The following is a 72,089-nucleotide window of genomic DNA, read 5'->3' as shown; positions in this document are numbered from 1 at the left end:
TTGAGCAATTCCCCAAAAACCAATTAGGTAGGGCTAATTGGGGCTCTAGGGCTACTAGGCCTATAAAATAGGAGAAAAAGGGAGGGATGAAGAAATGAAAGAAAGACAATTGTAAAACTAGTTGATTGGCATGGAAATACCTTAAGAACACCTACTTCAACCCTTGCAAGTATATGTTAGAAGATTGCTTGGTTTGAGGTTGGATTTACCCTTGTGAATCTCAACTATGCCTGAGCAGCTATTGAGCATAATTTGATAGGGAGAATTCCTAGAGATTTTGAGTGTTTTGGTTTGTTGAATGACCAGTGTAGAGTAAAAGGATCCCACTAACATATCACTCAACTTCCTATTAAGCAAGGTGAGACTCTCTATGAGAGCTCCTCCCCATCAAATTGGTATTAGAGCAACTAAGATTTGGGAAGAAGCCAGTTAATGTCATAGACTGAGTCGGTCAGAGAAAATAGTCTAAGGATGGTGACCAATGAAAAGTTATCCAAGAAGGTGGAAGATCAAGAGGAATAGAATAGACTCCTCAGGGTAATACTACAACAGTTGGAGAGAAAACTAGACGCAGTTGAAGACAAGACTGAGAAAGTGACAATAAAGGTTAATGAAGGGAAGGGTAAGGAAGTAGTAGAAGAGGATAGCACACCTGAACTAGATCCTATTCTACTTGAAGAACCTTTCCTTAGAGCCATCAAAGCCTTAGGAGGAAAATCCTTAGAAGGAGTGCCACTTTTTTGTGGAAAAATGGAACTAGAAGTAGTCATGGAATGGATTGAAGGATTGGAGAATCACTTTGAATATGATGGGATCAGTGAGGCATAGAAGGTGAAGGTGGCCAAATCTAGATTGAGAGGAACAACCTTGACTTGATGGAAATGCATCCAAGAGGAGACGCAAAAGGAGGGTAAGAACCCAATAGCCACTTGGAAAGGAATGCTAGCCAAGATTAAAGAAGCATATATCCCTGAAGATTATGAAATCCAATTGCACAAGAGGAGGCAAAACTTGAGACAAAGAGACTTAGATGTGAGTAGCTACACTGAGGAATTTTAGAAGTTGTGTCTAAGATCCAAGGTGGTGGAAGATGAAAGCATTAAAGTAGCTAGATACTTGAATGGCTTGAGATGGAACATTCAAGAAGAGTTGAGTTTTTAATGTCCTAGTACCGTTCATAAGTGCTATCAATTGGCACTCAAGGAGGAAGAGAAGAGCATAAAGAAACAAGAGCAAAGCAATAGAGGCAGAGGTAGGGGGAGAGATGGCAGAGGTCAGAGAGGTATCTTTGGTGGAAGAAGTGTAGAACAAAGATCCCAAGGGGAATCCAAGTTGTTAGAGCAAAGTGGGGATTTCAATAGCAAGAGTAGCTATAGAAGAAGGGGGTCTAGCAACTCTAGTAGAGGAAGGTCTAGTGGATCAGGAAGAGGGTCCTATTTTGCCATAATGAAGTGCTACAATTGCCATCAACTTGGACACCTAGCCTATATATATCTTGAGAAGTCTTATTCATCCCAAGGAGGTGAGAGGAGAGTAAATTATGCTCAAGAAGATGCAACAAACATGAAGGCATCATAAGTGAGTTTAGATTCAGAGGTTGGAGAGAATCTTATGATAAGAAGAGTCTTGATTAAAGAACCGAGTAAGGAGGAACCTAGCCAAAGGAGATCCTTTTTTAGGATAAAAATCAAGATTATGGGAAAGGTATGTAGAGTGGTGGTGGATTCAGGGTCCACGGATAACATAGTGTCAGAGGAAGCAATGAGTAAGCTCCACCTACAAAGAATACCACATAGTGATCCTTATAGGGTTACTTGGCTCAACAAGGGGTAGTATGTTCTTGTGAATGAACAAACTTGGGTGAAGTTCACTATAGGAGGCTACAAGAATAGAATCTTGTGTGACATCTTGCCAATGGATGCTTGCCACCTACTCCTAGGTAGGCCATGGCAGTTTGACAGAAAAGAAATACACCATGGGGAGAAGAATGCCTATACTTTTCAAAAGGATGGAATCACCTATAAAATTCAGTCCATAGGAGACCAAGAAGAGGGTAGATCAAAGGGTCCTAATGTGCTGCTAGTTGGTGAGAAGGATTTCATTAACACACTCAAGGAAGGAGAAGGGGTGGGGTTTGCAATTGTTGTAAAACCAAAAGAACAAAGCAAGGAGAAGAAAGTATGCATTCCCAATGAAGTATAGTCGATCCTAAATTAGTTTAAGGATATTATCAGTAATGGAACACCAGCAACCTTGCCTCCTCAACATGCCATAAGTCACCAAATTGACTTCATACCCGGAGCATCATTGCCTAACAAGGCAGCCTATAAAATGACTTTGGATTAGAAAAAGGAGGTATCTAAGAAAATACAAGAACTCTTAGACAATGGTTTGATAAGGAAGAGCATCAGCCCATGTGCAGTACCCACCATTTTGGCCCCAAAGAAGGGAGGTACATGGAGACTTTGCACTGATTCCAGAGCCATAAACCGGATTACAAACAAGTATAGATTTCCCATTCCAAGGATTGAAGATTTAATGGATTGTTTAGGAGGTGTTGAATACTTTACCAAGATAGACCTCAAGAGTGGTTACCACCAAATCAAAATCAAGGAGGGTGATGAATGGAAGATAGCCTTCAAGACCACAAAAGGACTTTATGAATGGCTTGTTATGCCATTTAGACTCACAAACGCTCCTAGCACATTCATGAGACTCATGAATCAAGTACTCAAAGACTATATTGGTAAATTTGTTGCTGTTTATTTAGATGACATCTTGATTTTTAGCAAGTTTAAAGATGAAAATCCTAAGCATATAGAGATTGTATTGAGGAAACTATGTGATGAGCAACTAACCATCAATTTGGAGAAATGTGAGTTTATGAAACAGGAATTGATATATCTTAGGTTTGTAATCTCAAGAGGTGATTTGAAGATGGATACCTCTAAAGTGGAAGCCATAATCATTAGGCCTACACCTAAGACCGCAAGTGAAGTAAGAATTTTTCATGGCTTGGCACAATTCTATAGGAAGTTCATCAGAAGATCCAGTGAGATATGTGCACCCATGCTTGATACAATCAAAGGAGGTATGAAAACCCAGTTTCAATGGAAAAAAGAAGCACAAAGAGGATTTGATCTATTAAAGGAAAAGGTGGCTACTCAACCGGTACTAATTCTTCCAAGATTTGACAAGTTGTTCACCATTGAATGTGATTCAAGCAGCATAGTGGTTGGAGTAGTTTTAAGCCAAGACAATAGACCGGTTGCATTTTTCAGTGAGAAGCTCAATGATGCCAAGAAAAGGTATCCCTCTTATGATTTGGAGTTGTATGCACTTGTTCATTCTCTTAGGAAATGGAGGCATTATTTGTTGCCTAAATAATTTGTGGTTTATACTGATAATAAAGCTCTTAGATTTCTCAATTCACAAGAAAAGTTGAATCATAGGCATATTAAATGGGTAGAGTATTTGCAGTCATATACCTTTACCATCAAACAAAAAAAAGGACAATGTAATAAAGTAGCTGATGAATTGATTAGAAGATTGCTAGCAATGCAAGAAGTGCAGCTCAAAAGCATTGGAGTGGATAGTTTCAAGGGTTTATATCAAGATGATGAAGACTTTGTTGTTGCCTACAAGGTTTGTCAAGAGTTTAGAAACCATTTTCATAGTGAATAAGCAGATTAAACCTTACAAGATGGTCTTTTGTTTAAGGGATGAAAACTATGTGTACCTAAAGGATCTATGAGAGAAAATTTGATGCAAGAGAAGCACAATGGATGCTTAAGTGGACATTTTGGCTTGAACAAGACTTTGGAAATTGTCCAAAGATTCTACTATTCACCTAAGATGCAAAGAGATATCAGGAAATATGTGGAACAATGTGTGTTTTACCAAAGAGCTAAGGGTACCTCTTCTAATGCTAGTCTTTATCAACCTTTACCTATTCCAAACCGGCCATGGGAGTGTGTAAGTATAGATTTTGTTGTTGGTTTGCCTAAAACCAAATCAGGTTTTGATAGCATCTATGTGGTGGTAGATAGGTTTAGCAAGATGGCCCATTTTATTCCATGTAAGGTCACTCATGATTCTAGTCATATTGCTCATTTTTTTTTCAAAGAAGTTATTATAATTCATGGTTTACCTATCAGCATTGTATCAGATAGAGATGCAAAGTTTATTGGTCATTTTTGGAAGAATTTATGGCAGAGATTGGGTACTAACTTGTCTTTTAGTTCAACCTATCATCCCCAAACAAATGGCCAAATAGAGGTGGTCAATAGAACACTTGGAAACTTTCTTATATGTTTGATAAAGGAGTATGGACAAGCTTGGGATCAGATCATCAATCAAGCTGAGTTTGCCTATAATGACAGTGTGAATAGATCAACCGGTAAAAGCCCTTTTGAGATTGTGTATGGCCTTCATCCTAGAGGTTTTTTAGAGCTCAAAGATGTTGGAAAGATGGGACAGAAAAGTGGACATGCTATGGACATGGCTCAATCCATGCAATAGATTCATGAGCAGGTTAGGACAGCCCTACTAGACACCTCTCAGAGGATCAAAGAAAAAGCAAATGAGAAATGAAAGGATATACAATTTGTTGTTGGGTGCTTGGTCATGGTTCACTTGAATAAAGAAAGACTTCAGAAAGGTGTCCCTAGTAAACTTCGGATGAGGAGGATTGGACCTTGTAAAATCTTGGTAAAGTATGGCAACAATGCTTCAAACTAGACCTACCCAGAGATATGGCTTTATCTCCCATCTTCAATGTTACAGATTTGGTGTAGAATAAGGGCACACTTCCAGTGGAAGGTAGTAGAGACTCAGAGGTCTCTCAAGCACATTCAAACCTTCCCTTACCACTTGCAACCATGCCACAAGCCGAGAAGGTGTTAGACTCTAGATTTCTCAAGAAGACAAGGCATACCGTCTATATGGAGCACTTGATCAAATGGAAGCATCTTCCAACATTTGAGGTTGCTTGGATACCTGAGATAGACTTTTGTAAGCTTGTATTTCCCCTTTCTTTGTTACCTAAAGGGGTCACTTGACCTCTTTTTCATCGGGGGAGTATGATGCAGGAGCACCTAGTTTTGAGTGCATTTTCTAGATTTTGGTGTGTTAGTCTTTGTTTTGGTTTAGGTTTGTGAATAATTGACTACTCATAGGTCCACTTGTGTGTTGGATATGCATTTAGAGGATGAGTGTCAACTAGATCATGTATTTACTCAAATTTGGCTTATGAGCCCTTGTAAGCCTAAAATGGCATAAACTTGCATTTTGGTGTAAAATGTCTTGTAACACCTCATTTGGAATTTAGACATGTCATTTTAGTGTTTGTAATTCATTCTAGGAGGTTTAGGATGAGTGTAAATGCATGAAGTATAAAAATGCACATTTTGGCAAAAGTTGTCATTGTTGCTCGATAACATTTTGCAACTTTTGAGCAACTTTTTACATCTTTGAGAAAATCTGTGGTTAGGCAACCGATGAAGAGTTGGTTAGGATCAGATGGAATATAAAATTCTCTGAGAAGGAATGTAAACAAGTTGGAAAAAGTCTTGAGCACGTTTGAATACATTGTGAAGAGATTTTTCAGATTTCACCTTGCATTTTCGTAATTTTTTAGCAGCAATCCGTACTCAATGGATTGATTTCACTATTGTTCTTTCATGATTTATTTTTAAATGTATTTATATTTATCAGAAGGTGTTTGTTATAGTTTCAGTGCAGGTTTGAAGTGTGTTAGTGATTTTGTATTGCTCTCGGCCTGAGCAAGGGTTTTAGAGCCCAATTATGGTTCTATCTTGAAATCCCTTGAGTTTTCTCAATAACCATTTGGAATTGACCCATGGAACCCTTGTACAGTGTAAATAAGTTTTTTTTTGCCTGGAAGTCATTGGAAGGCAATTTGGCATCATTTCCTAGGTGAGCTCGATCATAGCCTGGTTAGGAAAATGATTGAAAAATTGCATGTGCTTGCAGGGATGATAAGTTATGAAGATGCCAAGTATTTGGCATGAATAAGTAAGGTGTGGTAGAGCCTATATGGAATCTTGGAGGTGTGAGAGAGCAGGGAAGACAATAAACCCCTTGAAGAAGACAACAAAGTCCCAAAACCCTTCATAAATGCCATTTTTGGGTTTTGTACCTGTACGGACGGACTTGACTTTCTCACCTGATGGATTCAAAATTTCATCCAAAAGGGTATTCAAATCACAAAAGAGCTTTCTAGGGTCTTTGAGTTATTTTTGAGAAATTCCCCAAAAATCGGTTAGGTAGGGCTAATTGGGGTTCTAGGGCTACTAGGCCTAGAAAATAGGAGAAAGAGGGAGCGATGAAGAAATGAAGGAAATCCAATTGTAAAACTAATTGATTGGCATGTAAATACCTTAAGAAAAACTACTTCAACCCCTGCAAGTATATGTTAGAATATTTCTTGGTTTGAGGTTGGATTTACCCTTGTGAATCTCAACTATGCCTGAGCAGCTATTGAGCACAATTTTATAGGGAGCATTCCTAGAGAGTTTGGGTATTTTGGTTGGTTGAAAGACCAGTGTAGAGTGAAAGGATCCCACTAACATATCACTCAACTTCCTATTGAGCAAGGTGAGACTCTCTATGAGAACCCCTCCCCATCACCTTCTTCACTTCCTCCTTCCTAACCTATTCTTCCATAAGCACCTCATATCTCATAAACTCTTGGTAATCAATATGACCTTATTGAACAACTTAAAGCTACCCCTGCCAAGATATCCCTTTGGGATTTAATTCAAACTTCATCCATGCATTATTTAATGTTACAAGATGCTTCAAAGATGTTAGATGTCCCACCCATAGTGATACTAACCCACCTACAGTGACACCTAATTTCTTAGTCTCTTGTTATAACACCACTAGGCCTTGCTATTTGTAGAATATCCCAAGAAGATACCTTCATCACTTCTAGCATCAAAATTTTCAATATCCTCATCTCTCTTGATATAACATTTGCTACCAAAGACTAAAATACTTCATGATAGGAACATGACCAAACCAAAGCTCATATGGAGTCTTATTGGTATCACCTTTGATGTGAATATTGAATGTATAGACTGCAATGCTAATAGCTTCTCTCCAATAGACCTTTGAAACATTTCCTTCAATTAACATGGTTCTTGCAACATCTAAAATAGTACGGCTCTTCCTTTCAACAATCCCATTCTGTTGTGGGGTCTTATGAGCAGATAACTGTCTTCTGATTCCATGCATCTCACAAAAAGAATTGAACTCACCAAAACAGAATTCTCCACCTCTATTTGATCTCAGACACTTCAACTTCAATCCGGACTCAGTTTCAACTTTAGCTTTGAATATCTTGAATTTCTCAAACGCTTCTAATTTTTCCTTCAGAAAGACAACCCACATCATTCTAGAATAATCATCAATTAGTAACATAAAGTATCTATCACCCTACATACTTCTAACATTTGTAGGTCCACACAAGTCAATATGTTAGGTCCCGGAGACAACTGAGAGGGGGGGGTGAATCAGTTGTCTAATAAATTCAAACCAAAAACTAATTAACCAACTTAATGCTTAATACCGGTAAACCAGTTAAGTATGCTGGTAGACAGTGTTAACAGTAAATCGCTATACCGGTAAGGATTAATGCATGAAACATAAACATAAAGTCATCCACAACACATGACACCAATATTTATACGTGGAAACCCTGTAAGGGGAAAAACCACAGTGGGAAACCTTACCCACAATCAGATGATACTACTGCAGATAGTAAATGTACAAAAGGGGTCTGCACATGCAGAAAGGCCAACAACCTAGAGCTCACTGCTCAATCACAAATGGGAGTCACGCTGACTACAGTTGGATGGTTAAATCCAATAAGAATGTACTGCACAAAATAGCATCTTCATATGCTGGATTCAGTACCGGTGTAATGCTGATATGCTTCTACAAAAACCTAACTTCACCTTCAAATTATGTCTTCATGTATGCCTTTGCTTGATCTCGCATATACCTTCACTTAATTCTTTTTTGCATTCCACACTTGATCTTACAAATAAGATCTTACATTTATACCATACCCTAAGACCAATTTTAGTAGGTCGGCTCTACAAGATATTACAATAAAAATATTTTACAAATAATATAATATCCGATGCAATAACCGATTAAACATGTCGGCTTAATGCATTTACAACAATAATAAATCATCTCCATAGTGTGCCATGCTGATCTAGAAAAGATAAACCTGTTGGTGTAACCCTAGATAACCTGGACCTATTTGTCGGTAAAAGAAAATATGCAAATATGAATATACCAATGATTATTACTTCAAAATAAAGTGTCCACACGATGTCTTTGACATTACCAAGTGTCTTCCATGTCATTCCAGGTACCGGTGAACAATATATCCTGCCGGTGAATCATATACCAGTAACTGTTGCATAGATTACTGCTTGCTGGTGAATGTTGTTGGATCTCCAAAGTAAGTGTATTCAATAGGTGTTGACATCAATGGCAAAACCATACCAAAATACCAACAATCTCCCCCTTTGGCATTGATGGCAACACAAGATGGATAAACCATCACAGTGCCAAAATAGAAATGCCAAGTACAAAAACCAACAATCTCTATTTCTCCCCCTAGGAGTAACAATACCAATCTTTCATGTGTTTTTCAAAATCTCTCCCCTAAAATCTCTTTTTCTTACCAAAAAGATAATGTGTTAATGTGTTTTTCCATAGATATCTTGTTAGGGTTTCAAGTAGATCCGAAGCAAATATGAACAACAATTATATGCAGATTTAAATACAAAAGATAAAGAAATAAAAAAGGACACAGATAACACAGAGATTTAACGTGGTTCACCCAAAATGGGTTACGTCCACCATACACAGCCATCCAATCTTTCTTATTATCCAGCAAAAACAGTACATCAACCTTACAATGCCTTAAGCATCTCAACCGCTTATAACATGCGTTTTTAGGGCAACAAACAAAGTCGACCTTTTTAGGGTTTTACTACAATGTCAATTTTCATCAACGAAAAACGGCAAAAAAAAATTTCTTGGGCGCTGCCGCCCCCGAACCCCTGCCCGGGGCCTAGCTCGGTCCCGAACCCCGGTGAGGATATGTGCTGAGTGTACAGTACTTTGCTGATCAGTCACCACATTTCAACAATCTCCCACTTGGAGACTGATCAAGCTCCACACCGAACAATCTCCCACTTGGAGACTAATACTACACGACACCACTGTACATGCAACATCCGCTGGATAAAACACTAGGACTTGACTGGTATAAATTCTATAATTATCAATCAAGAAGACCAACAGAAATTGATGAAGAAATCAGCTTCTCCTATGGAACTGCCTTTGTGAACATATCGGCAGGATTCTCACTTGTGTGAATCTTCTCAAGCCGTAACTGACCCTCCTCCAAAACAGTCCGGATGAAGTGGTACCTGAGCTGAATGTGCTTTGTCCTTGAATGAAAAGCAGAGTTCTTTGCAAGATGAATGGCACTCTGGCTATCAGTATACAATGGGCTATCCTCTTGTGTTTGACCCAATTCCTTCAGAAAACATTGCAACCAAATCATCTCCTTGCTGGCTTCTGTAGCAGCAACATACTCAGCTTCAGTGGTTGAAAGTGCAACAACCTTTTGCAGCCTAGAAATCCAACTGACTGCAGTTCCCCCTATAGTAAAAACATACCCTGTAGTACTCCTTCGTGAATCAATATCACCTGCCAGATCAGAGTCAACAAATCCACTCAGAGCAGCATTAGATCCTTTGAAACATAATGCCTTCATAGTAGTTCCTTTCAAATACCGAAGAATCCATTTCACAGCATTCCAATGTTCCATACCCGGATTACTCATAAACCTGCTCACAACTCCCACTGCATGTGCAATATCTGGCCTTGTGCATACCATTGCATACATCAGACTGCCAACAGCTGATGAATACGGGATGTTAGACATTTTATTAACCTCTTCCTATGCCTTTGGGCACATCTCCTTAGTCAATTTGAAATGACTAGCCAAAGGTGTACTAACTGCTTTTGCATCTTGCATGTTAAATCTTTTCAACACCTTCTTTATATACTCACTTTGGGACAAATTCAAGGTTCTATTTTTCCTGTCCTATGTAATCCTCATACCGAGAATTTTCTTAGCTGCACCCAAATCCTTCATAGCAAATGACCTGGCTAATTTTTGTTTAAGATCATTTATATGTTGCATGTTAGACCCAGCAACAAGCATGTCATCAACATAAAGCAATAGGATAATATAACTGCCATTATCAAATCTCTTAAAATATACACAATGATCATAATGACATCTATGATAACCGTGTTCAGCCATGAAACTATCAAATTTTAAATACCATTGCCGAGGTGCTTGATTTAGGCCATACAGACTTTTCTTCAACCTGCACACCAAGTTCTCCTTACCTTTGAACTCATATCCCTATGGTTGCAACATGTAAATTTCCTCCTCCAAATCTCCATGGGGAAAAGTTGTTTTGACATCTAATTGTTCAAGATGTAAATCATCTGCAGCCACAAGACTAAGTACAGTTCTAATTGAAGTCATTTTTACAACTGGAGAAAATATTTCATCATAATCTATACCCTTTTTCTGTGCAAAACCTTTTACCACAAGTCTGGCCTTATATCTTTTCTGACCTCCTTCCTCCTCCTTCAGCCGATAAACCCATTTGTTAGGAAAGGCTCTTTTTTTCTGCAGGTAAAGGGACTAAGTCCCAAGTCTTATTTTTCATCAAGGAGTCCATCTCCTCTTTCATGCCTAGCTCCCACTATTGTTTGGCATCTGCCTGCATTGCTTCTTCATATTCTTCTGGTTCACCAGAATCAGTTAATAAAATAGAATACAAAGAAGGAGAAAATCTTTCAGGGGGTCTACTTGTCTTCGTAGAACGTCTAACACTTGTAGGAGTTTGTGGGACAATCTGTTGTTGCGGAGCATCAGGTACCTATGACATTTCATTTTTAGGAGACTCATCCAACACCACATATTCTTGTTTGTCCTGTTCATGCTTCTTTTCCTGCATCTGTTCTTTATACATAACCTTCTCATTGAATATAACATCTCTACTTTTAATTATTTTCTTATTTTCAAAATCCCATAACCGATAGCCATATTCATCTATCCCATATCCAATGAAGGTACATTTTTGAGATTTAGCATCAAGCTTGGTTCTGTTTTCTTTATCAACATGGACAAAAGCTTCGCAACCAAAATTTTTTAGAAAAGAATAATTTACCTTTTTACCAGTCCATGCCTCCTCTGGAATACCACGATCCAAAGGGGTTGAAGATCCTCTATTTATCAAATAGACAGCAGTATGTACAGCATCTGCCCAAAAATGTAAGGGCAATCCAGCATGCAATCTCATGCTCCTCGCGCGTTCCATGATAGTCCTATTCATTCTCTCTGACACACCATTTTCCTGTGGAGTTCCTGGAATTGTCTTCTGCTTTCGAATCCCATTTAAGGAGCAGTAATATTCAAATGCTTTGCTACAATACTCACCTCCATTATCTGATCTGAGACACTTCAACCTTTTTCCTGTCTCATTCTCAACCAAAGCTTTCCATTTCTTAAAAGTTTCAAAAACATCTGATTTTTGTTTTAGGAAATATACCCATGTTTTTCTGGTTGAGTCATCAATAAAAATAACATAATAACAAGAGCCACCAAGAGATGATACCTGAGCCGGTCCCCATACATCTGAATGTACAAGCTCTAACTTCTCACTCTTCTTCTCTTTCCCAACCTTGAGAAATCTGACTCTTTTTTGTTTACCATAAACACAGTTTTCACAGAACTCTAAATCAATCTTCTTTAGTCCTGGCAATAGATTTTTGGAGTGAAGGATTTTCATCCCTTTCTCACTCATGTGCCCAAGCCTATGGTGCCACATTATCGAATCTGTTCTTGCAACATTTATTGTTGTTGTCCCTGCAGTAACTTTATCTGTAGCAGCTAAGGTAGAGTAAGTGTTACCAGTACACAGATATAATGTGCCTACCTTCGCACCTTTAGCTACTACTAATGATCCTTTAGTGACCTTCCACATACTGTCTGAGAAGGTAACTATGCAACCTTCACTACCTAGTTGCCCTGCAGAAATTAAATTTCTTCTTAAACTAGGAACATGTCTTACCTCCTACAGAAACCAGTCATTACCATTCTGCAACTTGATCTTTATCTTTCCTTTTCCAACAATTTGACAGGGCTCATCATCACCCAAATATACCTGTCCAAAATCACCTTGAACATAATCTAGAAAATATTTACTATGGGGTGTAGCATGAAATGAAGCCCCAAAATCTATTACCCAAGAATCATTAACATTATCCAAACATAAGATTAAAGCATCTTGTAAAGTATTACTTGCAATATTAGCTTCCTTACTATCATTTTCATTTTTGTCTCCTTCTTTGTTTTTCCGAGACCAACAGTCTTTCTTTAGATGACCAGGCTTTCTACAGTACCAGCAATCTTTCTTTCCTCTAGATTGAGAGCATCCTTTCTTTGACTTCCCTCGTGACTTCTCATTCCTAGGGCCTTTTCCTCTTTCCTTTGATCTTCCTTTGTTCTCCACATTCAAAACACTACCTGATGATGTTGAAATCTCACCTATTCTTTTCCTTTGCATTTCCTCGCTTAGGATAACACCAACAATATCATCAAATACCAAAGTATTTTTACCAGAGACAGAGTTACTTACAGCCATAACCAAGCTCTTCCAGCTTTCTGGCAAAGAACATAAAATCAAGAGAGCCCTAACTTCTTCTGCAAAGGTAATTTTTACCGAAGACAATTGACTGGTAATTGTATTGAATTCATTTAAGTGCTCCGCTACAGATCCTCCCTCACTCATTTTCAAATTAAACAAACGCTTCATAAGAAATACCTTATTCGAAGTCGAGGGTTTCTCATACAACTTAGCCAATGTTGCCATCAAATCTACAATCATTTTTGCTTCTATTATATTGAATGCTACAGATGACGCAAGGCACAATTGAATGGATCCCAGTGCCTTTCTATCTAAAATGTCCCACTCTTCATCTGATATTGTGGTTGGTTTCTTTGTCTTTCCTTCCAATGGCCGCCACAAATCCTTTTGATACAGGTAATCCTCCATCTGCATTTTCCATAACTGATAATTCTGGCCGTTAAACTTTTCGACCTTGAATTTGAAATCCTCCATTGCTCCTACTAAAATCTGAAAGTCCTGCCAATTTACAGAAAACCTCGCTCTGATACCAATTGTTAGGGTTTCAAGCAGATCCGAAGCAAATATGAACTAACAATTATATGCAGATTTAAATACAAAAGATAAAGAAATAAAGCAGGACATAGATAACACAGAGATTTAACGTGGTTCACCCAGAATGGGTTACGTCCACCATACATAGTCGTCCAATCTTTCTTATTATCCAGCAAAAATAGTACATCAACCTTACAATGCCTTAAGCATCCCAGCCGCTTATAACATGCGTTTTTAGGGTAACAAACAAAGTCGGCCTTTTTAGGGTTTTATTACAATGTCAGTTTTCATCAACAAAAAACGGCAAAAAAAAGTTTCTCGGAGGCTACCGCCCCCAAACCTCGGCGAGGATACGTGCTGAGTGTACAGTACTTTGCTGATCAGTCACCACATTTCAACATATCTCTCCCCCTTTGACATCAAATGCCAAAGTCACAAAAGATCAAGTTCATACAAAATACCAACCAATTTAATATACCAACTACTCCCCATGAGAAATAGCTTCCTCATCAAATACCAGAATAAAAGATTTGTCCATTTAGTTATGCCGGTTGATGACAATCATCAACTATCTAAGTCTCTATCGGTGGTGGTATGACTCCAAGCTAATCTCTGAGATACTCAAAATTTTCCTTAGGCAAAGGTTTTGTGAAAATATCTGCAAGTTGTTCTTTAGTATTCACATAAACCAGTTTTATCTCTTTTTCTTCAACTTTTTCCCTTAGAAAATTCAGTTTGATAAAAACATGTTTTGTTTTAGAATGTAATACCGGATTTTTAGATATATCAATTGCTGCAGTGTTATCACAGTATATAGTAATAGGTTCCTTGCATTTTACCTTTATATCTTTCAACATTTGCTTGAGCCAAAGTACCTGTGTACAGTTTGTTGCTGCTGTGCAACATATTCTGATTCTGTTGTTGATAAAAATGTACAACTTTGTTTCTTACTCAACCAAGAAACTAATCTCTTTCCAAGAAAGAATGCTCCTCCAGTGGTGTTTTTTCTATCATCCATATCCCCTGCCCAATTTACATCTGTATATGCACATAGATCAAAATTTTCATCTTTAGGATACCATAATCCAATATTTGTTGTGCCTTGTAAGTATCGGAAAATCCTTTTTACTGTTGATTCATGATTTTCCCTAGGATTATTCTGAAATCTAGAAACAATACATACTGCATTCATAATATCAGGTCTGGTTTGTGTCAAATACAGTAAAACTCCTATCATAGATTTATATCTAGTTGGATTAACAGGTGTAGATTCATCCCTTTGAGATAATTTGTCATTCGTAGTCATAGGTGTGCTTACCGGTTTAGAATTTTCCATCCCAAATTTCTTAAGGAGTTCTTTCAAGTACTTAGATTGACTCAAAAATATACCTTTATCAGTCTATAAAATCTGCAATCCTAAAAAGAATTTTATTTCTCCAATCATAGACATTTCAAATTCTTGCTGCATTTCAAGAGAAAATTCTTTACATAATCCATCTTCTCCTCTAAAGATTATATCATCAACATATACTTCAATAATCAAGATGTCATCATTAGTTACTTTGTAATATAAATTGCTATCTGCATTTCCTTTAGTAAAACCAATCTTTAAAAGATACTTATCCAATCTTGCATACCAAGCTCTTGGGGCTTGTTTCAATCTCATACAGAGCTTTTATTAACCTACAAACCATATCATTGTCATTTGTCAAAGAAAATCCATCAGGTTGTTCAATATAAACTTCCTCTTCAAGATCTCCATTCAAAAATGCACATTTAATATCCATTTGATAAACTTTGTAATCCTTGTGAGTTGCAAAAGCCAAGAATAATCTAACTGCCTCAATTCTAGCTACCGGTGCAAAGGTTTCATTGTAATCAACTCATTCTTTATGAGAATATCCCTTACACACTAGTCTTGCTTTATTTCTGACAACCTTACCATCTTCATTAAGTTTGTTTCTAAATACCCATTTGGTTCCAATTACATTTTTATCTTTAGGTCGGGGAACTAATATCCAAGTATTATTTTTCTCAATTTGTCCTAATTCTTCTTCCATAGCTTTAATCCAAAATTTATCTTCACATGCCTCATTGATAGATGATGGTTCAATTTGAAAAATAAGACATACCTCTTCATTTGCCAATCTTCCTCTTGTCATAACTCCTTTAAATTTGTTTCCAATTATCTGATCTTCGGAATGATTCAGTCTTACATACCGGGGTGTCTTAGTCTGTTGTTGTTCTTCAATTACTGTGGAATCCTCTGATGATACCGGGGTAACTGGATCTTAATTTTGTACTAGTGGATCCAGTGTAGGTTCATTTGTCATAACTTCTGTTGCCGGTTCAGAGTCTATATACCTTGAAGTTCCTCTGAATTGTTCATCAATCTTTACATTTGTACTCTCAACAATTTTCTGCAATCTTTTATTAAAACATCTATATGTCTTGCTCTTAGATGAATGACCAAGAAATATTCCTTCATCACTTCTAGGATCAAATTTGCCAATATACTCATCTCTTCTAATATAACATTTACTTCCAAAAATTCTGAAATACTTAAGAGTAGGAATATTACCAAACCATAGTTCATGAGGGGTCTTACCGATTTCACCTTTAATGTGAACTTTGTTGAATGTATAGACAGCAGTGCTTACTGCCTCTCTCCACTACACATGTTGTAGATTTGCTTCTGATAACATATTTCTTGCTGCATCCAAGATAGTTCTGTTTTTCCTTTCAACAACTCCATTCTGTTGTGGTGTCCGAGGTGCTGATAACTATCTTTTGATTCCATTCACTTCACAAAATGTATTAAAGTCCTTAGATGTGAATTCTCCTCCTTGATATGATCTTAAACATTTGATTTTCTTACCGGTTTCATTTTCAACCATTGCCTTGAATAGTTTGAACTTCCCAAGTGCTTCTGATTTTTCTCTGAGAAAACTAATCCAACACATTCTAGAATAATCATCAATAATTAGCATGAAATATCTATCACCTTGTAAGCTTTTAGTTCTAGTTGGACCACATAAATCAGTGTGAATTAAATCAAGAGCATTATTGGATTTTTCTGGAATACTTTTGAAACTAGCTCTAACTTGTTTTCCAAATTGACATTCCTTGCAAATTGTATAATGAGGTTTCACAATTTTAGGTAAATCTCTAACCGCCTTAGAAGTATTGATTTTTACCATACAATCAAAATTTGCATGACATACTCTCTTATGCCATAACTAGCTTTCATCTATATGTGCAATTAAGCATGCCTTTTCACTATTATTCAAATGAAAGATATTACCTCTAGTCTGATTACCGGTTGCAATTTCCAAACCAGTTCTATTCATGATTTTGCATTTTCCATTTTTAAATTGTAACTGAAAACCTTTCTCAACTAATTGACCAACACTTAAAAGATTATGCTTTAATCCTTCAACATAGTAGACATTGTCAGTGTTATGTTTACCATCAAGAGATATTGAACCCTTACCTTTGATTGAACACGCTTTGTCATCTCCAAATCTTACTAAACCTCCATTGTATTCTTGAAATTTCAAGAATTTACCTTTGTCTCCAGTCATATGATGTGAGCATCCTGAGTCAATAATCCATTCATCCTTTGATTCAACTTTAGCTGCTAGGGCTTGTTCTACCGGTTGAGCAATAGGTGTTGGTTGATCTTCTATTATAGCAATAAAAACCCATCCATTGTCTGTTGGATCCTCATCAGAATCATCAGTCACATCTTCATCAGCAATGTAACAAGATATATCTTTGTTCTTCTTAAATCTGTATCTTTGATATTCAGGATTAGGCTTGTATGTTCTTCTAGCTTCTTCTCTTAGTCTAGCATGTCTATCAGGGCATCTTGAAGCCATATGACCAATCTTATTGCAGTTAAAACATTTAAAGGGCGCTTTACCTTCATACTTACTTCCAATTGGACCTTTTGGCATTTTCCTTGCAAAAAGTGCTTCAAGTTCTTCAAGTTCTTCATTCTCCTTTCTGGTTTCTTCAAGTTCTCTTGCATAAAAGGCTCTCCAATCTGATTTTTCAAATGATGGAGCAGATGATGTTGATGCTTTAAAGGCCAAATCAGTCTTTATAGTAGCAACAGGACCAAATTCCTCAATCTCAAAAGCTGAAAGTTTTCCAATCAATGTATCCCTAGTTACTGACGTATTAGGCATTGTTCTCAACTCATTTATAGCAGTAACCTTCATTTTATATGCCGATGGCAAACCTCTTAAGATTTTTGAAACAATCTCATCCTCACTCAAGGTTCCTCCACAACATTTGATACCCAAAACAATTTCATTTACTCTTTCCGTAAAAGCAGAAATCCTTTCATCTTCTTCCATTTTCAGATGTTCATACCTGACTTGGAAGCTTTCAAGTTTTGCAATTTTGACTATGGAATCTCCTTCATTCAGTGTTTCCAAATGATCCCAAATAGCTTTAGCAGTAGACCTATCTGATAATCCCATGATTTGTTGATCTGATAATGCGCTCAAGAGTGCTTCTCTTGCTTTGCAATCATTTTCTTCATCTTTGGCTAAGGTAGTTGGAGCAGTCTGACCAGCTACAGCAGCAATATAACCATTCTTAGTAACTTCCCAAATGTCTTTACCGATGCAATTCAAATGTGTCTCCATTCTGATCTTCCATATCCCATAGTTGGTTCCATCAAATTTAGGACTGTCCTTTCTGAAATAATTAGTAGACATTGGATCTCCTCAAGTTGTTAAACTTCTGCAAAAAGAGGACTAGGCTCTGATACCAATTGTTAGGTCCCGGAGACAACTGAGAGGGAGGGGGGGTGAATCAGTTGTCTAATAAATTCAAACAAAAAAATAATTAACCAACTTAATGCTTAATACCGGTAAACCAGTTAAGTATGTCAGTAGACAGTGTTAACAGTAAATCGCTATACCGGTAAGGATTAATGCATGAAACATAAACATAAAGTCATCCACAACACATGACACCAATATTTGTACGTGGAAACCTTGTAAGGGGAAAAACAATGGTGGGAAACCTTACCCACAATCAGATGATACTACTGCAGATAGTAAGTGTACAAAAGGGGTTTGCACATGCAGAAAGGCCAACAGCCTAGAGCTCACTGCTCAATCACAAATGGGAGTCACACTGACTACAGTTGGATGGTTAAATCCAATAAGAATGTACTGCACAAAATAGCATCTTCATATGCTGGATTCAATACCGGTGTAATGTTGATATGCTTCTACAAAAACCTAACTTCACCTTCAAATGATGTCTTTGTGTATGCCTTTGCTTGATCTCACATATACCTTCACTTAATTCTTTTTCGCATTCCACACTTGATCTTACAAATAAGATCTTACATTTATACCATACCCTAAGACCAATTTTAGTAGGTCGGCTCTACAAGATATTACAATAAAAACATTTTACAAATAATATAATATCCAATGCAATAACCGATTAAACATGTCGGCTTAATGCATTTACAACAATAATAAATCATCTCCATAGCATGCCATGCTGATCTGGAAAAGATAAACTTGTCGGTGTAACCCTAGATAACCTGGACCTATTTGCCGGTAAAAGCAAATATGCAATATGAATATGCCAATGATTATTACTTCAAAATAAAGTGTCCACATGATGTCTTCGGCATTACCAAGTGTCTTCCATGTCATTCCAGGTACTGGTGAACAATATATCCTGTCGGTGAATCATATACCAGTAATTGTTGCACAGATTACTGCTTGCCGGTGAATGTTGCTGGATCTCCAAAGTAGGTGTATTCAGTAGGTGTTGACATCAATGACAAAACCATACCAAAATACCAACACAGTATGCACAAGATCTAACAATCCATCTGATGTGTACCTTTTGCTCTTAAAATAAATTCTTGTTTTCTTACCTAACTGATATTCCTTACATACCAGATTAACAGGTTTAACAATCTTAGACAGATCCCTAACAGCAAGTGTAGAACTGATCTTGATCAATGAATCAAAATTTACATGACACATCCTTCTATGCCACAACCAACTCTCATCTTTATTAGAGACCAAACAACTTTTCTCACTTGCATTCAAATAAAAAATGTTACCTTCAATCTTAGTTCCAGATGCAATTTCTATACCAGATGCATTCAAGATCTTTCATTTACCATCTTTGAATTGTAGATCATAACCCTTATCAACCATTTGTCCAACACTCAAAATATTATGTTTCAATCCTTCAACATACAAGACATCATCAGTCTTATGCTTACCATCAAAAGAAATAGAACCTCTCCTACAGATTACATAGGCTTTATCATCTCCAAATCTAACTATTCCACCATCATACCTTTCCATTCTTACAAATTTACTTTTGTCTCCAGTCATATGATATGAATAATTGTTGTCAATCACGTATTCACCTTCTTCTTCTACCTTAACAGCCAAAACTTTCTCCTCAACAAAATAGCTAGTGGAATCAATAGGCACAGGACTATCTTCTTTAATGGCAATAAACACAACTTCATCTTCTTCTAATTCTTCATCTATAACACCTTCATCTGCAGCATAATAATAGTTCTTTTGCTTCCTAAATTTCTTATTAGACTTATAAGTCTTATCATACTTCTCATGCTTCTCATATATATCATTCCTATCAAACTTGCCAAACTTACCATGTCTGTCATACTTAGTCGTTCTCTCCAAACATCTAAAAGCAAAATGTCCTATCTTATTACAAGAAAAACATTTTAAGGGAAAATTTCCATCATACTTATCGGTGTTGGCATTTTGGAGGAATTGATTATGTGTTGCATTGATGTTTGTCATTAATGTCAACACTAGTTGTTTTGGTTGTCTAGCAAATTCTGATAGAATGGTTGGATTATGATATTGATCAGGAGATCATCTTTGGTATGCTTCGGTTTGTGGAATTGGTTTGGATTGGTTATTCATCTGTTCATGATGCATATCCTATTCAATTAATTTGGGACTTGATGATCCAGAAGTTATCTTTTGTTCTAGTAAGCCTTTTGGTTACCAGTAAGGATTTTACCGATAGTGCTTTGTTGAAGATCTTTTGATGGATCTGATAAGTGGTTTTGGTGTAGCATCTGGATGGTTATCAGGATATTGATGGTTATCGTTTTCATGTTCCATTTGATTAGTGGTGTTGCATTTGTCTTATGGCGACCTATTTTAGGTCTGGTCTTATTCTGCTAGGTTATGGACCGGTTTATGTAACGTGTTGGTGGATGCTCCCAATGCATTAATGGTTGTATTTATCGATCAGTTTATGTTGTTTCAGTATCAGACCGACTTGGTTTATTATTGGTTTGCAGGATTATGTAATGGATTTATTGTATTATCTTTTAGGTGGCCGACCTAATTGTTTAGGTCTCGGGTCGATATATATATGATGTAAGATCTCTTTGTAGATAATGGAATTGTGGTTATTGGATTATCTATGTGCGAATAAAGTTGTAATCATATACCGAATTGGGTTTGTGTAAGAGGCTTTAGACCTCTGGTATTGAGCTTAATTAGAATTGTACTTAGGCATAGGAGATGATGTTCTTGCAGTTCACTCATCTTTCCAGATTATAGTATGGATTTATTTTGTAGTCAGTGAGGCTCCTTTGTGATGAGCAGTGCACTCTAGGTAGTGTGCCTTCCTACATGTCCAGGCCCATTTGATTGTAATCACATGCTTACTGCAGAAGTATTATTTGACTGTGGGTAGGCTTCCCAGCATGGTTTTTCCCTTTACCAGGTTTTCCATATACAAATCTCGGTGTTGTGTGTTGTGAATGGATGGTAATTGTTCTATGATTTATGTTTGTGCTTAATTGTTCTATCTTCTATTCTGGTATTTGGTTTATGCATTATGGTAGAAGGTTTTGTTTGCTTAAATTTTCATAATCTATTGACAACTGATTAACCCCCCTCTCAGTTTTACACCAATTATCCTAACAACTAACACCGTTAGGCAATCTATGGGCAATCAATGCTTCATTATCATCAAGCTCTCTCTCATTCTCTTCTATCTCTCTCCTTTCTCTTTCATACTTGGATATCCTACATTCATCATGATCATAATTTTTCTTACTGAAGACCAATGTTGATTCTTTAAATGCTATCAAAGAATTTCCATGTGACTCCAAATTCACTCAGCTCAAATGCAGCAATTTTTCCAACCAACATATCTCTAGTTACTGTAGTTACACTCTGGATCTTATCAATAGCAACAACCTTATGTTTGTCAGCATGAGGAAAAGATCTCAATACCTTAGCAACAATCTCATCTTCTTCAATCTTTCCACCGAAACATCTGATACCAAGGACAAGATATTCACCTTAGCCATGTATGAATGTATGTTATCATCATCTCCCATCTTCAATGTCTCATACTTTCCTTTCAAGCTCTGCAACTTAGCAACTTTCACTTGACTATCACCTTCATACAGGATCTCAAGCTTCACCTAGATCTCGTATGCGGTCTGAAGTTCCATTACATTTGTCATTTCAGAATCAGTCAGGGCACTGAGTAATGCTTCCTTCGCTCTGATATTATATTCAACTTCCTTAAACTCATCAGGAGTGGATGGTCCATTCTGAGGAACAATATAAGTATTCTTAGTAATCTTCCAATAATCTTCTCCAAGACATTTCAAATGCACCTCCATTCGTTTCTTCCATATAGTGTAGTTGCTTCCATCAAACCTCAAACTGTCCTTCTTGAAAAGAATACCTTGAGCTACCATCCCAGATATCCTCAAGCGATTAAGCTTCTATCAGAGGATCTAGCTCTAATACCGATTGTTATCAGTAATCAAGAAGGAAGACTGATAGGGGGGAGAATCAATCTTCACCAGATACACAACAAATTAAACTTCCAAAATATTAACTGATGAACCACGGCAATAACAGATAACCAAGTAAATAGCACAACACATAACACCAATATTTTAATGTGGAAAACCCAGTTAAGGGAAAAACCATGATGGGAACCTACCCACAATAAGATGATACTCTTCAGTAGTATGTGAAAATATTACAATGGGGAATGCACATGCATTTAGGCTCACTGCCTAGATCTCATTGCTCAAAATATAATGCTCGAGAAGCTACAACCCTCAGGGAAGTCTCACTGACTTACAAAAATGATTAAGACTACAATCTAGAAGGAATGAACTGCAAAAATAACATCTATAAATGCATGATGACAATTCTGGTTAAGCACACTTGTCTGCCCTGCAACACCAAACTCATCACAACACCTCATTGAATGATATATCCTTGTTTGCACATTTACCTCTCTCTGATAATGTAGACACAATAGCAACACCTAAATTACATAAGTATATCACCTATATATACAAATCATCAACCTTGATAACAAGATCGACTAAACCCTCAACTCATAATTATAAAAATTACATTACACGATACAAAGATCGACCATCAAACCAATATTATGATTTACATTACATAGCATGGACCTAATTAAAATTCCCAAATAATTATATACACCGGAAATCCCGCCAAGATCAACCGCAACATGCCACACCACCAAAAATACCGCATAACACAAATTATCACTGGTTCATAAAAATCACCAAAAATGTGCCCAACGATCAATGTGGATCACTAAAACAAAATAGGACATGACTAGGAAACACCATCAAGCATGTTATAATCATTTGGAATAGTTGCACTAACATCTATTTTCAAATATTCATCGGTCAATGTCTTAAAGGTCAAGAACACAACCAATCAACAACTGTCATGAAGAAAGATAACTTTTAGAGCACCAAATCATGAACCATCTGAAATCAAGATACAAAATATCATTCCAAACAATAATCTAAAATCTCAGCACAATATCTGATCACACCGAAATATACCAGAGGCAATACCGATAGAAATACTAGCAGAAACGAGTAAACAAAAATTGTAAACCGGATCAGAAAATCTTCCCAAACTCACTGGAATAACTCAGAGGAATATGTTGACATCAATGTCAACAACATATCCTAGCAGCAACAATGAACAACCAAATCCAACAATCTCCCCAATAATCCAATAGGTCTTTTCTAACCTTTAGCTAATTGTGGAAACTTTACCCCTAATTAATATTAGCCTCAAAAAGCTCAACTATTTAAAGCTCATCAAGATATACTATTCCTTTCCTACCAAAATTTCAAAGCCAATAAGAAAGATTCCTTGTCTCCAAGTAATCCTTTGGGATCCACTTTGTCTGCCACCCCTAAGGATCTATCATCATCTATGGATATAGAAGTAGCTCTTCCTACCCCACTAGTTATGAGTTAACCACATCCTAGATTGAGACTCCTTACTACTCCTAACATTCTTTCTATATATATTGTGGTTCTACCTCCAAAAACCTATAAAGGACAAGGAGGAAAACTCCCAACATCTTCTATTTCTCAACCTTTTGTGGCTCCTTATATTTCTCCTTCCACTCCTAGAGAAAAGTTAGAAAGCGAATTGATGTTGAGTGATCCCCGAGATTCTTCTATTGAAGCTTCAAGTCAAAATCAATGAAATCATAGTGTGAGATAATCCCAACAAATAAATTGTGACAAGGATTGTGAGCTTGCTTCTAAAGTGATCCTTCTCCTAAGCAGTTAATTGTTGATTTGATCTCATCTTCTTATCCCTCGCCCACATTTAGAGAGGAGTCTTACCTTGACCAACCTCACCAAAAGTTAAAGTTGTTTATTCAAAATGCTTCTTCTTCTTCTCCTCCTCCTGTCAAACCTCCTATTGTGATTATTTTAGATAATTATTATGATGATATTGTTGAGGATGTTAACAGTAATAATGATGATATATCTTCTATGTTTTCAAAAGAATTAACTCTAGCTCCTAGTGACACAGATTGTGATTCATCATTAGAGCATGGTTCTTATCTGGCACTAGAGGTAGCTCCATCTACTATAATAGTCATAGCTCCTTTCCACCATTCCTAAATGGTGTTGTGAAGTATTGGGATGTGAATGATTTTCTAGACTAGCTCATTTATGTAGTAGATTAATTTGTTGTGTTTTCTTGTATATAATGTGACCTCTCGTGATGTGATGCTTAGCATATATTTGTGTTTGATAAGATCTATTTGGATGACCCTTAATTTCTCCATTGGCACAAGGATGCAAATGGATTGGCCCCATCATAAAATTCTTCTATTTGTATCATATTCTCCTATAAGTTGTATATATGTGATACCGTAAATGTGTTTTTATTGTAAATGCAATTTTGTGTTGTCTACTTGGGGACAATACAAAGTGTTGAGATATTTTTGGTCTCATCCATGTTGACCCAAAAAAACTTTTTGTCCATCTTATGTGTTCTTCTTCCATTGTTCTTGTAGATCCACTTGGGGGATTAGGTCAATTAAAAACAATCATACTTGATATACACAATTTATATAATGCACATATTGACCCCAACTAGTGGATCCCTTATATGTTATTTCATGTCTTGTTACCATTGCCTTTGATTTTTCTATGATTCGAGGCATTTCATTGTTGTGGTGTTGTTGTCTTTTGTATGCACATGTATGCTACCTGAAAGCAATTGCTCATGGTAAGGCATACATAATCACTTTAACATGGGGGCATACACTCTGCTATATGTTACAGTTTGTGCATACACTACGAGATTGATTTGTGCACTTTGATCACACACCATGATATGCTTGGTGCACAATGCAACACCCATTTTACAGTCACATTTTTTTTCTTCAAATTATCTAGAAAATACATATTTTTCTTTGTAATCTTCCTTAGAAAGATTCAAATAGCATAACACACCTTGTTAGTCTTATTTGAGTCTCCTAGCATGACTCCTAGTAAGTAGCCTTTACTAGACCTATATGCCATTCCTTTTCTCTCATGGCTCCTAGTAAGCATTCCTTACAAGACCTAGATATCATACCCTCTCTTTTTTTCATGCTCCATGTGTATGTGTAACCTATGTTGATCATGTTGATCCTTTTATCTTGATATTTTAGACCGATAATATCCCAAGTCCTAGGGGCTTGCTATTGTCTTGTCTATTTAATTTCTTGGTGAAAGTATTTTGATGTTATCCTAATAAAACTTTACAGAGAGTATGAGTGTAAGGTCATACTCACACTAATATGGGGGCTATAAGTAGTATCGTAAAATGTATCCCTCTAAAGTTTCACTCTCATTTTGGGCTCACTTTGGTGGTTTTCCTTCATGCCCCTGATTAATGACTGATTGTGCTCAATCCATGGCCAAATCTGAAAGCCCAAGAGAATCCTAAGCTCACTAACCTTGGTTTTGGCTAAAAAACTAAGACTATGGTATCTTGCAGCATAGACCTCCTGGAATATGGCACCTAGCACCCTAGTCTAGCCTTTATAGGACCAAATTTGAACCTCTAACGATCGAGAAACTATATATTGGTAAAGTACTCACCGATGTCAACCTTCTTTTAATTTTAATCATGAAATAAGTTGTGTAGGAATCCCCCTCATTTGAATCTCTCTCCAAGAATTTACTCTCCTATCACTCCAAGTGAGCAATACAATTAGGAATCTTCAAGGCAATTGAGGAGAGATATAAAGTCAAACATTCAAGTATTCAATTTTAGCATTCATTATCAAGTTTATGTGTTCCTACATGAACATGAAGGGATGCATTAAATTCTATCAAGCAACGTCAATCTTTTGTGAGGATTCAAGGCAATAAGTATCATTTGTCATTTCAACATTTTCTTAAGGTTTTTAGCCTTTGCCCTACTAGGGGTAAGATCTCTCACACCATATCATACCTATAGTGAAGGTTAATTCCTACCCAAGGTTTGACTCAAGAAAACTCCTATACATCAATATTTTTTCCTCTTTTCTATGTGTATTTTTTTAATCCAACAATAGAGAGTTCCAGAGTTCTAGAGAGAAGACTGAGGTCCATACAATTCCAAATGTTGAACAAGCAAAAACTCATGGTTGATGCCAATTCACACATGTGACCAACACTTTTTGGCTAAATCTCAAAGGGAGTGATCTATAGAGCATCCTATTCTAGAATTCAAAGTTTTAGTTGATGAAAGAACCTCTAGGTCTAGGGAACCTAGAACACTTGAGCAACATTTTCAAGCTCATATTTTAGTGACAAGTTCCTTTTTGTGTCTTATTTCTAGATCTATACTTTTGTGTTTTCTTTTTTATCTGTTTCTATTTTTTTATGTTGAATCTTGTCAATTTTGTAGCATTTTACCTACTTCTTATATTGAATTCTTATCATAATAATATCCAATCATATCAAATTCAAAAAGCGAATAACTGATCATAGTGCTCAACTTTTATAAGGGACTGAAGTTGACCCTAATTGATTGTTCCCTGATGAAAATTGGTTTGGAAATGATTCCTAGTTTACATGTTTAAGCTAGTAAACTATCATTTCCATACATTTCAAATTGTAACCATGCAAGGATGGCATGCAATTGTGAATTTTCAAGACTCATAAAAAGAACCTTAAAATTTTCAAACTCTAACTTTAGCATTTGTACAAAAAATCATAGAGTTTTGACATCTTTTGGATATAATGATGATGTACATTTTGGATCAAGTACACTATTCAAAGTCTCAAGGATAAAACTCTCAAAAAAAGTAAACAAAATTTTAGATTTATAGATACGATACAATTTTAGAGTTGATGATTGAAATCCCACAATATTCCAGGCATCAACTACAGTCAAAACATCAGGTATCATAGAAGAGAGAAGCAACTAATTATTTATGAAGCTTGAAATCTTGTTATATGTAAATAAATAATAATGATTGATTATTATTAAAATATACAATGATAACCGTTGTTATAAAGACAAGAATGGAACCCTAGGGTATGATTGTATTAGATCATGACATGTGACTTAATCATAATACTTGACACCAAAAAACACAAAACCTAAGTATGCTAGATTAAATAGCACCTAATAAGAATTGATTAGGTGATATGCACCTTTTTCACACCAATAGATTATTCTCTTGTTGATTGGAATTCATTGTTCCATGTTCTAAGGTCCTCTTTGGTTTATTCTCACATGGTCCTAGGTGGTAGTTCCTAATGATTGATAATAATATCCAATTGGTGGTGTCATGGTAGTAGAAATTTGAATTTTCCCTCCAATTTTTGAATTTGAATGTTATTAGGCCACCAATTAGAAAAAAGGAGGGGGTCAAGATGTTGAGAAATTAACATAGAATAAATAGATAAGAGAAAGAGAAAATAGTTTAACTTGTGCATTATGAGTCAAATGAGCCTTTGAATGTGCATGTCTAGGCTTAAATATTCATTTAAATCGCCTAATGAATGAATATGAAATGCAACTAAAATCATTTGAATATCCCTGTGAGTATTCCTATATTTTTTGTATAGCTTGATAACTTATATTAGTCACATTTACTAACTTAACTGTTGTTGTGGATTGGTTTGCTTTTGTAGAGACTCAAAAATCTCTTGTAAATATTTTAATGAGGTGTCCTTTCAATATAATACATGAAATAAATGGAAATACTTATGGATGTGTAATGTATATTAATATGAATATGTGCAATATATTTCATTTTTCAATCCTACATATAGAGCCTAGCTTATGTGTGGAACTATTGGATATTGGCATATATGTCATCTTTAATGAGGTATCATTTTATATTTTATTTAAATGATGCTTTTTTTTAGTGAATATTGGACTCTACTTCCCATATAAATGAAGGAATCTATCTAGAATACTCATTAAAAGTGCTACCATCCCACTCCACTTAGTATAAAACATTAAAATCAACCTTAATATTCACAATAGAATCAATTGACCTACAATAATGCCTATTTTCACTACCTCATTACCACAAAGTGTTTGCAAGTATCAAGAAGATCATTGCTATTGAAAATTGCTTTGATTTACCATCACATTCATGTGTGGAGTGTGATAACTATAATGGTGAAAAAGTATGAATGAATGAGAGATCAAGAGGAAAGCTTTCCTTCCCTCCAAGGAGAGATGAAAGTTTCACTATGGATTTCCCTTCAAACACTTTATCCCCATTACATTTAAAAGAGAGAAGGAAATTCACTAGATCCAATCTCGTAGGAAAGAGATTGAATACTAAATGAATTGATAATGGTGTGAGAATGACTATCTAACCCCTCTTTTAGAATGGAAAATGATTGAATTGTGTGTTTTGAGACTAAGTGTAAAAGTAGCAAAAAACTGATTATAACTTGAGATAGAAGTGTGGGATGAAGTTTTGCACCTGGATTTGGTTATAATATGTTGAGACGAAGCTGCCCTATGAATTTGAGGAAAAATCATTAGGACCATGTTGAAAGTGCACACGATCCTTCGAAAAATCCACGAAACGAAAAGGGTTTTTTCGCCTCTGTAAATGGAGTCCAAATCTGCAAGAATAGTTGTGCACCTGCAACCTACACATAGAAAAGAGAGGAAAAGGGGTTGGGATTGGGGGTTTGCCTTCAGGTCAAACCCCAGTTTTTGAATTAACCAAATGATGAAAGAAAGTACATGCAAGTAAATGTAAATGAAAGACTAAAATGTAAATCACCTCAAGGGAGGATGCAATAGGAATGTAGATAGAATTTCTATGTGGAATTGAATGATGAAAGAGATCTTCTCTTCAATGGTTGAATCCTTGACTTGAATGCAACTCCTAGCCTTGAAGGGAGACATGAGATGCTCAATGCTTGAAAGGGATGCTTGGATGCTTGAATGCTCTTGAATGCTTGATTTCTTGAACTTGTCGCTTATGCCAAATTTTCACCTTATTGAACTTATGAAAATGAGAGGGTAAATGCAACTTATATATTCATTAATTAGGGTTAACTAACTAATTTTTTGTTATAGGCTGGAACAGGGGAAGTTTTCCCACTCAAATGCAAATACCAATGCATAGTTTGAAAGATGGAGCCCTAAAATAGGGTAGGGACAGAGGCATGCCCTTGTCCTAGGGGGACAGGGGCACCATGCCCCTGTCCTACCTTATCTCAGGACAAAAAGAAGGTTCAAGTGGTGCAGGGGCCAAAAAACGTGCGATTCAAGGGAATTGAGTAGGTCTCGGGTTTCCAATCAAGCTAATGGATTCAATTAGCCAATGTGAAAACCCTAATGTGGTCGACAATTGTGAGGGTCACAATTTTATGACACCAAATTTAGCCCCCACTTTAGCGGGAGTATAAGTGTACGCTAATATTGTCGGTAAAGTACAAGGAAACAAGATTGAAAGAATTCTACCATGTCAATGAGGCAAGATACACCAAGCCCCCAGTGGACTTAGGATCTTACGACTTCGTTTGACAAAGTAAAAGGGAAGATCAAGAGAGAGAACCATGATTGAAAGTAGCAAGGTTCCCCTCACTATGTCATGAAAAGAAAGGATACCAAAAATTACAAAGCAAAGCCCAATTCACTAAGTAACTTAAAGTATCAAGAAGGAAAATGTGAGTGGAGTGTATGCCCCCACGTTAAAGCGATCACACATGCCTTAACGGGAGCAATTTCTTTAAGGTAGGATACACCCAAGAGATAGAAAAGAAAGGGAGCATGCTATCGCAAGGATTTAGCCCCCCAGTCGAGGAATAAACCCAAGAATAATGAACACAAAACACAAAACACAAAAGATGAGGTAGTTTCGCTTTCCTCAGGGTTAGTATGTTGTATGATAACTCATGTATAGCATATATGTATATGTGTATATAATAATCGTCATTCCCCAAAGAAAGGAAATTACCTTGGAAAAAAGGGAATAAAAGATGTCTTTTGAGTCAACACGAAAGAGACCAAAATAGATCGTAATGCTTTGCATCGTCCTCAAGTAGACATGAAAGGTAAAAATAGAAGAACAAGGATACACATAGAAGAATAGTCACAAAAGAGAAAGAAAGGAGAGAGAGAGAAGATCTACGGTGCTAATGTTGCTAATCTAGCACAACATCCACCTCCCAATCTTGCTAATCACTATTTCGGGAAGGCAGGCAACACACCAGAGGAGCGACATCGAGCACAATATATAGAGCTATCACAAGATCCAAACAAGGACTATTCTCATGTGGTAAGTCACTTTGTTTGATTCTAAGAGCTAGGATTAGGTCTTTTAAAAATTCAGTTGATAAATGCTTGTCAACGTCAACATATTCATAGTCACTATCAAAAGCATTAGGAGTTGTATTGCCATCATGAATAACATTTTCATCTATTTCTTCATCAAGATTTATAGAAAGAGGATCTCTCACATGAATAGAAGTAAAACCATCACATGTTTTTTGCATCTTACGATTTGGAGATTTAGGCTCAACATCTTGCTTAGGAGAAAAGGGAATCATATCAACTCTTGGAGTCTTGGGAGATTGAATGTTTTGAGGAACAACTTCATGAGATTGAGCACAACGTCTTCGTCAGCAGTCTCTCGCACAAAAAGGCTAAGAAGAAGGAGGAACATTTGTTGAAGGAGGCATATTCTCCTCTTTGATAATTTAAGGTTTAGGTTGAGGTCTTTTAGGTTGGACAAGAGGAGAGGCAGACATTTTCTCTCTATAAGAGGAAGGAGGTGGAGTTGCACCATATAAAGGAGGAATATTAGGTGTAGGAAGGAGACCGGGTCCATCATGGGGAGGAGGTACAGGTCTAACCTTAGAAAGAATATTATTGTTCTTCTTAGGAGAAGACATAGTTACATCCATAGGAATAGGTTGAGGACCTTTGTTAGGAGGAAGATTATTCCTATCAATTAGGGGAAGAACTTCATCTTCAAGAATTATAGGAATGTCAATTGTTGGGGATCTAGGTTGACTCAAGGATAAAATGATATCTTTCTTCCACTTTTGATAAGATTGGAAAAGAGCATCGCTCCTTGGTGGAAGATATTGAAATTGCTTAGGCCAAAAGAAATCAATAGGAACACCTGGGCTTCTTTCGGATGATCAAAATAAGCTATGGTTAACAGTTATGATTTCTCCATTGTGGGGAAATTTCAAACACTTATGAATGGGAGAAGAAATAGCCTTCATGGAAGATAGCCACGGGTATCCCAACTTCACACGGAATTGCTCGGAAGAAGGAATGATAAAAAGTTGACATCCGTAGATTTAGTGTGAACTTCGACAGGAAGGGTGATAGAACCAATGGTAGGCCAAGAGAGTTTATCAAATAACTTCACAACCACATTAGTGTCATCATAAATCAGTTTATGCAATCATAAAGTGAAAAGATACTCCTCAGTGATGACATTAACCATGCAAGAGGGATCAACAAGAGCATCACAAAAAGGTATGTCCTTAACCTTCACAACTATGTATAAAGGGCCATCAGGTGCCCTAATGGTCTCTCTAGGGTCAAATGTAATACAAGAATCCTTAGATGTCTCTTGTTTCTCTACCATATTCACTAAATTTGGAGTTGTGGTAGTAAGATCAGAAAGAGAGAAAGAGGTATGTTCAATCTCAATCACGTTAGAGGTATGAGAAGGAAAAGGATTAGTAAAAATCTTAAGATTTTGATTAGGAGGAGCTACTGATTTGTTTCTCTTATCATTCACACCTGCCACAAATATAGTATTATTATTAATGAAATCTTGAATCTTACTTTTTAATGCAAAACATTTCTCAGTATCATGACCAGGATGATGATGAAATTGACAAAAGGAATTGTTATCAAAATAAGGGGATACTAGCTTAGACGGATCGACTAGTTTTATAGGAGGAAGTTTGATAACATTTCTTTGTAACAACTGAGACATAATATTATGTAAAGATTCATTTAAAGGAGTAAATTGTCTTTCTCTTTTGAAAATTTTAGAAATAGGAGGCACGCCTATTGTAGCATTCACATTATTGTTTTTTATTGTATCATTGAACTTGATGAAGCCTTTTGTTGGTTTGAACTTCGCAAATGGTTGTTGAACACTCTCCCCCTTATCACTCAGAGCCATAGGAGTATATTACTCAGTTTGACTCACAGCCAGTTGATAATTGTGGAGTGTTGCGCACAACTACGAAAAGGAATTAAACTCAGACAAAAGAATCTTTTCCCTAATATCTTTTTGCAAGTTAGAAATCAAAATTCTTTGAATATCATTATCAGGTACGGGAAAAGAAATTTGAGCACAGAAATGCTTATATCTACCAATGGAATCAAACACTTTTTCTTTAACACTCTGTTTAGAATGCATTAAATCAGTCAAAGTAATTTTAGGACCAATGTTATTTTGAAATTGTTGAATGAAAGCATTTGCTAGTTGTTGAAAAGAAGTGATAGAATAAGAAGGCAAAGAGAAATACCATTGTAAAGCCTTATCTCTTAATGTTCTTGTAAAGATTTTTGCAAGTAGTCTTTGATCATAAGCAAAATCAGTACACAAGGTTTGAAATGTTTTGACATGCGTTAGAGGGTCACCTTTTCCATTATAGAGTTCCAATTGAGGGACCTCAACATGTTTAAGTAGGACAACTTTAACAATATCAAGAGAAAGTGGGCTCGCAACATCAAATGTGGGCACACTAAACTTGGATTGACTCATGGAAGCAATTTGTTGTTGTAAGGAAGACACGGTTTGAGCAAGATTGTTAATAGTCGCTTCAATAGAAGAATTGGTGTTAGACATGGTTGATTGAGAAGGTGGTGTGATATAATTGAAGGAAGGCATTGAATAAGGTGGTGGGACATTATGATAAGTAGGTGTAGGTGATGATTGAGTAGGAAGAGGGACACTTAAAGGAGGAATAAAATTGTTAATTGAATTGCCCCCTTGTGTCACATTGATTGGTTGAGGGATAATAGGAAAGCTTATTGAAGACATAGGTAAAGATGGAGGATTAAATGAAGAAGAGGGATTGCCCCCATGACTAATTGTTATAGGAATGACATTTTGAGTTGAAGTAGCCATGATGTTTGAGGTGAAAGTAGGAACACTAGTCATAGGAGTAGTCAAAGGAATAGAAGAATTGATTTGTGTTGAAGATTGTGAATAACCTAGGGTTTCGGCACAACTCTTTATAGGCATGACATTGGAATCAACAATATGAGCAATGTCACGTAGTATATCAATTCCATTCTTATCACTTTGAATCATGTGCTTAAGGAATTCAATTAAAGGAAGAGCTTCACTATTAGGGTACTCTTGGGACATCTATTGTTGAAATTTATCAAATTGATTGTCCAATTTTGAAAGTTGATCTATGGAAACTCTAGTCAAAGCTTCTTCTTCATCATGGGATTCATCAATTGGATAGATAGGGACATGATTAGGATGGGAAGAATTAACATGATCATCATTAAAGAAGTCACTCAAATTAGGCTCCATTTCCTCGGTAATTAAACCTTGGGAAGCCTTAATTCTAATGCTTCGTCTAACGGGGATAGTATAGGTAGGACTAACAGTGGTAAAACTCATGCACTAGAGGGAAAATTTGAAATTTTGAATTTGAATTTTGAATTATGGGAACAAAGTGTACAAAAATTGAATAATGCAAAATTTGTGAAAATAATGATTAAACAATTTTTGAACTTTGTTGAAAAGGGAAAATGACACAATTTCCAAAAATAATTTTATGAAGGAAAATTGGAATCTTAAAATTAGGGCCAATGGGGTACCACTTAATTTTAAAATTGACAAAATCAAATTTTTTTAAATTAGGGCAGCCTATAATTAACCACTTAATTTAAAAACAATTCTTGAAATTTGGAATGTTGAATTTTGAAAGTATTTTTTATTTTAGAGAGATAAAAAATCGACAAAATCGACCAATTTTTTGGATTTAAGCTATTAAATACAGTCATAATAGTCTCCTGAAATTTAGGGAAAAAAGTCGAGGACCGTGTTGAAAGTGCACACGGTCCCCCAAATTTTTTAGAAATTTTTAGGGATGAAAGTTACGATGATTTTAAAGCTAACCCCAAAAAATTGGTGGATTTTACGATCTGTAGATAGGTGAAATTAAGATTTGAATGTGAAAATAGGACCCTATTAGGGTTTTGAGAAAAATGAGGAATTGGATTGCAAATTTGAAAAGGGTCAAACCTAATGGATAGGGACATCTTGCAAAATGTTTAGAAAACTAAAATTGATTCAAATTGATTGAAATTTGCACAAAATCCAATTAAATTTGAAAATTAAGGTTTTAGGACCTAAACACTTAATTTTGAATTTAGAAAAAGGAGGGAAATTGAAAATTTGAATTTTAGGAAAGAGGATAAGTTTGAAAACAATCACAAATCTGAAAATTAAATGGAAATTCAATTTTTGCACAATTTCAAGATAATTTTTGAAAATTAGGGTTTTGACAATTAACCTCTTAATTTTGTGAATTTGAATTTGCAAATTGAACAAAACAATGAAGAAATTAAATTTGACAAATAAAGAAATTTTCAGATCTAAGACAATAGCAAGCAATTTTTACAAAACACACGTTCAATTTCAATTTTAAAAACTAGGGTTTTGAATGAATTAACCACTAAGTTTGTAGAAAAATTAAACTTGTAAATGAAAAATATGGAATGATTTTCAAAGGAAAGCATGCAAGACGTCGGGTTCACCAAAATTTAATGGTGAAAAAGTGTGAATGAATGAGAGATCAAGTGGAAAACTTTCCTTCCCTCCAAGGAGAGATGAAAGTTTCACTGCAGATTTCCCTTCAAACACTTTATCCCCATTACATTTAAAATAGGGGGTAAATTCACTAGATCCAATCTCTTAGGAAAGAGATTGAATACTAAATGAACTGATAATGGTGTTAGAATGACTAGCTAACCCATCTTTTAGATTGGAAAATGATTGAATTATGTGTTTTGAGACTAAGTGTAAAAGTAGCAAAGAACTGATTATAACTTGAGATAGAAGTGTGGGATGAAGTTGTGCACCTCGATCTAGCTATAATATGTTGAGACGAAGCTACCTTGTGAATTTGAGGAAAATTCGTCAAGACCATGTTGAAAGTGCACATTCTCCTTCGAAAAATCCACAAAACGAAAAGGGTTTTTTCGCCTCTGTAAATGGAGTCCAAATCTACAAGAACAACTATGCACCTGCAACCTACACACAGAAAAGAGAGGAAAGGGGGTTGGGGGTTTGCCTTTAGGTCAAACCCCAATTTTGGAATTAACCAAATGATGAAAGAAAGTACTTGCAAGTAAATGTAAATGAAAGACTAAAATGTAAATCACCTCAAGGGAGGATGCAATAGGAATGGAGATAGTGTTAGGATAACCGGTGAACAACAAGGAGGGGGGGTGAATCAGTTGTTAAAATATTATAACATTTAATCCACTTAATAACCTTTAAACATATCAAGTATCGATAAAGCACATACAGATGCCGGTAGGAACATATATCGATAAACAATACAACTTAACAATTAAATAGATAATCAATACAAAGCAACCATACCACATAACACCATGATTTGTACATGGAAAACCCAGAAAGGGAAAAGCCATGATGGGAAGCCTACCCACAGTCAGATGATACTTCTACATAAAGTATGGGTTACAATGAGGGGGCTTGCACTTGCAGGAAGGAACATTGCCTAGAGCGTAGTGCTCATTACAAAAGAGTCTCACTGACTACAGAGAGGCTACAACCATCTCAAGATAAATGGATAACAATCCAATAGAGTGAACTGCTATAAATAACATCTATCATGCATGATTACAGTCCCAGTTAAGCTCAAAATCGGAGGCCTTTGACCTCTTCCTTAATCTCAATTCAATCACCTATGATCGACCAAATCTCCTTCGCATATGATATTGCATTCCAAGACCATAACACATAATCCCCATGATCTACAATGAGATCTTACATCATTTATACCAACCCTAAGACCTAAACCAATTAGGTCGGCCACCTAAAAGATATTACAATAAGATCATTACATAATTCCATATTACAATGATATGCCATGTCGGCTTAAGACCAAAACAATAATAACAAATCCATAAATCCTCCTGAAACATCCCAGTAATGTGTAGAGTACACGTTAGCATGATACCGGTCCATAACCTAGATAGGTACCAGACCTATTCTGTGTCCACCATGCCAAAGCAAAGTCTTCAAGCAGTTGAAGCACGATCAAAGAACATCTTCAGCATCCTAAAATCCATGAAGAAGCTGCACCAACACCACATATGTATCCTGTCAAGATTCCTTAGTGAAAGCTATGTCGGTAAAACCTTAAACCAATGTTGGTAAGGGTTTACCAGAATGTATGATAGCATCCGATTACCAAGTCAATACCAACTGACCAAAACATTCTCATGGAGCATATAACACATGAAATTAAACATACTTCACTGATCCAAGCATGCTAAAAGTGTCCAACAAATTATCTCTTATGTCGGTAACACTAGATCTTCTACCGGTAACCAAAACCTGTCTGTCGGTAACCAACCATATCAGCTAGTGTTGACATCAATGCAACACATAATCAATTCATCCATAATGCCAATAGATAGAATGGCTTATGTGGAATTGAATGGTGAAAGAGATCTCCTCTTCAATGGTTGAATCCTTGACTTGAATGCAACAAATAGCCTTGAAGGGAGACTTGATATGCTTAATGCTTGAAAGGGATACTTGGATGCTTGATTGCTTGAACTTGTCACTTATGCCAATTTTTCACCTTATTGAACTTATGCAAATGAGAGGGTAAGTGCAACTTATATATTCATCAATTAGGGTTAACTGACTGATTTTTTGTCATAGGCCGACACAAGGGAATTTTTCCCGCTCAAATGCAAAGACAAATGCATAGTTTGAATGGTGGGGCCCTAAAATAGGGTAGGGAGAGGGGCTCCATGCCCCTATCCTGCCCTTATCTTAGGACATAAAGCAAGTTCAAGTTGTGCGAGGGGTAGAAAAAGTGCAGTTCAAGGGAATTGAGTAGGTCTCGGGTCTCCAATCAGGCTAATGGATTCAATTCGCCAATGTGAAGACCCTAATGTGGTCGACAGTTGTGAGGGTCACAATTTTATGAAGCTACAATAACATACTACAAATCTTAAGGGGTTAAGAAATATGCATCTTATTGTCCACATACTTGTCACATTTTCTTATGATGGTATTTTACCCTTAATTTAAGGTAAACCAACACATTAGTAATTGGTGAAAAATGGATAGGAATCTCCTGTGTTTGCATGTAGTTTTCCTCAAGGTAATATTATTTCTCCACAAACCTTAGCACATACCTAAGGGACACCCCTAGTTTAGAAAAACCAAAAGAAGGAAACACTCATCCTTATCCTTTGATCCATTCATGGTGTGGTCTAACTGCATTGATCCATTCATGATGTGGCTTAACCATAAGGCTTTCTTTCACCTTTGATGATGCATCCCTAGCCTTAGGTATTAGTGTAAACTCTTTAGGAATTGAGTATCCATATGTTTGAGATCTAACACCTCATGAGAACCATTTGGACTAAAATTAAAATACATCTCCTTGAAACTTTGTTTGAAACATTTACAATGAGTAAAATCTAAATCAAGGTTACTCTTTAGGAGAAGTCCCTTGAACAACCTAAATTTGTTAGGGACATTTCAACCCTTAATATTTTCTCACTCTTCTTTTTTTATACATTTCCTATCTAAAGAGGAAAACATATAATTTTCTACCTTTCTTTTGGTTCTTAGAGGATATTAAAGAATCATTATCCTTTATGTTATTAGAGATGCCCCTCATTTCCAAGTTAGGAGAAATGTATTCTTGTCTTCCAAGATTAAGAGAATTATTCTCCACCCAAATAATCTACAAATGTTATTCTCTATTGATTTCGTGTGCTATTTGTTCCTTACCTAATGAGGGTTGAGAATTAACAACTTCCTTTTTAAGTGAAGAATGAATATCCTATTTTTCTAAGAATCCTTTCCAAGATGGAAGGTCAACCTCTTTTGAACAAAATCATTCATGATTTCTTTCTCTTATTCACTACTTCCTTAGGGTTAGTGTCTTTTACTTGTCATTTCAAATTTACAGAAGAGACTATATTAGTTTTTTGTACTCCTTACAAACTTTTTTTACATGACATGTTTTATGATATTTATAGTAATGAAAGGGAACACTTACATAATCTATCTCTTGAGTAAAATATGTGTTGCCCACCTTTACATTTATGCTATTAGAAAGTATAAGATCCAAATCTCTATTAATTTTGACAAGACAACAAAAAATATATTTTTTTCTTTTACCAAAGTATCACAAACTATTTCCTTTACTTATCCTATTACTCTTGCTATTAATTTAAAACAAATTGTATTCCAAAAATCTTAAGGTAAACAATACAATAATCCTTACAAGGATTCTTTCAATGAGAGAGTAGGGGAGTTGTAGGAAGACATTTTTTTAAGGCGCTATATGGAGTTTTGAACTTTTAAAAGAAACAAAATGTCTTAATGAGATATTCCTTTTTAACATTACATAAAAGAAAAGACAAAATGACCTTTAGCAAGATTATAAACCTCTACCTCGATTTTACATTGTTGTCTTGCCAAGTCTTTAACTTCCTCTTTTGTTAACCACTTACATCCCTATATTTATTTTCCTATCTTTATCCTTGCTTGGAATGCATAAATTTATTTTTCATATTAGGGATCAACCTATACCTTAGACAATAGACTTCATATGCTCCATATTTTGGGCATTTGCAAAGTTTTTTCTTTTATTCTCCATTGAAACCCCTTGTTGGATTGACCTAGATTAGCTCTTTTCCTTTATTAGATGTCTCTCTTTTTTAATAAGTGAAACCTTCAATGTCAATATAAATCTTACTTATCCTTAAAGATCCACGTCTTAGCATGTGATTCCTCCATCAAGAAGCTGATAGATTAGCATGCAAAGCTTCCATGATAATTCTTGCCAAAAATCCTTAATCAAAAATTGAAATTTTGTCTCATTCCACCTTAGCATGTTTAAGGTTTTGATGAGTTAATTCATAATTTTCAATATTCATGAAATTATCACCATTATAAGCCAATAGTGGCATGTTGTGATGGTTAAGTTGTTGTGTTCTTGTTCTTGTCATCAAGGTTCAAATCCCATCGGTTCATAGCTCCGGGTTAAAAGCGTTTACCCCTTAAAAAAAAATTATCACCATTATAAGCATATAGTTTAATTAAAGTTTATTAGTCTCGCCTATGTATAGGCAGAGACTAATGTTTTCATCTCACTCATTAATTTGCTTTGAAAATTATGTCAAAAATTTTATTCTATGTTTTATCTTGATTTTTACTTAAAATCATTTTTCTCTCCATTTTTTTATTTTTTTTATTGGCTTGATATATTTTTGGGGGGGGGTTTACTTTTTTCATTTAAAAAAAAAACAAGTGGCCAATCAAATGTGAGCAAGAAAAATATTGGGATGATTTTCTAATGTTTTGTAGATTATGATATTGGTTTTTATTTTATATTCATTCTTATCCTTATCCTTGAAAAAAAAGTGGATTTTATGTAGGGACACTTTCATTATTATTATTAATACCAAATTATTATTAAAATATGATTATATTATTATGTTTTTTTAAAATCAGATCATTATTATTATTATTATATTTTATATTATATAATAATATAACAATAAATTATATTTTTAAATTTTATACCATTAACTTATTTTTAATTTTTAATTATTATTTTATTAGTCCTTGCCAATATATATAGGCAACTATCCTATTTAAAAAATATTTTTTCCTCTAAACTCAGAGGGACATAATATTTCAACTTAAACCAAAGTTTGAGATTAGTTTCTCTCTTTTTTTTTCCATCATATTTATTGGTTTTTAAAAGTTTCTTATTTGTAAATAAAAAATAAAAAAGTTCTACCAATCAAAATAAGCAATAAAATTTAACCTAATGACAATTTTTTTTTAATTTTTTATTCTTTTTATTGATATGATACTATAGATTAAAAAAACATCTTATTTCTTTTATTATTATATTTTATATAATATCAATTATTAAATATATGTTTGAAATAATATTTTATAAATAAAATATATATTATTAAATTTTAAAAAATTATATTTTTGCTAGGATGTTATAGAGCTTCATTTATTAATAATGATAGTTATTAATGTTTTTTATTAGGATAAATAGGTTTTGAGGGGACTCGAAACCCCTTACAACAGGTTTTGAAGGGACCCGAAACCCTAAGATTTTACCAAGATACGAAACCCAAAACAAATAGCTGCTAACAATACATCAAAGACAACCAACAACCTAAAACCAGCCTATTAGCAAAGATATAACAATGTGTTAATCTTAGAGGATTCGATTAATATTGAGAGGAGGGGTGAATCAGTATTAACAACAATTTCAAATAAGAAACTTAGACTTATAAAACTTTCATCAAATCAATCTTTAACCATCAATAAACTTGTTTACTAGTACCAACATCTATTGATAAACATCTGCTTAAATTGGTATATCAATGTTTCACATTATGTGTTCATTAACCATGCATAAACTGAAAGTAAAGCATAACAACACATCAAAAACATTCACCACATGAACACCATGATTTTCACGTGGAAACCCAAATAGGGAAAAACCACGGTGGGAATTGGTACCCGCAAGAATTGTGCACTCTTTCGGAATGCACCCTGTTAGGAGCCTAGCCCAGTTAGGAGCTTACAAAGATGCCCTGTTAGGAGCAGACCATGTTAGGAGTCACCCAATTAAGGGATTTACCTCAACCCTGTTAGGAGATTTGACCTGTTAGGATCAACCTCGTAAGAGGATTTAGAAGTTAGATGTTGAGTCACCCTATTAGGGGATTTACAATATAAGGCCTATCAGGACCTACCTGGTTAAGGGATTTTGTCTTCTACAACTGTTAGGGAACAATAGTGAATGATCTGGTTTTGGCACTCAACTGCTTGCTTGATCAGATCTAATTATGCTCTTAGTCTGCAACACTCTGGCAGATCTTCTCACACTCTAGTTTGGCTTCACACTCTTTTCAAGATCACCAACCAACACAACAAACATCATCCATACCAACATAAATAACTTTTACAACTAGGTCGACAACTAAAACCCTAGATACATCAAGATTTTACAATACAGATCATCAAGGATCATATCAGATTATTACAATATTTTACAAGACAATATCAACCATAAAATGAACATAAGTCGTCACAGCAAGTCGATCTAATAGGTTGTTAATCCACAAAACATTCTTCCAAGCGCTTCACTAATTCCCAAGAAATTCCATATTCAAACGCGCCCAAATAACAATTCAATTTTCCATGTGGGTTGTGCCAAATCATCTTAAACATTTGAACTTGATGTAGATCACCGCCAAACCAAAAATCATCATTGCTTAAGAGAATTCTTTACCGGTCCTTAAACCCTAGCAAAAACTCAACAAAAATTATAAACATAACTTTCGATTGTCACAACATGATGCGGTTTCGGTCAGATACATGTTACAATGATACAAAATTACATTCCAAACCGCAAAGTCTCAATCATCACCAATCGTCAGATACAATCAAAATATTTCCTCGTTTACCGGTTAAGGTCCTAATTCCTAGTTTCCCGATTCTTTACTGGTAAGCTCTTTCCGGTAGACCAAAAAGACTTAGATGACAAAATACAACACAAGTAAACATCAGTTGCCAACAGTGAAAACATAAATAACTAATCAATGTCATGAAGCCAATCAATCTCAATCTCTTCATTACAACTCAACTATATCATCACCAACAGTCCTTTACAGATCAACCAACATTCTCCATCTGCATCATCAGTTATGCCAATCATGCCAACATTCTCCCCCTTTCGCATTGATGGAAACACCCACACAAACACCAAACATTCTCAACTCATACTGCTCTTCTCTATTCTGGAACTTCTCTACAACTCTTCTCTGCTACATCTCATCTGTCGGTTCTGATTCATCTTCATTTCTTCTCCCAGTTATATTACTTCTCCCCAATCATATGTCTTCTCCCTAATCATATGTCTTCTCCCCCTTTGACATAAATGCCAAAGGTGCATATGCATCACCAGTCTTCAAATATGTTGTTGTTGTCTTCAACATCTCTCCAAATGTCATCTAAGTTGCTTCCCCTACGAAGAACCTTGTATCTCATCAATCCACAGTGAAGAATAGTCATTAAGTCCACTAGACTAATGCATCTCCCACATCCTAGTTCTTCATGTGTAGGGGTTTGACCCATAATTTACCTCTGAGGTACTCAAAGGTTGTCTTCAGTAATGGTTTAGTGAAAATGTCTGCTAGCTTCTCTTTGCTTGTCACATACTCCATTCTAACTTGTTTTTCCTATACTCTCTCCCTTGGAAAGTGATATTTCAATTCTATGTGCTTAGTTCTTGCATGTAATACAAGATTTTTTGAAATATTAATTGCACTTGTATTGTCATAGTAAATAGTTACCAGTTTAGACATATCAAATTTGAATCCTTCTAACACATGTCTCATCCAAATTGCCTGTGTGCAATTCATTGATGTTGCAACATACTCTGCCTCTATTGTTGATTGTGAAACACAAGTTTGCTTCTTACTTGTCCAAGCAACCAATCTGCCTCCAAGAAGAAAATCTCCATTGGTAGTGCTTTTCCGGTCATCAACATTGCCTACCCAATCTGCATCATTAAACACATTCAGAGAAAAATCACCTTTATAAGGATACCATAAACCATAATCTATTGTGCCTTTCAGGTACCAAAATATCCTTTTCACCGCTACCAAGTGAGTCTCCTTGGGATCCTTTTGAAATCTAGCAACCAATCCAACAACATGTGCAATATCAGGCCTACTATGAACAACATAATGCAACTTACTAATCATGGACCTGTATTCTTTCTCATCAACAGATGGTGAATCATCTTGTTTAGAAAAACTGTAGTCTGTCACCATCAGAGTACCGGTTTACAATCCTCCATGCCAAATGTTTTCAACACTTCTTTTACATACTTACTCTGACAGATAAATATTCCACCATCCAATTCCTAGACCTGCAACCCAATGAAAAATTTAATCTCACCAATAAAAGACATCTCAAATTATTTCTTCATCTCCTCAACAAAAGCCATACATAAATCATCATCACCACCAAAGATTATATCATCTACAAATACTTCATCTATCAACATTTTGTCTCCATTAGTCTTAAGATATATGTTACTGTCTTCACTGGTATGCTGGAATCCTATCTTGATCAGGTGTGCATGCAATCTTTCATACCATGCTCTCAATGCCTGCTTAAATCCATACAGTGCCTTATGTAGCTTGCAAACCATATCTTTATCCTTAGACAAATCAAATCCATCCAGTTGTTCTATGTACACTTCTTCCTCAAGGATTCCATTAAGAAAAGTTGATTTAACATCCATTTGGTAGACCTTAAATCCTTTATAAGCACCATAAGCAAGTAACATTCTTACTCCTTCCAATCTCACCATTGGTGCAAAGGTTTCACCATAATCTTCTCCTTCTTCTTGTGCATAGCCTTTGCATACCAACCTTGCTTTATTCCTCACAACCTTGCCTTCTTCATTTAACTTGTTTCTAAAGACCCATTTAGTGCCAATCACATTCTTGTCTTTCGGTCTAGAAACAAGTGTCCAAGTCTTGTTTTTCTCTATCTAATCTAATTCCCCATTCATTGCATTAATCCAATCATCATCCTTCAATGCCTCTCTCACTATTTTAGGCTCAATAGTTGAAATCAGGCAGAAATTTTCTCTGATTTTCCTTCTTGTTTGTACACCAACATTTTTATCTCCAATTATTTGGTCTTCAGAATGATTTAATCTGACATATCTTGGTATTACTGGTTTCGATGTTGTTCCTTCTACTTCATGTTCTTCAACTTCTTCATCGCTTTCTTCATTTACTGGTTGAGCACCTATTTCTTCACTTTCTTGCTCAACATTCTTTTGCACTTCCGGTTCTATAAACACAAGTTTTTCTTCATCATTCTTAGGTTCAAGTCCATTGGTCTCATCATATTTCTTAGAGAGTTCATCTACCTTCACATTTGCATTCTCAATGATCTTCTTAGTTATCTTGTTATAACATTTAAATGCCTTACTCTTTGTGGAGTAACCAAGAAAAATACCTTCATCACACTTAGCATCAAACTTTTCAGTGTAATCATCCCTCTTAATAAAACATTTACTCCCAAATTTTTTGAAATGACTTACATTAGGAATCTTTCCATGTCATAATTCATAAGGTGTTTTGTTGCTACCTTTCTTGACAAGTACCCGATTCAAAGTATAAACAACAGTACTAACTGCTTCTCTCCAAAACATCTTCGGTACTTCACCTTCAATCAACATGGTTCTAGCAGCTTCAACAACTATTCTATTCATTCTCTCTGCTATCCCATTGTGTTGTGGAGTTCTAGGAGCTGACATCTGCCTCTTAATTCCTTGTTCATCACAGAACTTCACAAATTCATCGGAAGTAAATTCACCTCCCCAGTCAAATCTCAAACATTTCAAATTCTTCCCGATATCTTTTTCAACAAGAGCTTTAAATGCTTTGAATTTACTGAATTCCTCAGACTTTTTTCTTAGAAAAGTTACCCACATCATCTTGGAAAAATCATCAGTAAAGATCATAAAATACTTATCACCAAAATAGCTCTTAGTCCTCATAGGACCACAAAGATCAGTATGGACCAGATCAAGAATATTCTCTAAAGAGAAAGACTTACTCTTAAAAGATACAAAGGTCATCTTATCCATCTAACATTCCTTCATAACACATTGTCCGGTTTCACAAGCTGGGGCATACCTCTCACAATACTTGACTTACTAACCTTTATCAAATTGTCAAAATTCACATGACAAAATCTCTTGTGGCACAACCAGTTGTCTTCAGTCTTTGCCACCGAACAATTATTCACATTAGTATTTAGATGAAAAAGGCTACCTCTTATTTTCTTTCCAGTAGTAATTAGCTCACCATTATTTCCAAGAATCCTGCATACTCCATTGTTGAATTCAAGCAAATATCCATTATCATTAAGTTGTCCAACACTCAAAAGGTTATGTTTTAATCCATCAACCCAAAAGACATCATCTGCATTACTCTTCCTATTTAATGAAATAGACCCTTTACCTTTAACCATGCAGGGAGAGTTATTACTAAACCTTACAGCACCTCCATCAAACTCTTCAAGGGATAAGAGCTTACTTTTGTCACCGGTCAGGTGTTGTGAGCAACCACTATCTATTATCCATTCATCACTGCTATCCATGTGAGACACCAATGCCTTTTTAACAGTCATGTCTTCCTTCACAACAACAAACACTATCTCCTCATTATCATCTTCTTCTAATTCTTCATCAGTTACACCTTCATCCACTGCAACATAACAATGTTTCTTGCCTTTTCCTTTGTATTTTTTGAACTTCTCTTTCTTATTAGTATTAAGGCAATTAGCAGCTATGTGTCCAATTTTACTACAAGAGAAATACTTCAAGGGTAATTTACCTTTATAATTATCAGTGCCTTTAGGGAATCTTTTAGCCAATAATGCCTCGAGTTCCATCAGATGATCTTCTTCATCACCATCACCTCTACTACTACCATTACTAGACCTGCAATCATGATTATGACAAATGTCCTTTCCTTTCCTCACAGATGTACCGGTTACAGAAGCCTTAAAAGCATATTCAGAAGGTTTACAAACACTATTATCAAATGTTTAACTCAAATGCAATCAATTTTCCAATAAGAGAATCAACAGTGACTTTATCTTTAGAAATAGATCTCAGTTCTTGAATTGCAAAAACTCTAATAGAATATTGAGGTAAGAGAGTTCTAAGCATCTTACTAACAACAATATCTTCTTCAATTTTACCTCTAACGCTCTTAATACCACCTACAACTTCCTTAATCCTTTGACCATATTGTGTTATGTTCTCACCTTCAACCATTTTCATATCATCAAATTTGCCTCTTTAACTTTATTCCTTTGCCCTTTGTACATGTTCATCTCCTTCATAAATTAATTTTAATTTCTCCCATACTTCATTTGCAGTCTCTAATCCATGAACATCTATATATTCTAAATCAGACAAAGTACTTATAATTGCTGCAAGGGCTTGAATGTTTTCTTGTTGTTCTTTAAGTTCATCAGGTGTCAAGGGGCTAGTAGTAGGAGCAACATACTTGGTTGCCATATGATTCCAATACTGAGAACCCATTCCTTTAATGTAGATCTTCATCTGATCACTCCATATCCAGTAGTTGTCCTTGGTAAACTCGGGACCCTCCTTCTTCATCATCTTTCTTCGGGATCTTTCCCTCAAGCTATTAGGCTTTCTGCACACAGAGGACCAATGCTCTGATGCCAATTGTTAATCTTAGAGGATCCGGTTAATACTGCGAGGGGGGGTGTATCAGTATTAACAACAATTTCAAATCAGAAACTTCGACTTATAAAAATTTCACCAAATCAAACTTTAACCATCAATAAAATTATTTACCAGTACCAGTATCTGTTGATAAACATCTACTTGAACTAATATATCAATATTGCACATTAAGTGTTCATTAACCATGCATAAACTAAAAGTAAAGCATAACAACACATTAAAAATATTCACCACATGAACACCATGATTTTCACGTGGAAACCCAAATAGGGAAAAACCGCGGTGGGAATTGGTACCCATAAGAATTGTGCACTCTTTCAGAATGCGCTATGTTGGGAACCTAGCTCGGTTAGGAGCTTACAAAGATGCCCTGTTAGGAGTCACCTAGTTAAGGGATTTACATCAACCCTGTTTGGAGCTTTGACCTGTTAGGATCAACCTCGCAAGAGGATTTAGAACTTAGATGTTGAGTCACCCTGTTAGGGGATTTACAATATAAGGTCTGTCAAGACCTACCCGGTTAAGGGATTTTGTTTGCTGCAACTGTTAGGAAACAACAATGAATGATCTGGGTTTAGCACTCAACTGCTTGCTTGATCAAATCTAATTATGCTCTTAGTTTGCAACACTCTGGAAGATCTTCTCACACTCTAGTTCGGCTTCACACTCTTCTCAAGATCACCAATCGACACTCTATACCGACGTAAATAACTTTTACAACTAGGTCGGCAACTAAAACCCTAGATACATCAAGATTTTACAATACAGATCATCAAGGATCATATCAGATCATTACAATATTTTACAAGACAATATCAACCATAGAATGATCATAAGTCATCATAGCAAGTCAATCTGATAGGTTGTTAACCCAGAAAACATTCTTCCAAGCGCTTCGCTGATTCCCAAGAAATTCCATCTTTAAACGCGCCAAAATAACAATTCAATTTTTCATGTAGGTTGTGCCATGCCATCTTAAACATTTGAAATTGATGTAGATCACCGCCAAACCAAAAATCATCACTGGTTAAGATAATTCTTTACCGGTCCTTAAACCCTTCTTAAACCCTAGCAAAAACTCAACATAAATTATAAACATAGCTTTCGACTGTCACAACATGATGCGGTTACGGTCAGATACATGTTACAATGATACAAACTTATATTCCAAACCACAAAGTCTCAGTCATCACCAATCGTTAGATACAGTCAAAATATTTCCTCGTTTACCGGTCAAGGTCCTAATTCCCAGTTTCCTGATTTTTTATCGATAAACTCTTTCCGGTAGACCAAGAAGACTTAGATGACAAAATACAACAAAAGCAAACATCAGTTGTCATGAATAATCATAAGTTGCCATCAATGACAACATAAATAACTGATCAATGTCATCAAGCCAATCAATCTCAATCTCTTCATCACAACTCAACTATATCATCACCAACAGTCCTTTACCGGTTTAGCCAACATTCTCCATCTACATAATCAGTTATGCCAATCATGCCAACACAATGAAACCTAGCTGAAAGAGGAGGAGGCCAAAGCCTTTCACTAACAGGTTAATATTATTTGATATTAAATATATTTTTATACTTTTTAAATATTTCAATTATAATCTATTCACTTAATAAGATTATCATATAGTAAGGTTATTGTTAATTATTATGAAATTTGTTTATTTTATATTTTTATTTTGATTAACATTTATATTTTGAATATTTTGATTTTATATTTTTTAAATTCTATTTTAGTTTTTAATTTTAATTTTAATTTGAAACCATTTGAATTATTTGTCTATTTATGAGATTATAATTATAAATAAAAATAATTAGAATTAGTTCAATCTCTCCTTATTTATGTTCTAACTTACAATTTGAATTATTGTAGAATCGTTATATTTTGAACTTTTATCTTAATGTATACAATATTTATACAAAAGATGATATTTTATCATTTTTAACTATTGTATACACTAAAAATTCACATGGAGAGAATTAATTAAATATAAGTTATTTGATTAATGGATCCTTAATTCTTCTAATAATTCATTTATATAATTCATAAATCATTTTCTCCATTTTTCATAATTAAATGAACAAATGTAAATAATATATCTTATTTAATTATCTCTTCCAATTAATTTGAATTTTAAATTCAAATTAGTCACATGCTTCCTAATCTAAAATAACCCCCTCTAATCTAACCTACCATCTAACCTTGGGTTGAAATAACCTTTATCCCTCCAAACTACCTCTATCCTAACCTCCTATGGAGTGTCTATCCCCTCATGAGGACACTTGGCTTCTTTGCTATATGCCCTCCCCCTCCGTGCTACTTGCCTTCTTGTGGGACATGTGTGGCATTTGCTAGAGATTCCCTTGTCACTTGTCCTTCCAAGAATGACAAGTGTTATATCTTCCCAACCCATTTCTAATGTCATCTCTCACCGTTCATCTCTCTAGGCTGAATCTAGACTGTCGAATCCCGCCACCTAAGCTCATGCCTTGGAAAAGTTGTATACCCCCATTTTTCATTCATGAAAGATCCTTAATCTGAGTCTCTAATGTTTAATCTTGCATTCTGCAATTTAGCATACATATCTAGTACAACAACATTCTTAGTTTGCACATTTAGCATAGATCATCATAGATTTGCATTTAGCATTGTTTATTTCATCATATCATTGCAATCATATAGATCATAGGATCATAGTGTAGCTACTCATTCTTCAGGTTGTCATCTTGGAGGTCCATGCTCTTGAGAACCAAATCAACAAACCAACAAGGTCCTTGGAGATAGAGGATAATGGGATGCCATTGGGGAGTGTTCTTTTGATTTATTTATTTGATTTATGCCTTAATATAATGTCCCATTTATGTGTGTTAGATGATTTAATTAATTGATTCACATTCCTACCATACAACTATATTAACTATCTATGTTCTTTAATTTTTTTACAAGATTATTATTATTTTATTAATTATTTTATAGAAATAATATTTCTTTTAGTTAATAATTAAATATGCAATAAATGCAGAGATAGGGAATCAAATCTAATTTTAAATCTCTCTCGAACTCGCTCTATTTGTCTATCTCCCTTTCCCCTTCCCCTACTCTCTCTATATATACTTATATCACTATCTCTTTATCACTCTATCTCACCATCTATATCTCTCTCTATCCCTCCCTCTCCTACATCTGTATATCTCTTGGTGCAGTCACAGTGGGGAGGGTCCTCAAAGAGAACAGTCTGGACCGTGCAACAAGAATTACACATTAGAAACAACTCAATGTGATGGAGGCAATGCAGAAACAAACTATATTATATCATGAAAATCAGTTAGAATCTGTCGACAACATGCGGTCTCACAAAATTCAACTCACAGGCTTGAGCACAAAACATGCGTGTTATGCAACATTCAGGCTCAAGCAAGAATGCAAGCCAACTTCGGACCTCCTAACCTGAGGATTATTCTTTTATCTTGGTGCAGTCATGGTGGGGAAGGTCCTCAAAGAGAACAGTCTAGACTGTGCAACAAGAGTTACACAACAAAACAACTCAATGTGATGGAGTCAATGCAGAAACAAACTATATTATATCATGAAAATCAGTTACAAACTGCCGACAACATGCAGTCTCACAGAATTCGACTCATGGTATTGAGCACAAAACATACGTGTTATGCAAAATTCAGGCTCAAGCAAGAATGTGAGCCAACTCCGGACCTCCTAACCTTAGGATTATTCTTTTATCTTGGTGCAGTCATGGTGGGGAGGGTCCTCAAAGAGAACAATTCAAACCATGCAACAAGAGTTACACAACAGAAACAACTCAATGTGATGGAGGCAATGCATAAACAAACTATATTATATCATGAAAATCAGTTACAAACTACCGGCAACATGCGGGATCACAAGATTTGGTTCATAGGCCTAAGTACAAAACATGCATGCTATGCAACATTCAGGCTCAAGCAAGAATGCGAGCCAACTCCGAACCTCCTAAACTCAGGAGTATTCTTCTATGTCCTAATGATCCTCTCTACATGCCTATTTACATTGATTTATATGATCAAGAATGATCCGCGTTGGCCCAAGATGAAAAAAATGTCAATGAACAAGATGAAATGTGTAGAATAAGAAGGTTGACCTTCGCCAAAGAGATCCCTCCAAAAAATACACAGAAAGAAGTGCGGACCCAAGGGAAGGTTGACCACACACCAAGGAACGTTGGAAACAAAGAACTGAAGCTCTGCAAGCTACATAAGTGATCCACCAAATCCGCCAATAGCCAAATAGGTCCAAGAGGTTCCAGTGTTCTAAGCTAGAAAACTGTCTTAGATTTAGGAAGCGATAACTTGGCAGAAAATGTTCCAAACGTCCTGTGAACATATGAAAAGGTAGATGAACAAGTCAAAAATCAAAATCCAACTCCACAAGATCCGGTGAGCAAGTTCCAAGAAATACAAAAAGAACTACCAAAACAGGAAACAAACTAAAAGAAAATATTTTTGGTTGATGCAAGATTGCCATGAACCAGGGATGCTCCTACATCATCTCTCTATTGCTCTCTATCTCTTTAACTCTCTATCTTTATCCCTCCCTCTACCCTCTCCCTCTCTCTATCTCTCTATCTATTTCTCTCCATCTTCCTCTCTCCCTCTATTTTCATCTCCATCTCTATCTTTCTCTATCCATCTATCTTTCTTCCTCTCCTTATTCCTAGACCTCTATATCTATATATATTTCCCTCCATGCCTCTATCTCTCCATTTTTTTTCTTTCATCTCTCCCTCTATCTCTATCTTGTTATCTCTATGTCTCTCTCTACCCCTATATTTCTCCTTCTCTCTACATCTCTATATATCACTTCCTATCTCTAGCTTTCTATCTCTCACTCTTCTCTCCTTGTCATTCTCCTACACCTACTTCATCCCTATCTTCCTCTCTATCTATATCCCCTAGCTCTATCTTTTTACACATCTCTTTATATCTTTGTCACTCTCCCCCCTCTATCTATTCCTCTTTCTATCACTATTTCTCCCTTTCTCCATATTGCAACCATAATAAGAGCATACTGATAATGAATCATGTTTACTTCTTGATTCAAAGGTTTTGCTTCTTCATGTTTGGATCCATATAAGTGGATGTACAATTGATTTGAAGCTATCAATTCTCTATTGAGATCTTTGTAGCACAAACATCATAATTTGCTAAATGGCCTACCTATTGATCTCATGTACCATATAGATGCATGTAAAACAAATTTTCACTTTTGAAGATTTAATGATCCATAATTATTGGGATTGTACTCTTAATGATACATTAAACAAAAAAAAAATCAGAACATACACCATTATAAAGGCTAATCAACATGTAGTTGCATAAATATTCACATTATCAAAATAAGATAAGATTTTAACTCAACTCCAATGCACATAACAACTATTTCCTTCTATCATTCATTTATTAAAAATATAGAACAAATCTCCTATTTTTGACAAAATGCAGGGACTCCTACATTCCATCAATTGTCTTTTTTCACTTTCACTACTGAAATATCTGTATGTTTGTTTCAATATCAAAACAAAAATAGCAACAAATAAAAAGACAATTAACTTCAGGTACTAGACAAGCCAAAAACCACATAACATCAATCACTACGCTGCTTATGAAATCTAAACAACAAGCAATCTTTTAATTTTTATTTTTTTAAAAATAACTCTCACTTTTTAGTAAATAAATAGACAGACTACAAGTCACAACTCATCAAATATTCATCGATTTAAATATTTTTAGTTTTAATACTATAAAATAAGAAGAAATAATCGACGAGTGTACTACATCAATCAGGGCCCTTAGATAAAATCGCTCTGTTGTCTCCAGCTATTTCGCTTATCAAACGTTATTTATAAGAAATCATTATTCTAATTGGGAGTATTTGCCAATGTTTTTGAGAATCTAATGTAATGCCCTCAAAATCTGCATGTTGAAACGGGTGTCACAACAATTTTTTACAGCAGAAAATATAAAGCTTACACCGTTCACTGCAATTGAGCTCGGTTAGAACAGGATTTGTTCTCAAGATTCTGAAGATGAGAGCAGCTGTTGATTAATCGTTCTTTGGATAGATCGAGTATAGAATAAATGTTGTATGGTCATTGTTGAGCTTTGTACGGTTCATTCTTTACTGCTAAAGTACAGAACTTGCGAATCTGTTAAATTAGAGGTATGCTCCACAATATTTATCATAATCATGCCTCAGATACAAAGCATTTCCTGTGATTTGATTTTTCAAGTTTTTTGAACTTTTGCAGGGGCCTCTCACAAGGTGTCACTCTAAAGGGGAGTTCTGCAAAAGGTACTTTCGTTCTTTATGTTTCTGCTCAATTACCTGAATGGTTTACTCACAGTTCTTTATGTGAAACTCCATGAATATGCTCTGGGAATCTGCCATTGTACTTAGTTCTTTCTTAGGAGAACTGGGTATTATTTTACTGTGGAAATCTATCATTGTAAGTAGGCCTTCTTGGGTGAATTGGGTAATGCTAAGGCATGCGCAACTTATTCTCTTCTTAACCCATTTAATGTTCTGGTGGAGGAATACTTTAGAAACCCACTCCAAGGTTGAACCAAACACTGTGATACTTGATGTTGAATACATCTCTGTCCATGGCATTATGGCATGGTTGTGGGGTGCAAAGTACTTCATTGGATTTGAAACCGTGACTTCTGGCCATCTACTCCGATCTGTCAATTTATTAGTAGGCCAGGCCTGGATCTCAGCAGTATGTTTCGGCGGTGGCGAAGTACATGGTTTTCTCTCAAGTACAATGTAGTTCTTATCTAGTCCAGAAACAATTTCTATGCTTAGCCTGAGTGCTTTATTGATCAAATTTGTTTATTTTTGGACATCAGAGCGAGAGAGAAAAGGGGTGGGGGCTGGTGGATCTTTCTGTTGATAGTGGGTTTTGCACTAGTGAGTGATAGGTTGATGGTGGGTTTTGTTATGTAAAGTGGAAACTCTCCATATCGTAGGTGCTTTTGTGTATAGCCAAACTGGAGAAACATTTCAGCTAAGAAGCCACACATTGAGGGGATTCTATACCTTGAAAATTCACCTAGGACTTGCATCTGGCCTTGTCTTGATGGTGCCAAAGTGCCATTAATTATCTGGTTAGATGATCATGAGAGGAAATCCAGATTTTATGATCTGACTCATCTTCATGGTGACTGCTTCTGCCTTTACCACTAGAATATGGCCCACGGGATGGATTATACCAAATTATCACTATGGATGATTTTCTTTATTGGAATTTGGAACTTTACGTTTTAGTTTTTTTTTCCTCGTAGACACCTATAGATTTAAAATTGTGCCATCAAACATTAACAATGCAGAATCAAGTATGTTCGGGAAAGAATAGTGACCTTCTTAAAGCGATGCATGAATATGGATAAATCAAGTTTACCTCTTCAGGTTAAAGCTTATTTCACTCTCGATCCCAAAACTTGATTTTTTGTTTCGTTTGTATTTTGCTGTTTTCCCAGATACGGATTTCTTAAGCATGCATGCCAATTAAATAAGAAGTGTCCTCATTTTACCTTAGAAATAGTGAGTTAGTGACCCATATAAGCATGGAATAAGTTTGTTGGCGAATCTGGTTTCTTAATTAAAAATTGTTAGAGTAGTTCAACTCTTGACGGCATGGAGAAAATTTCCACGTTTCATCTTGAATCCTTTTATTACTTACATGTTTATGTCATATAGGCATGAAAATGATTCCTAGACCGCTGTTATTTCCAATGTCTTTATTAGAGCTCAAATAAGGTCAGGATTCTGCTATTTGCTGTGTTGATCTTCTGAAGTCATGGCTTAGATAGTTTCTGACATCTTTAAATCTTGTCTTTGGGCGGAAGTAACTTGTAATATCTGCTCTATAAGACTTTTTACATATCAAAATTTACAATGTTGTGACAAAACTTGATATTAAGTTTATATCATCTTGCATGAAAATGATTCCTAGACCACTGTTATTTCCATACTAGAACAACTAAGGCTAGCATTCTGCTATTTGCTCTCTTGATATTCCAAAATCATCGCTTAGATAGCTTATAATGTCTTTAAAATTTTAAATCTTGCCTTTGGGTGGAAACAACTTGTTTTCTCTGCTGTATAAGACTTTTTACATATCCAAATTTACAATGTTGTGACAAAGCGTCTTATGAATCTTTGTTAAAGAAAATTTTGGCCTCAATGGTCCGAGTGGAACCAAGCAAATCTGAAGAGTTCTGAAAGCACCTAATACTACTGCAGTCTGCAGTGAATGCCTAACCCATGCTTAAATTCCTCTAGACTCCAGTGATAAGATCCAAGTCTCCACTGTCCAAATTTTCTTCAAAACTGGAGATCAAGTTACTCAGAAATCAGGAATTCTAAATCACAGAGAAATAGAATCCTATCACCAGAAGTATTCTTTATTGAGGGAATTTTAGTGCATAATTGGCACTTTCCAAGTAGCATTCTCAATTATAGGCTTGATAATTGACTTAGCAGACAAAAACATCCAAGGACTTTTGTTGTACATGCCAGATTGATACTCTCTTTGTCTTGACAATTGTTGTACATGTCATTTTCTTCAGCTTTCTTTGTTCCATAAACTACAGATGGTTATGCCATACACTAGCCATTGACATACAGATTCTTAGTGAAGGGTGACCTGCCATTCTAAGCAAATCAACAACAAGAATTCAAGGAATTTGAGAGCAATAAACACCACAAATTAGAAGACACGCAGATTTACTCTGGAGAACCCAAATTCCAGGAGAAAACTATAGCAATTGGTGAAAAAAACAACCACTTTCCACTATCTTCAACTGGAATTACAATCTTTAGCCTCTTGTGCACACAACGAGCCTGAAATGAAGTTATATCAGTCCCTAAGATCTCTAAAACAGCTCTTGTAAGCACTTAGCTCAGTTCTTTTTTCTTTTAAACCTATGAATTCTGAATGGAAGTTAAACAATTCAACTCATATCCTTGTCTTTTGCCTCTATAAGTGTTTACACATGCTAAATAAACTAGAACAGTCATGTCAGGAATCCCAGGAGTCTTTGGAAACTGACTGGAAGAGAAATTTGAAACATTCTTAGGCATCTTCTGCCATTTCTCACTTGAGGAAACCACTGCCCACCTGCAACTGGTGGGTTCAGATAGAAGCCTGAAATATTCCCATTTCTCTTCAAAGTTCCAACTTATGATGCTTGAAACCTGCTTCATGTGTCTTTGAGTTGTGTTCCACTATTCCAATGAAGTCAATGGATCATTTTACTGATGATTATTCCCCGCTTATAGTTCCTAAGGATTTCCTAGGCTCACAAAGATTGTTATTATTGATTATTTTATTATATATAACACAATGAGAATAAAGCCCCAGTCAATTCTATCACAGGCCTTATTTCAATTCATCTTCAGAAACAAAAGCCTTCTGTCTTATCAATTTAGTCCATTCAATTTCCACTTAAGAGAATATGGTATTTCCGGCATGCATGTTCCTCTAATAAAACTCTCCATTTAGCTCTTGAGATCCCTTGAGCCAATGTTACCAATATTTGGCCAAGAATTTAGCTAAGACTTAATAACCCACATTAAGCATGGTGATCAATTGGCACCTATCAACCATATATATGTGAAGGTGCTTCCAAGATTTTATCTAAGCTAGCTAGAGAGACAGTTACAGTCAATATGATCTGGCAAAATTGGTAACCCCTTGTAGCGTCCTAAAATTGCGGCACTTGCAATTTCGACTGCATTTGGGTCTTCACGATGGCGGCGCAACGTTGAACCTGAATGGAGACCCCGAAACTTGCTTGCGACATCAAAAACTACATATTTCTGCACCTTGGCCTGATCCTCCTCGCACCCTGCTGTCCCGGGAGGTGGGACCATGGCACCCAGCGCCCTGGTCCCTCAAGACCATGGCGCCTAGCGCCCTGGTCCCCCAGGACCATGGCGCCCAGCGCCCTGGTCCCTGGCCCTATTTTGGGCCCGGTCTCTTGTTGGGCATCGGGTCTTTAAGTTTGCAATTCGGAAAACAATGCTTCTAGGTCGGCCTAAGGTCGGAAAAATCAGTCTCCTAACCCTAATTGACAAGTATATAAACTACTTATCCTCTCCTAGAAAGGGAGGAAGGAAGTAAGCAAGAGCAAGGCGCGGAAGCGATATTCAAACATACAAACATTCAAGCATTCAAGCATTCCTTCAAGCAATTGAGTATTCTAAGTCTCCATTCAAGGCTAAGTGTTGCATTCAAAGACAAGGATTCAACCATTGAAGAGGAGATCACTTACAACATACAACATACAACATCATTACACCTTCGCATGTAAGAATACAAACATTCTTACAACAAGGTATCAGTACTTGTTTACATTACAAACATTTACATTTACAACATTCTCATTTCTTGGTTAATTCCAAAACCGGGGTTTGACCTAAAGGCAAACCCCTAATCCCTAACCCCCCAATTGTCCTCTCTTTTCTGTGTGTAGGTTGCAGGTACGCGGCTGTAATTGAAGATCTGGAATCCTTGTGCAGAGACGAACAGATCCCCCTTCGTTTCGCGGATTTTTCGGAGGACCGTGTGCACTCCGGGCGCCATCGTCTCGTCAACTTTCGCTCAAATTTGCAGGACAACATCGTCTCGACATTTTACTGCTAATTTCAGGTCCGTAGCTTCATCCCGTGTCCCTATCTCTGTCTACAAGCGAATCTTTCTTACTTTACATGCATTCCTAGTTCAATCATTCTATCTACATTCTTTACAAAAGAGGGTATCCTTGATGTCTTAACCCTTGAAACTCATTTAGAATCCAATCTTGCGTGGTGTGGGATTGGATCTTGTGGGTTTCAACCCCTCTTTTGAATGTAAAGTCTCTCCTAAGTGAAAACTGTCAACCCTAGTGACCTCCCTTCTCTCTCCTTGGGGGGGGGGAACACCTAGGGTTCGATTTTTTTGCTTTACATTTTGGTGAACCCGACGTGAACATCCTAATTCTGATTATTCATGGTTAGATCTGAAAATTTTTTGCTTCCTTATTTACATTTCCATGTTTGATCTTTTGCAAATTTTAGAGGTTAATTACATAAAAAACCCTAAATTTTCCTTTTGAGCTTGTGAAATGTTTAATTGTTAATGCTTGTTTTAGATCTACCCTTCTATTGCAAATTGTCAATTCATATTTGTGCTTTAATTCTGAAAATTAAGCGGTTAATTGTCAAAACCCTAATTTTTAAAACCCTCTTGATTCAACCTTTGACTGATGATTTCATTGATCAAAACACCTCCAAATCGGCTGTAACTTTGGATTCCGCAACAAAATCACAATACCTCTCATCCCTGAAAATTTTGAAAAAAGTTGCGAGGACCGTGTGCACCCCGAGTGCCATCGTCCCCGACATTTTTTTTGAAATTTCGGGAGTTAGATCTTACTGTGTTTTTTTGCTAAAATCTAGAATCTTGGCTGATTTCATTAATTCTAACACTTTCAAAATTAAAGTCAAAGTTGGTCTAGTGATTGCTTGGATAAAGGCTTATAATCATTCAAAAATTGTTGAAATTGAAATTTGTGTTAAAATTGTGTTTTTTATAGTTCTAAATCTGAAAAGTGTGTTGACGTTCATTTGAAATTTCAGTGCTTTATTCAAATTCTTGTAGTTTGTGACTTTTGAAATTAAGTGTTTAATTGCAACAACCTTGATTTCCACTTTCAAATTTGAATTTTTGCATGAAATCGAGTCAACTTTTAAATTTCAAAGCTTGCATTGCTTTCAGTATTCCCTCTAAAATCATAAAATTCAAAATTTCAGTTTCCCTCTCTTTTTCCAAATTCAAATTTTGCATTTTCCAACAATCTTGGTAGGGTTCAATTTTGAGATTGCAACTTTAATTTGGCCTATCTACGGATCATAAAATCACTCAATTTTTTCAGATTAGCTTTAAAATCACCATAACTTGCATCCCTGAAAATTTCGAAAAAAGTTGCGAGGACCGTGTGCATTCCGTTCGCCACGGTCCCCGACATTTTTTCTGAAACTTCGGGAGATTGTTATGATTGCATTTAACAGCTTAAATCTAGGAGATTGGCTGATTTTATTGACATTTGCTACCTCTAAATTCGAAAATAAATTCAAAATTCAAGATCTTAATTTTCAAGATAACAATTAAAATTAAGTGCTTGGCCCTAATTTTCAATTGTGCCTACCTTTCTTGGAAGTTGTGCATGAGTTTTACAACAATAAGCCCTACTTACACTATTCCCGTTAGACGAAGCCTTAGAATTAAGTCTTTCCAAGGTTTAATTACCGAGGAGATGGAACCTAATTTGAATGGCCCTTTTAACGAGGACATGGGTAATTCCTCTAATCCTCTTAATGATGAAGAAGCTCTCCATGAGGTTCCTGTAGAACAACTTTCGAAATTGGATAACCAATTTGATGATTTTTAGCGATGGATGTCTCAAGAATATCCCGATAGTCAAGCTCTTTCATTAATTGAGGGTCTAAAACGTATGGTTCAAAGTGATAAGAATGGAATTGATATTTTACGTAGTATTGCACACATTGTGGATTCGAATGTGATGTCTATGAAGAGTTGTGCCGAAACTTTAGGTTATACACAACCTCCTACTCAAGTCAATCATTCTATTCCTTTGACAACTCCTATTGCTAGTATACCTACTTTTACATCAAACATAATGACTACTTCAATACAAGACATTCCACCTATGATCACCAGTCATGGGGGCAATCCTTCTTCTTCAATCAACCCTCTTCCTTCATTCAATCCAACTTCTTCATTCATTCCTTCAATGAGTGTTCCTATTACATCTCCACAAATGAACATGACGCAAGGGGGCAATTCATTTAACCCCTCCATTCCTCCTTGTAGTGTTCCTCCTTTCCAATCATCTCCTATGACTAACTATCATAGTGTCTCGCCACCTTACTCTCAATCAATACCTTCTTTTCATAACATAATACCTCCATCACAATCTAACACGTCTAATATGAACTCTTCGACTGAAGCGAGCATTAACAATCTTGCACAAACTGTCTCTTCTTTACAGCAACAAATTGCCTCTATGAATCAATCTAAGTTTAGTGTGCCCACATTTGATGTTGCGAGCCCACTTTCTCTTGACATTGTTCGAGCTATTCCCCCTAAACATGTTGAAATCCCGCAATTGGAGCTTTATAATGGTAGGGGTGATCCTCTAACACATGTTAAGACCTTTCAAACAATATGTACCGATTTTGCTCATGACAAAAGGTTGCTTGCAAAACTGTTTACTAGAACATTAAGAGATAAAGCCCTACAATGGTATTGCTCGTTGCCTTCCTATTCTATTACTTCTTTCGAACAACTTGCAAATGCTTTTATTCAACAATTTCAAAACAATATAAGTCCTAAAGTTACTTTGATTGATTTAATGCATTGTAAACAAGGTGTTAAAGAAAAAGTGACTGATTTCATTGGTAGATATAAGCATTTGTATGCTCAAATTTCTTTTCCAGTACCTGACAATGATATTCAAAGAATTTTTATTTCTAATTTACAAAAAGATATTAGAGAAAAACTTCTGTTTTCTGAGTTTACTTCTTTCCAACAGTTGTGCGCAACTCTTCACAATTATCAACTGACTGTGAGTCAAATGGAACAAGCAAATCCTATGGCTCCGAGTGATAAGGGTGATAGTAGTCAACAACCATTTGAGAAGTTTAAACCGAACAAAGAGTCCATTAAGTTCAATGAAAACATCATCAACAACAATGTGAATGCAGCATCAGGTGTGCCTCCTATTTCTAAGTTTTTCAAGAAAGAAAGAAAGTTTACTCCTTTGAATGAATCATTGCATAGTATTATGATAAGTTATTGGAACAAAATGTGCTTACCCTCCCTCCTATAAAGCAAATAGATCCTACAAAGATTAATTCACCCTATTTTGATAACAAATCTTTTTGTCAATTTCATCGTCAACCTGGGCATGATACTAAAAAATGTTTTGCTTTAAAGGGTAAAATTCAAGATTTGATTGATAATAATACTATCTCTGTTTCTGGTGTGAATGATAAAGGCAACACATCTGTAGCTCCTCCTAACCAAAATCTTAAGATTTTTACTGATCCATTACCTTCTCATACCTCTAATGTGATTGAGACTAATGATTCCTTTTTCTCACCTGATAGTCTTGTATCTATGACTCCGAATGTGATTAACTTTGTGGAACAGTAGAAAATCCTTAAAGAACCTTCCATCACATTTGATTCCAGTGAAACTATCAGGGCACCTGATGGTCCTTTATATATAGTTGCAAAAGTCAAGAATACACCTTGCCGTGGAGTGCTTATTGATCCTTCTTGCATGGTTAATGTCATTGCTGAAGAATTTCTTTTTACTTTGCAATTGAATCAAGTGATCTATGACGAAACAAATGTGGTTGTGAAATTATTTGATGCATTTTCTTCTCCTACAATTGGTTCTATTACATTACCTATTGAGGTCCATAACAAATCTCTTGATGTGAGCTTTGCTATTATTCCATTGTCCGAACAATTTCGTGTGAAGCTAGGCTATCCTTGGCTATCTTCCATGAAAGCTATTGCTTCTCCTATTCACAAGTGTTTGAAATTTCCCCATAATGGTGAAGTTGTTACTGTCAATCATAGTCTCTTTAAACCAGCTGAAAGAACTTCTAGCGTTCCTATTGATTATTTTTGGCCTAAACAATTCCAATCTCTTCCACCGCGAAGTGATCATCTTTTCAAATCTTATCAAAAGTGGAAAAAAGATATGATCCTATCTCTAAGTGAACCTAGAACACCCAAACTTGATATTCCTATCATTCTTGAGAAGGAAGTTCTTCCTTTGAAAGATAAAACTAATGTCTTTCCTCAAGAAGATTCCCAACCCATCCCTATGAATGTGACTATGTCTATATCTAATAAACTTCCTAAAAGTAGATCTATACCTCCTCGTCATGATGGACTTGGTCTCCTTCCTAAACCAAATATTCCTCCTTTATATGGAGCAGTTCCTCCTCCTTCCTCTTATAGAGAGAAGAGACCTTCCTCTTCTCCTATTATTCAACCTAAAAGACCACAACCTAAACACCCAAGTGATAAGGATGAGAACATTCCTCCTCCTCAATCTTCTCAACTTCCTACTAAGACTAGACGAAATCGTTCTGCACGTGAACGCCGACGAAAGCGTCGTCTTAGAGCTCAGGCAGCTGCTTCTCAAACTTTGCAATCCCCAAAAACACCTTCAGCTAGTATTATTCCATTTTCTCCTCAGCCGAAAATTGAGTCAAAATCTCCTAAACATAAGATGCATGATGGTCTTGATCCTGTGCGAGTTAAAGATCCTATTTTTATAAATCTTGATGATGATATAGATGAAAATGTTATTCATGATGAAAATGTTACTCCTCTTTCTTCTGATAGTGAATATGAATATGTTGATGTTGATAACCATTTATCTAACGCGTTTTCTAAAACATTTATCCTAGCTCCTAGACAAGAACAACGTGGCTTGGAACATGAACATAGCCCTTGTTTGGATCTTGTGATGGCTCCATCTGCTGTGTTGGATGTTCCTCCTCTAGCGTGTTTCCTGCCTTCCCGAAATATTGATCAGCAAGATCGGGGGGTGGATGACGTGCTAGACTAGTTCATTAGCATAGCAGACTCTCTCCTCCTCTCTTGATCTCTTTTGTTACTTCTTCTATGTGTTATTCTCATTCTTCTATTTGTTGTCCTTAGTGTTGTCTACTTGAGGACGATGCAAAGCATTTGAGATCTCTTTTGGTCTCTCTCATGTTGACTCAAAAGACACATGTGTTCCCTTCTTCTAGGTGACCTTCCTTGATTGGGGAATGAAGAACAATTATGCATACATACATATGATATACATGAATACGGACCCCAAGGAAAGCGAAGTCACCTTGTGCTTTGTGTTTTGTGTCTATTATCCTTGGGCTTATCTCACACTTCGGGGCTAAATCCTTGTGATAACGTGCTCCTTTCCCTTCTCATTTCTTATATGTATCACTACCTTAAAGCAATCACCCCCGATGAGGCGTGTGCGATCGCTTTAACGTAGGGGGGCATACACCCCGTTCATATCTCTTCAAGATACTTGAAAATTTCTTGGCGAACTTAGCTTTGCCTTGAAAACTTTTGGTATTTTTCTTGCATGACTCATAGTGAGGGAACCTTACTACTGACAATCATGGTTCTCCCTCGTGATCTTCCCTTTTACTTTGTCAATCGAAGTCGTAAGATCCTTAGTCCACTGGGGGCTTGGTGTATCTTGCCTCCTTGACGTGTTGAAAGTTTTTCAATGTTGTTTCCTTGTACTTTACCGGAAGTATGGGCGTACGCTTATACTCCCGCTAAAGTGGGGGCTAAATGTAGCGTCCTAAAATTGCGACACTTGCAATTTCGACTGCATTTGGGTCTTCACGATGGCGGCGCAACGTTGAACCTGAATGGAGACCCCGAAACTTGCTTGCGACATCAAAAACTGCATATTTCTGCACCTTGGCCTGATCTTCCTTGCACCCTGCTATCCCGGGAGGTGGGACCATGGCGCCCAGCGCCCTGGTCCCTGGCCCTATTTTGGGCCCGGTCTCTTGTTGGGCATCGGGTCTTTAAGTTTGCAATTCGGAAAACAATGCTTCTAGGTCGGCCTAAGGTCGGAAAAATCAGTCTCCTAACCCTAATTGACAAGTATATAAACTACTTATCCTCTCCTAGAAAGGGAGGAAGGAAGTAAGCAAGAGCAAGGCGCGGAAGCGATATTCAAACATACAAACATTCAAGCATTCAAGCATTCCTTCAAGCAATTGAGTATTCTAAGTCTCCATTCAAGGCTAAGTGTTGCATTCAAAGACAAGGATTCAACCATTGAAGAGGAGATCACTTACAACATACAACATACAACATCATTACACCTTCTCATGTAAGAATACAAACATTCTTACAACAAGGTATCAGTACTTGTTTACATTACAAACATTTACATTTACAGCATTCTCATTTCTTGGTTAATTCCAAAACCGGGGTTTGACCTAAAGGCAAACCCCTAATCCCTAACCCCCCAATCGTCCTCTCTTTTCTGTGTGTAGGTTGCAGGTACGCGGCTGTAATTGAAGATCTGGAATCCTTGTGCAGAGACGAACAGATCCCCCTTCGTTTCGCAGAGTTTTCGGAGGACCGTGTGCACTCCGGGCGCCATCATCCCGTCAACTTTCGCTCAAATTTGCAGGACAGCATCGTCTCGACATTTTACTGCTAATTTCAGGTCCGTAGCTTCATCCTGTGTCCCTATCTTTGTCTACAAGCGAATCTTTCTTACTTTACATGCATTCCTAGTTCAATCATTCTATCTACATTCTTTACAAAAGAGGGTATCCTTGATGTCTTAACCCTTGAAACTCATTTAGAATCCAATCTTGCGTTGTGTGGGATTGGATCTTGTGGGTTTCAACCCCTCTTTTGAATGTAAAGTCTCTCCTAAGTGAAAACCGTCAACCCTAGTGACCTCCCTTCTCTCTCCTTGGGGGGGGGGAACACCTAGGGTTCGATTTTTCCGCTTTACACCCCTTAATACATAACTATTCTGGTCATAGAGATCCCTGCCGAAGACCAACAATGTGATCTACTATAGCCAGCATATGCTATTCGTATAGCTAGCACTAAACATTTGGATCACTTGCATGTGAAAACCCCAAGATGACTTTGAGATCATCACCAACTTCTCTAGTATGATAGATTGCTGTAATGTCTTTGAAAACTGGCCCTACTGGTCCATCAAAGTTGGATTGTTCATGTTCCTCAAACTCTTTGGTTTCATTGAGAAAAGTAGAACCTTATGTGGATTCCAGTAGCACCATCACCTAAGCAAATTTGCCACCATATCAAAAATCATGGTGGAAGTGCTGTACATGATCATGTTCTGTGTCATGATGGACATAAGAAAACTCTTACCGGAACTTTCTGGTCTGGAAGCCATGCTTTGGAACAAGCTTAAGTTTTTTATAACATCCCCTTCAGATGTTATATGTCATTGTCATTGCTATCTGTCATGTCCCTTTTGCCTAGCCAACCCTAACTCTTTCCAATGCCATTATTTCAAAGTGTTTTTTAACATATAAGGGCAGTTAAGGTTTTAAAATAGTCACTGCTACACATCTGGTTGGGATCATTTACAACTGTGAGTTAAACTTAAGTCATTGGATCTGATTTACAAGTCCTGTAAAACACTGTTGAATGCTGAACATTGATTATCATCGTTTAACTGAGAGTAATATGACAGTTTATAAAATGTTTTAGGGTTTCTATAATTAATTTTCTTCTATCCAGTACAGCAGATCATATGCATGAATAATTTTTTCAGATTGAAGGCAAGTTTATTACAGTGAGTAGGTCATCACACCATCCTGCACTAGGTGGTTTTATCCGTTTTAAACTCCATTACTTTAGCACTGACCTTCTTTGTTGACAAGGAAATCATCTTGAATATAGAGCATTAATAGTTGCAATTTGACAATTGTCAGTCTAAAACCCACAAGCAAACACTCTTAATTTTCCTTTAAGCATGTTCATTTATCGGTATGAAGATGTCAACTGCAGCAACTGATTTACTAGCACCTTAGATTTAGAATGAAGTAATTAATAATAATCAGGGTTAAATTGCTTAATCCTTCTGACTCACAGATTAGAACCATTATCTCAGCTTTGCATTAGCCATTGTCACTCAGGCGACTTTTCCATATTCTATTCTCCAAGATTGAATTTTGTATAAGCTGAATCTCTTGTGCATAACAGATGATGTTCTAAACCATTTGTTCAAAGAGACCTGTTTCTCCTCATATGGGATGGACCCCTTCAAACCTACAAGATTCTTCAACATCTCTAGTGATATTTCTATTGCTCATCCATGTAGAAGAGCATTCAGGATAATTGATGTGAAGGTGTTATTTGTGTAGTGAGTTCAGGCATTCCAAATAGGAGCTTGGCTTCTATAAGATCTTGATCATTGCTACTTTGGCTGGCTAAATCTATTTTGGTGGATTTTATGAGCAGCTGCCTCTTCATTCCCTATAGCAAGATAGTTGATGCATTCTGGAATTGTTCTTTTAGCAAGTTTGGAACACTTCAGTTTATGCTGCTGTCATGTTGAATAAGGACTGCTAATTCCTTAACCACTTTTGACAGTGGTAATGAAAAATGTAACCTATTGGCTATTAGGTACAGTCTGAGTATCATTCTGTAGGAAATTGGACTAAATGCCTCTTATGGCTAATATAGACATTTACTTGGACAGCTGTCACATATGGAGGAGATAATTTGCGTGTTATGTGTCCCAAGGATGTTATTCTAGATCTCCTGCCTACATTTCTAGAGTGTATGCTATTGGATACTAGGACAGGACCACTGCATGAAAGCAGACTGCAACACACTTTATAAGCAGAAGAGGAAGCTTTTCTTTGCAAGTTTTGTGGATCTCTCAATCAATATTGAGCATTAATATTTCCAGACTCCATCTATAGCACAAATTGAGAACAATTTGATTCTAAGCAGGGTGCAAATTGATGGCCAATCCTCTGTTAGAGTTTGTTATTTTCAATTTTATCAATTTATGTTATGTTTTATATGATTACGTTTTTTAATAATATAATGTTAACTACCATATTAGGTGGTTGGCATTCAAACTTTATGATTCCTTTGTACTAAATTCCTTGAAGCTACCAATTGTGGTTCAACAATAAGGAATCCAAGGACTTAATTCTTTCTCAACAGTGTAAATCTCACAGAGTGTAAATCTCACTATAGCAGTACTATAAGTTATTACTCATAAGCATTTCTTACATTTGGTTCCCTTGCATTGTTACAACTTACAAGGTGTGTAGTTCAACAATATGAGATCCAATGATATGATTTTTTCTCATGTACACATTCTATATTTTTTATTCAACCTTATATTCTGAGCAAATCTCTATTCGTACTCTTAAAGTTCTGTTTTTGAATTTCTTGCCAGATTCCATCTCTGGATTGTATCAATCATGATGCTAGTTGTAAATCTTATTACAGGTTGGGAAAGTATTTGTGATGTTATAAATATGTGTCAGTCTCTAGGGCAGTGAACGTTTCTTACATTTGGCTTCCATGCATTACTAAGCTTTGATTCCTTTATTCACTATGATCATTGGTAAATAAACTTCAATGAATAGTAAGGATAGTTTGCAGGTTTAAGATGTCATATGACTTTTTGTGAGACAGGAAAACTATGCCCATAATATTGTCATCATATGCTTATTCTAGAGGTTTTATTGGTTCCCATATCTAGTGGAATATTTATATTAGCCAATTCACTGGAAGTTTCTTAGCTTTTCACTAACAGTGGATCTTTTGGTTGATGGGATATTGTTGAATGCTTGTTTTGCAGATGTCTTCACCATTGCCTGAGGGCAAGGTAGATGAGAGAGGAGAAAAGGATACAGAACCCTGTAAAGAACTTGAGAATCCATGGCATGCAAAAATTCAAACTCTTTGGCAAGAAGCTTCTGTTTATGGAATTGCAGCTGGGTATTGCATTTCTGCTTCTTTGTTATCCATTATCAACAAATGGGCAATTATGAAATTTCCATACCCAGGAGCTTTGACAGCTTTGCAATATTTGACAAGTTTTATGGCAGTCCTTATCCTTGGTCAGCTAAAATATTTGCAGCATGATAAACTTGACCTAAGTACAATGTGGAGATTTCTACCTGCTGCCTTAATATTCTATCTGTCTCTATTTACAAATAGCGAGTTGCTGCTTCATGCAAATGTTGACACATTCATTGTATTTCGTTCTGCTGTCCCTATCTTTGTTGCTATTGGTGAAACTTTGTACTTGAAGCAGCCCTGGCCCACTGTCAAAACATGGACCTCATTAGCTATTATTTTTGGAGGTGGTGTGCTATATGTTATAACAGATTATCATTTCACCGTTATGGCATATAGTTGGGCCTTGGCATACTTGGTAAGTATGTCGATAGATTTTGTCTATATAAAGCATGTTGTCATGACAATTGGGCTTAATACTTGGGGTTTGGTGCTATATAATAACCTGGAAGCTTTTCTTCTCTTCCCATTGGAGCTACTTATCATGGGTGAGTTGAAGAAGTTGAAGCATGACAGTTCAGAAGAATCCAATTGGTATTCTTTAGAAGTATTGTTACCAGTTGGGCTTTCCTGTTTGTTTGGATTGTCAATTTCATTTTTCGGATTTTCCTGTCGCAAGAGCATATCTGCCACAGGTTTTACAGTTTTAGGCATTGTGAATAAGCTTCTTACTGTTGTAATAAATCTCGTCATATGGGAGAACCATGCAACACTTGTAGGAACAATTGGGCTGTTAATATGCATGGTTGGAGGAGTTCTTTATCAACAGTCAACTACTAAGCCTCGTCCTAATGCTTCTGACTCTACTACAAATGAAGAAGAAAAGCTGATAGAAATGCAATCCTCAGATATAGAGGCTTCTTCAAAAGAGGTGGTTTCAACACAATCAAAGTAAGATTGATTGTCCTATTATGACATATGAAACTAATGATGTTCTTTTCTGAAGGAATTTTGAAGTTTTCAGCTATGTTTGTTACCATCCAAATGTAAACATTGAACAGATTTTTTTATTTTTCAACTTGTGCCGAAAATCTGGTGAAAATCTGGTGATCATCATTCATTTATAAATAGGAAAGGCCTTTGACTTCATTATTTAAAATATGTTCTTTCAGGTATTCCCTCGTTTACTGGAAAGGGAAAGTTTCCTGAATCAAGAAGTGAAAAATTATTCAAATATACTAAAATTCAAATCAGTTAGGAAACTGTTATTTCTCTTACAAATAATTTCTTGGTGCTTATTCAGAGCACTAGTCCTAATTTTGCATGCTCTTCCCATCTCAAAAGTATTCTGGGAACTAGGTTATCTGCACCAATAAATTATCTGAGGTTAAAATAAAATTCAAACATTAGCAGGTCTTTCCAGACAAAACATTTGCTTGTTTTCCATCATTTTCACTGATTCACAGTACCCAGATTTGTTTTTTCTTAAAGATGTAATCTATAGCAGGTGAAAGAATAAGCTATGTTTGGGTGGTGTGCTACAGGAGACTTACTGTTGAATTTGTTTTTCTTTTGTGTGATCTGAGATTGGATGTTTGAACCCTGTTATTTGTCATGCTTTTTGACAAGTATCTTTTGGTATACAAATGGAAGGTTAAAAAAGTTCGGCGCAGTTGGAATTATAATTGTTTTCCAAGTTTCTGTTGTTGAACTTATACAAAGGTTTTTTGGAATTTCAAAATAGTGAAATTTGTCAGACCCATTTTGAATTAAGAAACATTATACTACACCTCATATTATAATTTCCAAAAAACAATAAGCAGTGTGAAATCAGATGGTCATATTAGACATAAAAATGATGGCTTTTTTCCTAAATCAGCTAGCCGATGACCAATTTTATGGTTATCATTTTATATAAGAAACAATATAGGAAAATAATTATTACAAGAAGGAAAAATTGTTTTAGATAAATATATGAAGGTTTATGTAAGATGTTAACTGCCTTGGAACCTACTGCTATATAAATAATTGTGTTTGAATTCAAAGTATCATTCGGTACATTGACTTGTTGGACATGCAAGGTGACTTCTGATAGCTGATCTCACCAGTGGATGATGAGCTAAATGCCTAAAGAGACATGGGCCAAGCAAATATATAATTGGAACATTAAGTATATAAGCACTGCATTGTTTCACGGTTCTTTGACCATTTTCTTCAATAGCAATTGTTTCTCAGGCCAGAGTTAATATGAGGCTGCTTCTGCCCTCACTCTCCTAACTTAAGATTTTTAGCGTAACAAAAGCTCAGCGTAGTTTTCAGACAGAATTTAGTCTAGTTTATACCAGCATGCCCAAAAAACTGTGGAACACAAGTTCACCTAAAGATGCCAAAGGCTATTTTATAGACTTTATAGCAATAGTCATCACAAGATAAGAGAAGCATGTTATCCAAGAAGGGCCATGGTTTACAAAAAGACCATAGGATGATTCCATTTAGATGAAGAATACGTCATGATCATGGCTATGCAGCAAGGGTTTGTTGAAAGTTGAAACCAGTAACTCCAGCAACAAAATGGAGCATTGTCTTGAGAGACAAACTACCTAAAAAGATTAGGGGCTACAAATGCTAAAGAACTCCACCAACAATCAATTGACCTTCCCAGAGAGAATCAATTGTGCAGTCACAAAGGAAAAGTCTCACATATTAAAGACGAATTCGAGGTCATATGCATTCAAAAGGCAACCATAATAAACACAAGGGAAGTAACTCAAAATCACAAAACTCTCTCGAACATAAATATCTTTCAATTGGAAGTATTAATGTACCAAAGAAACAAATGCTATAACTTAATCAGGTGAATTCAACAACCAAACTCTGGTGAAATGCATTTTCCATCAACAATTGATTCCTCAAAAACAATAACCAAATGCAAGCTTTCCAGAAAAAATCAAAAGGCCTCGCTGTATTGAAGCCTTGATTTCCAAGACAAGCAATTCAAAAAATGAAAGTAAAACCAGATGTCACCAAAAGGTGCCCCGGTTGAAGAAAAAGGAAGTTTGCAAGGCATGGATTCAAAAGGATCACTTTTGACCACTCCCTAACCCAATGTCTTGAATGATGCAGGAGTTATCATGATCAAGTATTTAGGTATTTTCTAAAATCATCATTTACTTACAAATGAGATTTTTAATGGAAACATAAATCTGGTTTTGTTCTAGTTTCAATCTAGAAATACTTTCTTCTAACAGCAAAAATTCAATGGATCACAAGGCTCCTATGGATGGCGACTAATGCTTGTATATTGATGATCATTAGCTATTCAGGAAATGGTGGATGTAGAAGTGAATAAAAACACAGGTCTATTAATTTTCACCCCTGGGCATTGGGTCAATGGCATCAAATAAAGTTTTAACCTTTTTTAAAACCGACAGCCTTCCTTTGATTTTGTATGTTTTTCTCACCCAAGTTTTGTTATGTATGAAACATGGTCTTCGAACCTTTGGCCCATTATTTTTGACCCTACAATATCGTAGACAAGGCAATAATAGGAGTCTAAGAACCAATTACAGTTCCAAAAAATAATTGAAGATGCGAACCAAGTAGCATTGGAGATTGACTAATTTGCTCAATTGCTTTGGTAAGATCTTCTTCTTTCTCAAACTAATTGGTCAAATGAAAGAAGCCAGAAAAACATCTTACAGGGTGCTAATTAATCTTAATATTTCTATCTATTAGGGCATAATAATCCATGAGAATCATTAAAATTAAAAAACCCTTTATCAGTTTGTTGGGAAAAACCAATTGGAAGCCTTAAAGAGGAGTATTTTTTGTATGGCGATGAAATTGTAAATGAATGCAAGTAAGGTCTCTGTAAACATCAATTCCCACAGGAAGTCGTTACGGAACTGCCAATATATTAACAGTTTTATAACCACTATGATAGTTACATAATTGTTGATTTGCAGAATAAGCTGTACAAATAGAGTAACCGTAAAATGAACGTGTATGAATTCTGAAAGGTTGGGAATTCTTTCAAAGAATGCAAGATCATTTCTTAGGCATTATAAATATGACACGAGTTTTCAATTGTAAATCATGAGTATTACAAGTGATTGGTAGAGTTGGTTGGAGGAGGAAGATCAAAGTAGAGAGGGAAATGTGAGAAATCAATATAATTAATAATTGGAATTGCTCTAATACATTCGTTGTATTTTGTTTTCTTATTAAGAAAAAAAAGTTAATGATAGTCACTTTTAGTTGGTTTTTTCAATATTATGTGTTCTTTTCATTGCTGTTCATAATTATTTATGTTCTTGAAACATTAGTACAATTATTGATCTTCTTTCATACAAGAGAATGCAGCAATTGAAGTAAATCTATGTAGAACAAAAAATTTGTGATTTCACAAATTCTACCAAGCATTTGAGATCTTAGTAATCATTGTGCTAGTACAGTTTGTTGAAGATGAACTCTTAGTATGATAGATGATTGAATCGGTTGACAATCACAAAATAAAAAATGTGAAGAAGAGTAGCTAACTTGTGATTTAGAAATTTTTATAATTATGTGGAATTCAACAATATGAAATGGGAAAGAAAGTTGCTTTAGAGACAAGCATGCGAATGAATGATAAAGTTCCAAGGCACCATTACATAACAATAGGAACTGAAAATAAACGAATGTGCCAA

At 35.9% G+C, this 72,089-nt stretch overlaps 1 protein-coding gene across 4 annotated transcripts; it reads left to right on the top strand.

Moving 5' to 3' along the window:
• Positions 1-52,580: 52,580 nt before the first annotated feature.
• LOC131051371 (GDP-mannose transporter GONST3) lies at positions 52,581-68,550 on the top strand. 4 transcript variants are annotated; one of them, XM_057985873.2, is made up of 3 exons: positions 52,581-52,959; positions 53,048-53,091; positions 67,241-68,550. In XM_057985873.2, exon 3 carries the CDS (start codon positions 67,241-67,243, stop codon positions 68,354-68,356), a length of 1,116 nt encoding a protein of 371 aa, XP_057841856.1. In that variant the 5' UTR covers positions 52,581-52,959; positions 53,048-53,091; the 3' UTR covers positions 68,357-68,550. The 4 variants fall into 4 exon arrangements, with proteins under 4 accessions (XP_057841856.1, XP_057841846.1, XP_059072730.1 ...); XM_057985863.2 differs by lacking the exons at positions 52,581-52,959; positions 53,048-53,091 and adding an exon at positions 53,143-54,207; XM_059216747.1 differs by lacking the exons at positions 52,581-52,959; positions 53,048-53,091 and adding an exon at positions 60,404-60,576.
• The last annotated feature ends 3,539 nt before the right edge of the window (positions 68,551-72,089 follow it).

Source organism: Cryptomeria japonica, chromosome 2 (genome assembly GCF_030272615.1).
Source record: "Cryptomeria japonica chromosome 2, Sugi_1.0, whole genome shotgun sequence".
Lineage (NCBI taxonomy): Eukaryota > Viridiplantae > Streptophyta > Pinopsida > Cupressales > Cupressaceae > Cryptomeria > Cryptomeria japonica.
Note: the sequence above shows the minus strand (reverse complement) of the source record. Positions and strands in the feature narration are given on the sequence as shown.

Bases quoted from the DNA above. Each gene is read 5' to 3' on its own strand.
- LOC131051371 (XM_057985863.2), top strand. From the start codon at position 54,175: ATGAATATGGATAAATCAAGTTTACCTCTTCAG. The intron at 54,208-67,240 runs GTTAAAGCTTAT...CTTGTTTTGCAG, and splicing joins AATCAAGTTTACCTCTTCAG to ATGTCTTCACCATTGCCTGA.